This window comes from Gossypium hirsutum, chromosome A09, assembly GCF_007990345.1.
Source record: "Gossypium hirsutum isolate 1008001.06 chromosome A09, Gossypium_hirsutum_v2.1, whole genome shotgun sequence".
Taxonomy (NCBI): domain Eukaryota; kingdom Viridiplantae; phylum Streptophyta; class Magnoliopsida; order Malvales; family Malvaceae; genus Gossypium; species Gossypium hirsutum.
In genome coordinates this window covers 6,740-78,828 of record NC_053432.1, presented here as the reverse complement: position 1 = coordinate 78,828, position 72,089 = coordinate 6,740, and the positions used below count along the sequence as shown (strand labels likewise).

The following is a 72,089-nucleotide window of genomic DNA, read 5'->3' as shown; positions in this document are numbered from 1 at the left end:
GAGTTGACCTTTCCGGTCCTTTTGTCAAAAATAAAAAAAGCCTCTTCCCATTATGCTATGAGCCAGTAACCTTCTATAGGTTTTCAGTTATTGGCTAGCACGCTTATTGATTAAGCTTTTATGCTTTTTGGGCTTTGAACGCATGCATATTAGATTTGGTACGTTTAACCAAAATATAATAGTCTATGGAATTGGGTCACATAACCTTATACCATAATTAATCTATTAGTTCGAGCATTGATTATACACCAGTTGATATTTTCAGTCACTTTGCAGTACGTCCAGGGTGTTGCCGGCAGCAATCCTGAAAACAAGAGGAAAAGGTACGAGATAGGGGAGGGCGGGTTAGCTGATGTTTTCTCAATCACCAGAAAGGTTGTAAGAACTACGCTTTTAGAAGGCAGTGCCCAATCCGTAAGATAAAAGTAGAAAATATTAACAAATTCTGATATTTTAGTTAGATGGAATGGAGTAATAAAGCATGCATGTCATCTAATTTAATGTTTCCTTTGGTGATCTAAAAGTTAAAATATCCATCCTTGCATTTGCAGTTAAATGAATCCGACATTATAAGCATCACATTAATGCTTATAAAGTAAGAACCAACATACAAAATACAGAGTATGAATGGCAGAGCTTAATTTTAGGATTGGATGGAAGTTTTAAATCAAGAAACATAACATTAGGATAGAATATTGGCTAGCTACTTGAAGAATTATATATGATCAAAACCAACCTCCTCTGTTTCATTCTAGAGGTTAGATCGGCTGCTTCTCACGGTGTTCTTCAAACATTCTAGATTCTGGAACTCATGCTTCCAAACAAACATCTCAATGGATAATATAAACGAAGTTAGCAATTTTCATAAAGCTACAACATGCCACATACCCCAAAATATAATGTACAGCACATAGATGACAGAAAATGAAACCCTCAAATTGAGATAAGGAAATACACACACACATTAAAATCAACAATATGCACAACTGCATAGCTGCTTGCTGGACCACGTCTTCCCACCCACATCCCAGTTCCCATGTCACATGATATGAAGCAAGGATTTTAGGGTTCTGATAACCTCATTACCACGTGGCTCAGGTTCATACATGTATATCCTCCACTCACCATCCTGACTTCAAATTCAATTACTAAGTTAATATCATAATTTTAAAAAAATAACCAACCCCTTGAATTAGTCTTCTGCTAATTATAAAATTAGTATCATACTTTTTTAAGAAAAAACACACAAACATGAAATACATATGTATATATAGGTGAAAGTGTCCCACCTCACCGAGGTAGCATAGCATTAAGCTGAAATAGAACCCTGTCTTGCCTTCAGCACGAGTTCCTCAGTGGTGACACCAATAATCTCATTTGCACGTTTCAGTCCAACACAATAAAATCGTCCAATAGAATCCTGAATTCAAAAACATTTGCAAACCAATTTATCCACAAGAAATGTATTAACTAACTTGAACCCAAAAGATGAATATATTTAACAAATATGAATATAATCAAGTTTATGGAGGTGGAATATAAGGACCCGAGAAACAATTTTCAACTTCTCTAGCTTTTCAACTGCATCATCTACATCAAAGTTACAGCTCTCCCCAAATTCCTCTTTAATTAGTTCCTCGCACCTTAGATCCAAATCCTATATTGAATTATTAAAAGGTTATGCTCTAATAAAATGGACCCACATAAAAATTTGTCACATTGAAGAATATCTATAAAGCAAGGAATGATGAAAAAATAATGATGCATACCTCCATGGTGGCTTTACCTTGCTCCATTAGTATAAAGAATGAGATGATTACCTCGATTACCTCTTTCACCTGCAGTCAAGATTGTTGTTCAGAATAAAGGAATATTGTGGAACAGAAGGAAAATAAACAAATAGTAAAGCTCATTTTAAGATAAGACTCTGTTTGGTTTCATGTCCTATATGCACTACACATCAAAGCTTTGCAACTGTGTAACCAAGCAATTAAGGCTTGGAATAGTGAAGGCTATACAGCTTCTCTTGCTTTCAATATGAATCAAAATAAAAAAATAGATGCTACAGTTTCTTGCTTTTGGCAGGAAAATGTACTAAAATTTCGGATACAAGACAGATAAAGAGAGAAAGGAAAAAAAAAACGGAATGCAACCTACTTCCTGTTGAATCACATCATCACACAAGTGAAGTAAAGTTCCCCTTCCACTATCGAGTTGTTTGTCATACATGGACTGTGTTATTAAATTCTGATATGTAGCCATGTTTGCTTCAAACCTAAAATGTAATATGAAAATAATAACACAAATCAATCAAACAATGTGAAACATGTAAAGCAACAGAGACACCAAGTAATTAAGTATAAGTGCCTAGACAGCCAACCAGAGGCACATGGGAGAACATAGTATAAATAAGAGGACATCCCTTTACCAGCTTATATTTCTGAATGGATCCATCAACATTGAGTCCCACGACATATAACAAAGAGCATAAGACATATTACATTTAATCAAAGATGGAGGAAAGCATACGTGAAATATGTCTTAGCGCAGTAACCAATCACAGTTGACAAAATGGCAAAGATGACCCAAAGATCAGCTGTAGGCATTTGAAGAGAACTAAACACAGTAACCTGTGAATAAAGGCACAATAATAGTGCATTCAATCAATATGAATACCAGGCAGAAATGAAACAATGGTGGAAAGACAAGAACAGGTAACAGAGAAACATCATTGCTCAACTGACCGGCCCCACAACAGCAGAGGCAAGGAACTTGACCCAGTCCATGGGAGTTAATCCTGGATTTTTCTTTTCAGGCTGTTATGAAAGAAAAAAAATAATATCATACACATTGATCACCTGTCATATAAAAGCTTCGAGCAAGGAGATAAGAGACACTCACAAGCACTATTTCCAGATCTGCCATTGGAATATTTTTGAAATGTTTTACGTATATTCCTCGATCCGTATTTGGTTTGGGGCTTGCTCTCCTGGAAGTTCACCTCACATCTTAGATTTCTTTGAATTGCTCTTCATGATTTTTATTTAACTAATTTAGAAAGACACTAAATCCAAGAGTAGTTTAGCCTTTTTCCTAAAGAAAATATGATTCTCTATCCATGGAAATTTCTGTCTTGATGCCCTTTCTCCTTTCTTTTCCTTTACTAATAAGATAATTCTCTCAAGACCAAGAGAATAAGAAGATGAGGTGCTTTCAGAATACTGTTCCAACAATCAATATGTTCAACCTTGAAATAAAGTAGACCAATAAACTGGCTTTCTAATATATCCATATCAATTATTGAAGAAAGACATTATTGACAATTTCTAATTTATCTCAACTGGAAACTTGTATGGTAAGATGCAACATGCAGTACCTGTAGACAACAATAATCCTATCAAAAGTAGGCTCTTGGATTGTAGTCTTGCTCACCAATTTCTTGATGCTGCTTAATACAGAACAAGCAAGTAATTGACTAATGACACCACCAGAGTTTAGGAAAGACATGCTGCTAATGATAAAATCATATAACTATTTAAGAGGAAAGATATGCAAATATTAGTACTGAAATTAAAACATAAAGCTAAAAAAAGTAGCTGCATGAAAATTGTAAATTATCAAGACTAGTTGTTCAAATTTAATGATGATGGCATGGAAAGCATCCTACAAGTGGCTTAGAAAGCACTTAGATGGTATATATGTTCATGAATAAGTACTGCCCTCGAAAATAACAGCATCAGGTGGTACTTCACAACCTTAGGTCCATATTTTCAAGACGGATCCGTTCAACATACAAATCTTCACTGTCTGCTTCAGGGTTAATTTCATCATCCTTCTTTGGCTCTTTCTTATGTCGTTCTCTTAATCTTCTGTTCAAAAGTTTTTCCAATCTGCAAGGATCATATCTCTGGAAAGCATTAAAAGGAAGAAAAACAAAATGTATGAAGCAATCAACTCTACAAGAAAAAGAAGAAAGATATTAGTGGTGGATCTTGGGACTAAGTTTTGGAGGGCCTAATTAAATTTTTTAAATATTTTGTGAGAATAATGAGAATTTTCAAAAATTTTAGGAGTACTTAATTAAAAATTTCAAGGAAGTAACGAAAATGTCCAAAATTTTTCGTTCTTTTTTTTTTGGGGGGGGGGGGTTGGGTGTCTTGGCCATTACCATCCACCCCTGGCATCTCATGGCGAACTCTATATTCTTTGCAGTAAATTAACAATTTAGGACCCTTAATAAGTGAAGACCTCAGAATGGTCAAACATTACCTCAACCTACCAGTCATACTAGTTCCAAGATATTTTGAGTTATAGAAAATTTTGTTAAATTACATTCCATAGGCTTAACCATAGTCAGTTTTCCAATTACCTCTAAGCAACTGTATCTAAAGGTGCTTTAGCCAAAAATATACCAAAACAACTCATAAAAGGTAATAATTTTCCTAAAGATGCTCACCGTGTCAGCCTTAAAAGAAATGCCCAAAGACGTGCAATGATCATATCCACCTTCTCCATGAAAAAATAATCCGCTGTACGATCAATTCCTATCCCACGTCTGAAGATAATGTACTAAAAGACAAAATGATTTATGCTTAGCTTAGGAGAGAGAGATATCAACTAATACATCTGAATCGAATATGTATAAGCAAGCATATCCAAAACTTCATTGATGATATGGTATTGAAATGACTCTGCACTTGTAATGTATTTTATGGATATATTATATCTTTAGAGCAATAATATGGCATGTGCATAATCATTGAGAAAATCATCTTATATAGGTCTCAAGCATAATATTATGCCATTAACCAAAACAAGTCTCTGGACTCCGATCCGTCTGATGTACAAACACATAGCAAAAACCACACGGAAAATACAGAAAAAATACAAACTAGTGAAAACTAACTGCTCAATAAAGAGAATAAGTTCAAAAATCAAAATCCTTCTGGTTTTGTCATATGACAAACTAAAGCGAAACTTCGTCTTACTAGTGATTGTCCGAAACAACACAAACAATGATGCACCTTCTATGCTAAATTGTAATCACAACCTTATCAGCAAAATCAGGAAGGTTTGGTTGGGGGTGCTCTGAAAAATATCTCTTCAGAAGTGTCTTGTCAATCTGCATTCAATGAAAACAAACTGTGTAAGATAAAAAAAAGAATAATATTATTAACACAGAATAAAACCAACTGGTATATTCATATAAAGATTCAATAACTGGAGATGATAATATACAAAACAGACGAAGTTGCAGATGACCTTAGATTCATCAACTATTATGGGAAGGTTAAGAAGATATTGCCCTGCAAGTGCGACATCAATCTCCTCATCTGTAGCAATCTTAAAATTACTCTTCTCCATCACCTGTACACCAAAGGGAAATTCAACTACCAGCGTGATGCTAAATTAGCAGCCAAAATTAGTAGCATATATGGTGTTGTTGGAATCAATTTTAGTTATGTTAATGGAAACATCAGAGACACACTTATCATAAATGAAATTCAAGTCATCATATCAATAACACTTGCTTGCACATAATACATGGTTGTTATTATACATAGAGAACATTGTTTCTTTTTTACCCGTTAGAAGCAGAGCAGAATACCTGAAATAAATATGTCAAGAAATTCTGTTCAAGTACATCTACTTCTTCAGAAGATAAATTTTGCTGCTGCAATTTCTGAGCCCCATGTACAGGGTCGAAGAGGGAGTATAATTGCTGTGGACATAAATCCAACTAAAATTAGGGGGAAAGGGAAGGAATAGGAACAAAATGCTTCAAGGATTATGTTTGTAATACCATTAAATCCTCAAATTGGAGAAGATACCAAGCTCGTATCGTGTACTCAACTCTCTTGCAGAACTTTAGAAATTCGGCCCGATCAGAACCATGTTCTGTAACGTGTGAATGAAATTAGTTAAAAGGATAGAAAGAGAAACACAAAAAGAGGAAGTGGAGAAATGGATACCAATTAGGTTGGCCAAAGTCATGATTAGCTTGGGCTTGAGGATGGGGATGACGGATTCACGCTCTAATCGAATAACGTCCTTGTTTTTGGTGTCCATGGCAGAGAAGTGGGTGTGGATTCAAAGGCGATGAAGAAGGAAGAAAGAAACGCAGGTTTCATTGCTTTATGGGATTCATGGCGTGGGATGAAAGGCAAGGTAAATCGTAACTCCCAAGACTCTACAGCCATCTATTTTAACTTCAATTGCAATTTACAAAGCATTTAATCCAATTTTACATGGTAACTGAGTTTACAGCATTAATATCTCCCGGCCTCTGCATTTTGGTTTTGTCAGCAACGCCTTGTCCGGGGCGGACGGAATAATAATTAATAATTACTTAAGCCAACCATCAAAATGCAATCGGAGGCTGCTATATCAACACTATCGCCATGTTTGGAGGAGTGCTGCCTTAATTTTTTTTATATTTAATATAAAATTTATTTGGTTAATCCGCAAATTTGCTTAACCATTATATTCTAACTTTTGTTTCATTAAATTTTACCATTTTTTCATTGTTATATACTTCCTCTCCTTGAAACAAGAATATCTCTACTTCCCAAAACAGCTTTTCCAAAATTTGCAGCAGCACATATGAAGTGGGTTACTTTCTGATTGCACGGGTTTCTATTTTCAAGACCAGCTTAGGGAAAAACTGGTCAGGTGAGAGTATAGGCTAAGCAACATTAATGAAAAATAGTTTGCAAATTAATCAATAATAATATCTCGATTTCGGGTCTAGAAGTTTTGACCTCGCAAGTGAGGGTCGCCACTATTTTGACGAATTAGGATTTGTCAAAGGGATATCATCAAGGAGTTCGACAATGTTTTGGCGAACTGGTGTACGTCAAAATATGTGGTAAAGGGGTTTACCAGATTCATTGGAAGTTGTGTTCGCCAGTTAAGTTGCGAACTAGAGGTTCGCCAATCAAAGTCGAGTCAGACTCAAATTAGGAAATAAAGATACTATGTATCTATGATACTTTTCGTGCATGTAACTTTCTTCTAAACCGACTAGTCTTCCTAAGTCAAGTAGGGTATCCTAGGATCACTAAGACACTTAGTGCCTATAAATACAGTCATTCTTCCATGAAATTTCTCCCATTGATATTCTCTCATTAATCCTCTATCTTGTTAGGGTTGATTGTCCAGAAAGCTAGGTTCGCTTGCATGTGTTAATTTCGTAAGTTTTGTTTGTTTAAGTAATTTGTGTGTTTATGTATGTTGCGAACCAGTCGGATCATCTACCAGCAAGGATAAAGGTAAAGCAAAACTCGTTTAAATTTTTAGCTTTATCAGTGAGTGGTTAAGTCCTGCCATAAGTGTGCTAACTATCATGTTTTTCAGTATGAATGCTTAGGGTTCGTAACTTGTGTGTGAACTGCTATGTTTTCTAAGAACTTTGATTTTAAACTAAAGTTTTAAGAGTAAGCTTTTCATAAAACTCTGTTTTTAAAATTTTGTGTCACACCCCATATTTTTATTTATTATTTCGTCAATTTATTAAACAAGCTAGTTAGTAGTAAAGTGGTTAAGTGCATAATTAAATTCTTAGTAATCTTAGGTTCAATTTCCATTATCCACATTTTTTATTTAAATTTTTAGCATGTAATAAGGGATGGTCAACTGCTTGCCGTCCACCCTATAGTTACCTTGTGGGGAAGATTCTTTCCCCTTTTATTGAGTCAACTTTCTCCCAATACCTCCCCTTTTCACTCCATGATTTACTTTTTGTGTCTATATTTCCCCTATTGTTATTTTCTGTCCCTTTACCTTACCATGGCTGACCAATGTACTTAGACACCCAAAAACACTCATTTTTATTTTTATTCACTTTCTCTCATCTTTTTTCTCTCTTCTCTTCCTCTTTCCACTATCACTTTTTCTACATTTTGTCACTATACCACCACCATTAGCCACCTTTTCTTCACCAAATTACCACTACAACACCACTAGATATTCCCCACTCTTCCATGTCTCCCCCTCTCTTCCATGTCGCACCTTCACTGCCTAAATCACCATTTTCATTGATTGTCATCTTCTATTAATTTCTTTTGTTAAAATCGAACTTCTAATCATCTTTTCTTATTTTTCATAGATCATATACAATTCTAATATCTATTTATTTTATTTTTGAATGACGATTTCATTAGATAATCTTCTGTTGTAAAAGAAATACTGTGGGATCAATGATTCATCTATTCTTTGGGATTTTTCGTAAGCGATCCTTAAACTTCGATGATAATCTTTCCTTTCCAACTTATTAAGGTTGAATCTAATAATTCTTTTACACACGTGTGAAGCATTCTTCTTCGTACCGCTCGAATTCATATTCTTGCTTTAGGAAAAGTACTTTCACTTGGAAGATAGATAAATAAGTCTCCTCATTTGATTTTTCTAAAGAGACTTTAATGGATTTTTTAGCATTTTAACATAGTATTAATTTTATTAACTAAGCTTTCAATGATTGATCTCCTCCCTTAGAGTTGGAAACGGTGTAGATATCATTGGAATTTGTGAAATCAGGTGTGGGGATTTACCTACTCAAAATGTGTGAAGTTGTTAATTAATTAAATAAATGTGATGACATTAAATATTGTTTAAGAAATTATGAAATGCGAAAATGTGCGAATACACTATGTATTCAAATGGATTGATAAATCCGTTTAGAATGAGGATTCCACGTAAGTGATTTTGAACTTTCAAATATGTGATAATATGAATGTGTTTGTGTGATGTTCTGTTAAATGTGATGTTATATGATTCCCTGGCACTCATGTATTGTGGCATATGGCGTTATTGGATATGCATGAAAGATAAGCATGTTATTGTTTCAGTTGATATTTTAGTTCGCATGTTAAGTATGTCACTATATTGTTTCTGGTTTGCATGTTAAGCATGCCACTATACTTATTCTGATTCGCATGTAAAACATGCCACTGTGTTAAATCATAATGAAAAATAATAATGTGGACATGCATGGGGTTGGCATATGATTGTACGGAGGAAGATTCTGGAAGTTTAGTAATCTACATATTTTGGTGGTTTAACCACATTATCTGGTGGCTTGGCCACAATATTCTGTATCTGGCAGCTTGATTGCATTATCTGGTGGCTTGTCCACATTATTGGTGTGTTTTTGGATGTGTCATACCCCAAAATTGGGCCTAGAAGTTTTAAGGGTAAATTAGGAATTTTGACTCGAAGTGGGTTCGAAAATTTTGAAGTGTGGTAACTTGAAATTATTTTCAACTATAGCTTTTTAAAAATCAAGTCAAATTTTGAAAATAAGGTTGAAGAGGTCTTTAATTTTAAAATAAAGATTTTTTTGTAAAAGGGTTCAAAATATGAGTAGTTATAAAGCAATTATACCAAAGTTTTTAAAATACCCTATTTTCTCCTCCATCTGCATAAAACACATGACAGTTTTCTCCCATTCACTTGTGTTGCTGTCACTTGAATTCCCAAAGACCTATTCATCAAAATTTGATTTCCAAACTCCATTCCTTGGATTTCTATTATCACCCAACAAATAAAATTCTGTAGAACATCAAGAAAAACACCAAAAACACCATTGATTTTGTCATCTCTCAAGCTTGTGAGTTTTCTGCATTTTCAACCAAATGTTTGTTTTTCTCCCATCGAAGGTAACGAATCATTTTCCTATTATTTTTTTGATGTTATCTAGTCTTTTAAATAGAGTTTTTACCCATTAAATTGAATGTTTTGAATAAAAAACCAAAATTTGGGTCGTTAATGGTGGATTTTAGGATTTTGGATAAAAACATGGTTTCAAAGTGTTTTTCAATTTGTTTTTGGCATGATTAGAAGGTTTATAAACTTTTCTTAAATTTTCATTAAGAGATTTTAAGGTTTTATTGAGTTTTCATGAAAAATGCCTATTTTACGTTGAAATTTTGGAACCATGAATCTGTATAGTTTTGGGTAGTTTGAAGGTTGAGAATCATTTGTAGATGAGTAAGTAGATGAATGGAATTGATTTTAGGCAAAAATAATAAGTAGAGACCGAGATATTTGAGTTTGAAGTTTGCTATGTTGAAAATTTCGGTTTCAAGAGAATCTAGCTTAGGCTTGTGTTTTTTGGTTGATTGAGGTGAGTCTTTGGTTGAATGTTGATTTTTTTGTTGTGTGATTCACTTTTTCGAAGCTTCGGATTTGTTAGGATCTTCTACAAGTAAAGTAAAAGGCAAGGAAAAACTATTTAGTGCTTTCAGCGACTCGACGAAAGTATGAATGGTGAGTGTTTGGAATCGCTGTTAATAGACACGATTCTGATTGCCCCTAGACGTACTAACGTCCAGAGTGTGACTGCTACAATAAAATATATAAATAAGAGATGGTATCCGCAAGTATACAGGTCGAGTTGTAATATAACTTTTACAACAGAGAGTGAGTACTCTGAGGATCATACCCAAGGGAGGCGAGTGCTAAACCAATTTCAACCTAAACACTAAAAGATATAATTAGTACTTTAAATTAGTTATAGTACAAAAATATAAAATAAAGGATTTTTAGGGTTTTTGTGATAATAAAAATAAAATAACATAAAAATATAAAAATTCAAGAGACTAAAGAGTGGAGTAAAACAAATCTTAATTATGGGTGATTAGCTCATTCGGTAATCACCATCAACTGTCTCTTCAGGTTCCTCGTCAACCAACTAGTCGTTACCCTAGCAGGATCTTTTAATCTTCCACTAACATAATGAGTTAGCAACGACTACTTATCTTCCAACCTCACAATTCAAATTGGTTTGAGGTGAAGGTGTTCACGGATGGGTCATACCAATTTTGGGTTAATTCCCACCTTAAAACCTCTTGAGATTGTCAGGCCTAGGGTTTGTTTCACGCTCTTCCTTTCCCAAAAGCTGATCCACTGAGTAACCCTACAAAACAGTTAATAGATCATACCTCCACTCGCTAATCCCCCATAAAGGGATTAGATCCTCATGGCTTCCATAGACAATATAAGATCAATATAAAGAGCAAACATGTTAAATAAATTGTTAGTATAGAGTTTATGAAAGAGCCTAATTGTATTAAGAATTGATTGTGAATCCACAAAGTTTGACGATCTCCCCAAATCAGATCTCTTGAAAACAAAAAAATAACTGAAAATAAATTCTAAAAACCTAAGAAAGGAAGAAAACAAAACTAAAATTAAAAGACTAGTTATAAATTGAATGAATGGTTCCCCTAACTGTTAGAGTATGCCCAAAGATCAATCATGAGATGGTTGTAATAACATATTTGATTTATCATGTTTATTAATATAATGTGTTACCATTATTATTTCAGTTTTTTTCTGTGTGTATAAATAAACTGTTTTATAATAATGTCCTGAGAATGATATGATTATTCTTAAAAGGTCATTAGTCAATTATTAATGTTGGAAAGGACGACAATAATGCATTAAGACTAACATGTAGTTGATTGATGATAAAGAGTTGTCATTGATATGGAATGTCAAAATCAATGCATGAATATGTGTGTTAGAGAACAACATATTGGACTGACCCGTTATGAGTATGTTTCTTGGATTATTATGTAATTGTCACAACATTACTCATAGTGATTAATATGTATATGATCCTCAGACTTGAGATCATCATACAACTCAGACTTGAGTTGTATATTTTGATACAGTCAAACATACACCGTAACTGGTTGTTTTATAAAGGCTGATGTTGGATATACCACGATCTATGTAGAGGGATATGATTGATCGAGATAGGATAAGCCCCTCCTACATAATGGGAGTAATATCTTAGGCCACTTGATTGAGTGAGACTAGAAATGCATGGCCATGCTCAAATAAGTTGATATGAGATGTCATACTTATTTGTATATCATAGTCTACTTAATATATCAAGGAAGATGGAATGGACTATGCAAGTGTGACTATTTCATGACTTGTGTCCAATCCAGAGATAAATAACTTAAGGATTATTGCATAAAAGGTTAATCATAAAAGGTTATGTCGAATCATGATTTCTTGTGACTTAGGTAGCAATGATGCATTGCAAGATGCCACTCATTGTTTGTAACATTGGAATCGTTCTAGTATTACTGCTAACGTTACAGGAACCTATAGGGTCACACCCTATAGTTGAAGTGAACGGAATAAAACATAGTTGGTGTTGTTCTTGGTTGTCGCTTGAATTAAATTAATTATAGAATTAATTTAATTGGGTAATCAAATATTGAACACATTATGTACAAGGTTGTTGTACGCATAATGAGAACATGAATTTGGTTAGTATATAAATTCAAATAAATATACGGTTTATCAAAATTATATTATAATTAATGTAATTATAATTTTTGGTTTAAAATATTATTATGTTTATTTAATTTATAGAAACCCTTAAAAAAAAGATATATAAGAATCTCATTTTTCTTTGAATTGGGTCTAGCAGCCGTCAAAGAAAATTATTTTCAAAACTGTTTTGGGGATTCCTTCTGTTCATAACCAATTGGGTGGATTACGTAGAGGCCGGGGTCAGATAGATTGTGGCTAGGTTCGATAGCAGATTAGACTACTCGTTGTTAAGGCGTTACTGTCTACTCAAAATAAATATTTGGTAATTTCGTAACCTTTATCACCTCGGTTCGTTCCATATCCCCAGCGTTGATGGCTAAAAGGAAACAAAAGGACTTCTGTTTCTGGTGCGGGGCTAAATATCAATTGGGCCATAAGTGTGTGAAGTCTCAGTTGTATCAATTTTTGTTGGAGCCGCTCTCTAATAGTGAAGCCAATGAATTTCAGGAGTGTTCTGATAAGTTAGAGGAGAATGGTAATGAAGAAGAGGGCCTCAAGTCTCTTATTATTTCATTTCGTGCCCTAACTGGACTACAAGGGCATAACGCGATAAGGGTGGCTGCTCGAGTTGGATCATGTGTGGCTATCATTTTAGTCAACTCTGGGAGCACCCATAATTTTATTGATACGAGATTGGTTAATAAAATGTCGTTAGCTATGATTCACTAGGAGAAATTAAAAGTATTAGTAGCAAATGGTAGTTCCCTGTTCACGAGAGGATTGTGCAAAGGAGTTGTATGGGAGGTGCAGGATCACAAGTTTGAAACTGACTTCATGGTTCTATCATTGAAGGGTTGTGATATGGTTTTGGGGGTATAGTGGTTGCTGGCATTGGGGGACATCATATGGAACTTTAGCTCTTTAAGGATGCAGTTCTAGCTAAAAAGGGAATCCTGTATTATTCAGGGCATTGTTCCTAGCGCTCTAGCAACCCAAGATAATGATTCAAAATGCTTTGTAATGATGGGACAGTCGCTGGGACCGTATACAGTAATATTGAGTTCGCTAGAGCAAGTACTGCTCTCCTCCATGGGGGTTGAGGATCTTGAGAATCAACTCCAAACATTGCTGAGGGAATTTAATGATGTCTTCCAGGTTCCTAAGGGATTACCTTCGCGAAGGGTACACGACTACAAAATTCCTTTAAAGGATGAGAGAGCCGTGATTAAAATTTGACCTTATCATTATCTAGCATTTCAGAAGACTGAAATGGAGAGGCTCATTCAGGAGATGCTTCAAGCTGGAATAATTCGTGACAGTACAAGCTCTTTTACGTCCCCTATTGTCATGGTTAAGAAGAAGGACGGGAGTTGGAGGTTGTGCGTAGATTATAGACAATGCAACCAACATGCGATTAAGGATAAATTCCCTATTTCGGTCATCGAGGAGTTATTAGACGAGCTAGGGGAAGCTCGAGTTTTCTTTAAGTTGGATTTGCAAGCTGGATATCACCAAATTCACATGTGGGAACCTGACGTGCACAAAACTTTCTTTTGAACACATGAGGGGCACTATGAATTCCTCGTTATGCCATTTGGCCAAACTAATGCCCCATTAAGTCACCAAGCTCTCATGAACTCTATCTTTAAGCCATGGTTGCAGAGATTTGTGTTAGTCTTCTTTGATGACATTCTTGTGTATTCAACTTCATGGCTTGAGCATTTGCAACACTTGAGGTCAGTCCTTCTTATCCTTAGAGAACATCAGTTATATGCTAAGAAAACAAAATATTAGTTTGGTTCACCTCAAATACAATATTTGGGACATGTCCTACATGCGGGTACTGTTGCTATGGACTCTGCTAAGATCAAATGCATTTCTTCATGGCCCATTCCTCAATCGATTAGGGAGTTGCGCAGCTTCCTAGGTCTCACGAGCTACTACAGAAGATTTATAAAAGGATATGGGGTGGTTGCTAAACCTCTAACAGATTTACTAAAAAAGAATGGGTGGTGTTGGTCAGAACAGGCCACCGAGGCTTTTCAAGCACTTAAAAAAGCTTTAAGTTCTACACCGGTGCTGATGCTTCCTAACTTCCAGTTAGAATTCACTGTTGACACAGATGTAAGCGGGTTTGGCATTGGTGCAGTTCTACAACAACAAGGTAGACCGTTAACTTTTTTCAGCAAGGCTTTGGGGGTATGACATTAGGCCTTATCAATATATGAAAAGGAGATCTTAGCGGTTTTGCTAGCGATTCAGAAGTGGCACACTTACTTGGTTGGCCGGCATTTTAAAATCCGAACAGACCATCAAAGTCTACGGTTTCTGTCAGACCAAGTAGTTGTTACCCCATTTCAACAGCGTTAGGTGGCCAAAATGTTAGGGTATGATTTTGAGATTGTATATGAAGGGGAATAAACAACAAGGTAGCTGATTCCCTCTCGCGTCAACCATAGTTAGAGCACTGTCAGCATTTTCAGCAAGTTCAGTTATCTCGAGCCTTTTAGAACAAGTACAACAATCATACGTTTTGGATGGTAAATTGTAGAGGATTATTTAGAATATCCAAAAAAAAACAAAACTAAAACCAGAAGTACTCTTGGGATGGTCGATTTCTGTTTAGAAAAGGGAAAATTGTGGTTGGCCAGGTTCCACAATTAAGACAAGAGCTGTTTTCTCATTTTCATGCAAGCGCAGTAGAAAGTCACTCGGAGGTGCACGTTACCAGGAAACGACTCTCAAGTTTACTATTTTGGAAGGTATGTTAAAAAGTGGATTCGAGAAAGCACCATTTGTCAGAAATGTAAAGGCGAAACAGTAGCTTCTCTTGGGTTGTTACATCCATTGCCAATTCCTGATCGAGCTTGGTCAGTGATAAGTATGGACTTCATAGAAGGATTACCAACTTCCAACAAAAAGAATTCCATCTTGGTGGTAGTATATCACCTCACCAAATATGGTTATTTCTTAGCTCTGTCCCATCCTTATATGGCTAAGGAGGTAGCCCATGTATACATGACACATGTGTATAAGCTCCACGGAATGCCTGAGTCCATCATCTTGGACAGGGACAAAATTTTTGTCAGTAACTTTTGGCAAGAACTTTTTCGGCAATCGGGTACTAAGCTTCTTTTATCGACAGCCTACCACCCTCGGATGGCCAGACTGAGGTCTTAAATTGGTGCCTTGAAAGTTATTTAAGATGTATGACGGGAGAAACTCCTGCACATTAGTTCTAGTGGTTGCCCCTTACTAAACGGTGGTATAATTCCTCGTTCCATTCTGCGATTCAGCTCACACCCTACGTGGCTTTGTATGGCCAACCTCCACCGATGCATATGTCGTATTTAGCTGGAGCCTCCTCTGTAGTAGTTGTTGATCATAGCCTACAAGCTCGTGAAGCTGCCAGGAAGTTGCTTCAATTCTATCTTAAGAAGGCTTAGACTCGTATGAAACATGTTGCTGACAAATATCACTTAGAACGAAGCTTCCAAATTGGGGACATGGTCTACCTGAAGTTGTAGCATTATAGACAACAGTCTCTTTGACGGGTCATCAATCAGAAAATATCTCCAAAGTTCTATGGACCTTTTCCTGTTATTGGAAAAGTAGCAGCAATGGCCTACACCCTTCAGCTTCCACAAAGTTCTCGAATCCATTACCTTCCATATTTCCCAACTAAAGAAACACGTTGGGTCAGCCTCAACTCAAGCTTAGCTACCCCTGGTGGATGATCATGGTACATTGCCAAAAGAACCAATTCGTATTTTAGACAGAAGAATGGTTAAGAAGAGGGAACCAAGCACTGACAGAAGTGTTGATCGAATGGACAAACACCTTTCCAGAGGACGCAACATGGGAACCACTCTCTACAATTCAATCCAAATTTCCTCATTTTCATCCTTGAGGTCAATGATGTGTTTGTGAGAGGGAGTATTGTTACGGGCTAGAATGATAGTAGGGAAAGAATTAGTTAAAATCAGTTAAGTTTAATTAAAACGGAGAGTTTTGGGTATTAGTTTAACAGTGCATTTTAATTGTAACTGAAATATGCCACGTCATTGGTTTGTTATTTTCCTTAAAATATGCATGTGCTACATCGGAGGAGGTTATCGAATTACAGAAAGAAGTTTCAGTAATTCTCATATCTTTTTCTTCTCTTCTCTTCCCCAAATTTCTGCTTGATTTTCTATCATTTAACACAATACACTACCGAATTCTTGATAACTCCACCACACAAGCAGGGACCCTTACGCAACCTTTCACCATCTAATTATTCTAACAGAATAAATACGGACACCCCAAATTAGAAAACAAGAAAGAGTGCTTCAAAATCTTTGAGAGAATTTCATACGCTATAATGCTGGAATAAATGTTGTCCGTGGGACGATTTATAATGTATGTGATATGTGAAGGTTTGTAACATCCTATTACTCGGGTTCGGTGACTGAGTCGGAAATGTGGAGATGGGTAGGAAATGATTTCTAAAATTTACACTGTTTCTAAAAAGCGTTGCACCATCATCATCGATATGCATACTATTAAATGTGATTCTGTGATTGTATATTTATGTATGTGTGATTTATTATATTGTCGAGCTTCTGTCTTAATTTCTATTGATATGCAAATTGACCCACACTAGGCTTACAAGCTCACCCCTTTAAGTTTCTATTTTTTTCAGATAATAATCGAGGTTAGGACATGGGCTCAACTTATGGGGGTGCTCTCAAATATTTATTTGAATAAACCATGATACTTTATTTTCAGTATTTTTGAGATTGCTTGTTTATTTACTGTGGACTGTGGCATGGAACACTATTTTGGATTTTTTGACGCTTTGCATGATTGGCTTTCAAAACTATCATTTAAAATTGTTTATCTATTTGATAAGAAGAAACTGGATTTGCTACTTAATGACAAACTCAACTTAATGCTTTATTTTAGAATCAAAAATACGTTTTTACGGAACTTAAATCTGCTTATTCACTTTTGTGATATTTTACGAAGAGTATAAGGTTTTAGTTGTTTTTCTACTGCGATATATTTGAAAACGATGTTTTCCTTCTAAAGATCAAAACTAGGGTTTTTCTAAATCAATCAAATCTGATTCAAAAGAAATTTACACAAGATATTACTTCAGGCTTTCACAAGAAATTTTAAATAACGATTTTAGATGACGACAATTGTTGAAATAAAATGATTAAGTTTTTTTGTGCCATCAACATGGCCAACATGGCCAACATGGCCAATGTGATCTTCGAGATTTGGCCATAACGTCTAGGCTGGGTTTTGGGGGTTACATTCTGATACTCTATTTTCAAGATATGTTTTTGATCTATCGTAATTCGGTGTAGTAAATTAAACTAGTTTTTGCACTTAAGGAGCTTGAATAAAAGCAATTTTATTATGTTTTAGTTAAGTTTTTGTATTTTAGTTTGAATTCAATAAAAAGTATATTTTGAGTCTTTTATTGACCTTAGGGGCCAATAAGGCCTAAAGGCGAGCTAAAGTACTTAGTAAGTGTGTAGGACACTATTCAAAGGTGTAGGAACTCAAAGTTAGTCACTGTGTTGCAACACGGGGAGTTTGATGTCGCAACATAAGGAGCAGAATACAAGAATTTCAAGTCTGCCTGTACGTGATTAATTTTGAGTCAAGGATGTTTTGGTCTGTACAATGGAAATTAAGCATTAGAACGTCAGCTAAGCTAGAGTTAAGGATGACGACTCTCCTAATTCTATAAATAGGCTCATTTAACACTAGTTTAGGATAACTTTTCATATTCTAAATTTTTTCTCTGTTATTTTAGTTTTCAATGTTCCTTTCTTTTAGGCCTTAGGTTTATTTTTAGTTTTTTTCTATTTTGTGTTCTTCGGGGAACATGATTTGTAAACGCGATCAAATGCTAGTGTTTTTCTGCACTTTATCTATCAAATAAAAATATGATTCTCTAAACTTTATTCTTGATTTACTCTTTATGCATATATTTATTATCAAGTTTATGATGTTTATGGATTTCATGAGGAACTGATCCTCTTATGGGGGATTAGTGAGTGGAGGTGTGATTAATTAATTGTTATGTAGGGTTTTCTTAGTGGATCAGCTGTTTGGGAGAGGAAGAACTTAAACCCCAGGCTTGACGACCTTAAGAAGTCATTTCAGTGTGAATTAACCCAAAATTGGTATGACCTATCCGTAAACACCTTAGCCCCGAACCGATTTGAACTGTGAGGTCAAGAGATAAGTAGTTATTGTCGACTCGTTAGTTTAGTGAAAGATCGAGAGATCCTGCTAGGGTAACAATTAGTTGATTGAATAGAAACCCAAAATATGAATTATTTATGACCATCAAAGTGAGCTAATCACCCACATCTAGACTTGATTAGGCTTTTAAGTTAGTTTTCTAAAGTTTCTTTTATTTATGCTATTTTTATTATCTTTATTATCAAAACCCCAAAAATATTCTCTTTATGTTTTATCGTAATATAATTTATTTAGATTACTAATTAATTCTATTTGCGTTTAGGTTAACTTTAATATAGTACTTGCCTCCCTTGGGTATGATCTTCGGAGTACTCACCTACTTTGTTGTAACTATATTACAACCTGACCAATATACTTGCGAACATCGCATCATTTTCACATATTTAGTTGTAGTATTCATACTCTAAACATTGGTATGTTAGGAGGCGGTTAGTTTTCAAGTCATGTTCTAAAGCTATGTTTTAAAGATATGTTTTATGCGTGCTCCTTTGCGAGCCTATGTTTAAAAGCATGTTTTAAAAGTGCAGTTTTATAAGCTATGTTTTTGCAAGCTTTTTATGTGAGCTCTATGTGATAAGTTTTTGTACGAGCTCCTTTATGAGCTTATATGTTGGATATATTGGAATACCAAAGGATTGTGAGGACTCACCTATAAGTTCTGTGATTTGGGCTTGGAAGCCTTGAGACATGTGGAGAGATAAGGGAATGTCGAGCTATGCTTCATTCAATGGGACATGTTGACATAAAAGAGAGTGTTTAGCTTATGCTACACTTATAGGACATGTTAAGGACTCTTTGAATCATTATGAGGCGTTATAAGGAGATCCACATATCCAACAAGATAAGATAAGTATGTTAAGACAAGTGTGAGAACATATTTTATGTTCCTCAGCCATTCTAATAAGACAAGTATGTGAACATGTTTCATGCTATATAAGATTCATATTCAAACAAGAACAAACCAAGTTTTTAAGTATGATTTTCAACAAGTACAATCGAAACTATTTTTACAAACTTATGTTTTTGGGCAAATAGGTTTTGCGAACTAGGTCTCGTACCTTCATTGCGAACCCAACACGCGATAATATTTTTAAGAATAAGTTTTCTTTCTATTTTAAACTCTGTATTGTAATCATACTCTGATGATTCTTGATTATTCACTAAGTTCGCAATGAAATCAACCACTCTTCTCTTTGCAGGTAAGTAGGTCGCAGATAGTAGTGGCGAGGTAGATAACTTGGCGAGACTCATCCTTGAACAGATATCAACGAACTTGGGAAATAGGCGATGAGGTTTTATTTATACGGGTTTAGATTTATCATAGTTTGATTCTATTATTGAAACAAATTCCTTGTTAAGTATATTGCAAACCTTGTAGCAAAACCTTTGTTACTATATTTTTCTCAACATGAATAAAGTTTGATGTTTCTTTGTTTCTCCTTGCATGCGTACCATGATGTATTCTTTCAATTTTGTCGAAGTATGTGTCATAACATTGCCTACATAAAAGTACAGGGGCCTAGTAAGCAAAGCTAGACACGGAGGACCTAAATTAACGTAGAGTCGCCACTAACCAATTAGGGCTAGGTTGGTTAGCCACGTATCATCTAAAAGTCTAGAATTAATACTACAAAAAACCCCTAAAAGTCTAGACTCGATCTTATAACCAAATTTTGGGTTTAGGAGTATGGTTACGTGTGAGTATGGTTATAACACCCCCACAATACCTATCCGAGGATAGTCCTACGAAATTTTGGGAGCTAGGTTTTTTATTTAAGTATATTAATGTCTTAATGTCTTAATCTGGTTAATGATCCTTTACTTCATGCTATTCCTGTATGTAAAAAATGAGAGAAACCACTGAGTGGGTACGCAAAAATTAATTTCGATGCTTCTGTTAATAACAACAAAACATGCTATGGGGTTATTGTTAGAGATGAGGATGGCTTTGTCATTGGCGGTGGAGGGGGTTTCAAAGAAGAGATTTTGACGGCAGAATGGGCAGAATTGTATGCCTTTGAGGAAAGCTTAAAAATAGTGTGGAGTCTTAATATTACTACAGCTGTTTTTGAGACTGACAGTGCCAGTCTCAATGAAATTCAAAAAATTATGGACAAGTTTCATTCGGCTATTATTTGTTGGGCCAACCATAGTTGCAATAGGGCGGCAGATTTTATTTGTAAAAAACTTATAGCTAACTCTTGTAATTGGTCCTTTGATATGGATTATCCTTTGGATATCCATGATCTAGTTATTTGTGATTCAATTTAAGTGAGGTTGACCTTTTAGGTCTTTTTATCAGAAAAAGGTAATAAAATAGGAAAATTAATTAAATTAGATAAAGTTTGTAACACCCCTTACTCGTATTCCGGCTCGGAACAGAGTATGAGGTATTACTAAGTTTTTTTAAAAAAATTTCGACAGCATTTCTGCTTAATTTTGCTTAAACCTCCTGCAAATTTAAATCACAATCCAATATATATATATCAACCAAACTCATTTATAATAATACTCACAATTTAACTATTAATGAACACCACATTTTAAATCAAACCATAACATATATTTACATGATGATTCCATATTTCATAGGTCGTTTATACATGCCATAATTTTCCGGAACGATAGTAGCAAAATACCCCAAGTGTGAAGGATAGTGTGGATGATTGTCTGACTTCGTTCCAAATTTCCGAGTTGTCGGAAGTCACTATAATCAAGGGAAAAATAAAATCGAGTAAGCATATAGCTTAGTAAGTAAACACATGATAAATAAGTAATTACTCACATAACTACACCAAAATATAAACTTATTCATGAATAACTTCATTGTTTAGGCAATTTCCAGCAAACTGTTTTTCTGCGTCATAGTCGCTAATTTATTTTTATCCGGAGCTACAGGGCTCCAAATTGAGTTTCGTAAATTTTCCCTGAAACTAGACTCATATACCATTTCACCATAAAAATTTCAGAATTTTTTTACCCAGCCAATTAGTACAGTTTATTCATTAAAACTTCCCCTGTTTCACTGCCCAACGGTTCTGACCCTTCCTCAAAAAATTCACTTAACTCTCTGTAAAAAATTTTAAAAATGGTTTCGCTTGTTTCTATTAAAAATAGAGTCAATAAGGAATCCAGGAATATAAATTTCACACCATAATTATTTTTGTACAATTTTTGGTGATTTTCCAAAGTTAGAACAGGGGATCCCGAAATCAATCCAGCCCTGTTTCAGTAAAATTCAGATATCTCCAAAATACAACTCTTTTGCTTATTCTATTTATTTCATATGAAAATAGACACATTCAGCTTCAATTTCATATATTATTCAGCTTCCCATTCATTTTCCACCATTTATGGTGATTTTTCAAAGTTACCCATCTGCTGTTGTTCAACACAGTTTATAACTAAATCGTTCCTTTTTTCGTTTTTGATATTTTCTCCCATCTCATACATGGATCGATTTAGTATCCAACTCAATATTTGCCCCATAAAAATTTCCACCATATGGAAATATTCACCTTCCACACTTTTTCGTTGAGCACTCGGAATGTTAACCGTTATTGGTGGATCTCGCACTTAGCACCACCACTTAATCGGGGAATCAGCACTTAGCAACCCCTTGGGGAATCAGCACATAGCAACCCCCTTTTTATTTCAGAGATACGGTGGATATCACACTTAGCACCACCAATGAACTGGGGAATCAGCACTTAGCAACCCCTCGGGGGAATCAGCACATAGCAACCCCCTTTCACATTTCAAAGATACGGTGGATATCGCACATAGCACCACCAATGAATCGGGGAATCAGCACACAGCAACCCCTTTATGTACAACATACTTCGGCTTATTCCGAGTGTTCAACCCATAAATCATATATTGCAACCCTTTACCACCTTTCCCGATTTAACAACATTTTTAGGATATGGCCAAACATTTATTTTAATTCCAAATAAATCTCAACATATATCAATTAATGTCAAAATAATACATCAAGTCACGTGTTTACTTACCTCGGTGCAAAATATCGTAATATTGCACTTCACTCCACTATCTTTTCTTTTCCTCGTTTGAGATAATCTTCACGTCTTTCTTGATCTATAATAGCAAATTTAACTCATTTAATGTTCACATTCATTAAAATAATCCACCACCCAACTTTTTGAAAAATTACAATTTTGCCCCCAAACTTTTGCATAATTACACTTTTGTCCCCAAGCTCGGAAATTAAACTTCATCACTTATTCTTAGGTTTTATGACATGCTGAACATTTTTCCCTTCTATGGCAACATCAAATTCTCACTCTAACATACACTTATGAACAATAATTATTTTTACCGATTATGCCTATTTACCCGTTTTCGCTTAAAATCGCTTAGCAAAAGTTGTTTAACATAATTTATAGCTTCATATTCCACCATAAAACAGCAAAATAAACACATTTCACCTATGGGTATTTTTCCAAATATGAGCCCTAACACGAATTATTGCTAGAATAAGCTAAACCGAGTTACGAGGATTCCAAAAATGCGAAGAACATTAAAAACGGGGCTAGGATGCACTTACTATGAGCTTGAGAAAGCAAAGAAACCTTAGCTATGGGTTCCTTCAAATTTCGGCAGCAACTAATGAGGAAGATGATGATTTTTGTCATCTTTTTCCCATTTTATTTTTTTATTACCAAATGACTAATATGCCCCCACTTTAAAAAAATCTATTTCTCTCATTTCTTATGTCTATTTTTGTCCATCAACTAACTAATGGTCTAATTACCACATAAAGACCTCCAATTTAAAATTTCATATCAATTAGATACTTCTACATATAGAACTCAACTTTTGCACTATTTACAATTTAGTCCTTTTGACTAAATTGAGTGCCCAAACGTCGAAATTTTCGAACGAAATTTTTACGAAAATTTTCCGTGAAATTGTAGACCATAAAAATATAATAATAACCATATTTTCCCTCGTCAGATTTGTGGTCCCGAAATCACTATTCCGACTAGGCCCAAAATCGGGCTGTTACAAAGTTAATGAAAAATTAAAACTTTTTTAAAAAGGGAAATAAAAAAACTTAAATAAATGAAAGAAATAATATCTTGACATGATGATGATAATAATAACAATAATACAACTCATTCATAATACATAAAAGAATCAAAGTAACATAAAAAATAAAATTAAAATGTATGTAAGAGGAATGTGTAAAACAAACATGAAAATAAATAAAGATGAAATAAGAATAAATAAAAATTATACAAGTGTGAATAAATATAAAAATATTAAAATAAAGTGCATAATTGACATCAAATATATAAGGTATAAATGCAAATGAAAGGGAAGATATAATTGTAAATAACTTATTAATGATGGAAACAAAATGACATAGCTTGATTTTGAGACTAAAACATAAAAAAATGTGAAAGACAGATGATTGATGTAGCAATTAATTTGCTTTTAATTTTGAAATTTTGGATTAAATTGAAGGTTTGAATAAAAAAAAAGGTCATGGGTGTAAATAGGCCAGAGAGTGAGGGCGGCGCTGCAAAAAACGAGGTTTTTTTATAAATTTAAAAAGTAAGTGGGAAGGGAAAAAATTACCCATTTGGGCTCCTATAAATAGGAAAAAACTATGCATTATTTCATTTTTAACCTCATTTAAAAAAAAGGAACTCTTCCTCCTTTTTTTCCTTCTTCTATGTTGGCCATAGCTCCACCACCGGAGAGCCCAATGGCTCTCCGGCTTCCGGTGGTGGAGCCGCCACACACGGTGGATGGAATCCTTCTTTTTTTTTTTTGCAAAATAAAAACTTTCTTTTCAAAAATCACTACTTTTCTTAAATATCAAAGCTTTTATTTCGAAATAGTTGAAAAAAATCAAAATTTTATTTTAAAATATTAAACTTTTTCCTTTAAAAAATAGATTTTTATTTCTAAAAATCTAAACTTTCTTTTTTAAAAAAAATAAAAAATTTTCCCAAGATCAAGCCATTTTAAAAAAAAAACTTTATTTTACAAAAGAAAAACGGGATTTTGAGGCTCCTAGGGGCGGAGGATCGATGTTTCGGTGATGTCCCCTCCATCGTTGTCCGAACCCGATCCTTCAAGATATGTATATGGCAAAAAAGAAGAAAGAAAAAAAAAGAAATAACATGCTTATAGTTGTTGTTTTTTACCTCTTTTTTTTTAAACACAGAATATGAAAAGCCCCCCCCTTTTTTCTTTCATTTCATGTAATATACAATTTTTTTAAGGGCACCCGAGTCAAAAAAAAACCAGCCATTGTTTCACTCGTGCAAAAAAAACTCACAAAAACAAACCCTACATAAAAGATTCATGCAAAAACAGGTAAGAGAACCAAAATAATCAAGGAAACAATAGGAAAAGGTAACATCACCGCTTTGACTATATAGCTTCCAAGAAACCAGCCCTCCTTAATGCTAGAAAAAAAACCACAGAGCCAAAAGCTTTCACATCAATCATAGACTTCTCTGTCACGCCACCGCCACACCTTAATTCAAAAAAGAAACAAACACAATTGCCACCAAAATCATCACAGAAGTGAAATTAAAACAATAAAACGAAAAACTCACAAACCCAACAACCCCCCGGTCCAATTGATCATAAAAGAACAAAGACAAACATCACACAAACAAGAAACCTAAGCTTCGCAATCTTGGAGAATTTTCTACCAGTTGACATTTTTTTTACAAAAAGACCCAAAAAGGCCAAGAACTTCAATTAATAGAATCACCAAGTACAAGGTCATGGATTTCCTTAGGTAAATCCATACCGAAAACCAAATTACAATTATTAGTAATAGCGTTTTTGCAAATGAAAGCCACAATCTTATTACAGCTACAATTGGCCCAATTAACAGTAGTAGCGGTAAACATTTCCATTGTTTTAAAAGCCTCTTTAATGCGATAACCCATTATTGTAATATCCTCTTCACGTTAATTGACCCTGTTCACGAGAATGGCACAGTCAATTTTGAAAATGGCTTTGGTAATGTTAAGGGAGCACACAATCTTAAGACCTTCCTCAAAGGCATAAAGCTTCGCCCATTCAGCGATCATATCCTCATATTTGAAACCACCACCCCCACTAAGAATGAAACCATCAGAATCATGGACAATTACACCAAACCCAGTTTTATTGTTAAAAACAGTAGCATCAAAATTTATTTTCACTGTTCCGTATGTGGCTTTTCCCATTTTTTAAGAGAAAAGGTTAAAGGTAGCACCGGCTTGTTGACTAGATTATGGATCCGAAAATCCTGACAAAGAGTTTTGGCCCTATCCCAAATGACTCGAGTTTCTTCCTCCTTACCACAAAAACATAATTGTTTCAGTTGTTCCAGCTATTCCATAAAGTCGTTATAAAGTCTGCTACAACTTTCTTATCCAAAAAACACATGACATCTTTGATCCAATCAATGTAGTAGGGATAATCTTTGTTGAGAAGCCTACCATCAAGTCCACCGAGGGTAAGAATGGTTCGAGCAGTTGGACAATCTTTAAGGGCATGGATAAGGGTTTCTGCACTCGCACCACACTTAGAGCAGTCCTTCCTAAAGTCTTGTTGAATAGAAAATATCTTGGCATTCATGGGAAGAAGCTCATATCCCACACGCCAAGCGAAAACCTAAATTTTTGGAAAGGTTTTGAGCTTTCAGATTGTCTTCCAAAAGAATTTGTGAGGACCATAGCCCACCTGCTTAAGAAGAAGCCACGAATAAGCGACTCAGAGGTGTAGAAGCCATGAGGGTTATGGAACCAAACCATTTTATCGTTTGGGCCATTGGAAAAAATAGGTAAATTAAAATTTTGGTTCTCCCACAAAATAGCCATATAAATCACGCACCCTATCTTTGTTTCAGCTCGTATGATTATTGACCCATAAATCATACACTTCTCTTTCATGATTAGTCGAAATAGTGAAGCACAATGAATCACCGTTTAAACCTTCAAAGCCCCACTTGTCTTTGAAAATATCAAAACTATTCCATCACCAACTTGCAAACCGAAGCCATTTTCGAGGGCTTTAGCAGTTGTAGCGATGCTAGTCCATGTGTAACATGATTTGTCAACTTTTTTAGGGTGAAAAAGGTCGCCACTAGGGAAGTATTTCGAGCTAAGCACATGATAACACATCTTGTCTTTAATTGTGAGGAGTCTCTAAACTTGTTTGCCAAGGAGAGCCACGTTAAAAAGGCGTAGGTCTCTAAAGTCAAGCCCTCTCATGCCCTTGGGGAGGCAAACTTTGTCCATGCAAGCATTGCCCAGCCTCTTCCTCTTTCTTTGCATGCCTACCACATCCAACATATTTTGGATTACATATCCTCTAAAATACCCCTAGGAGTAAGGAAAAAAGAAAGTGCATAAGTCAGGAGTGATTGTAGAATAGACTTTATAAATATTTCTTTACCACCGTATGAGAGAAGCCTTTTAAACCAGCTATTGGTCCTGCAAGAAAAACGGTCAAGAATACTATGAAATGCCATAAACTTCTTCTTCCCAACAAAAAAGGGTAAACCAAGATAATTATCCAAATTATCAACCACTTTCACATGAAGCAAGTCGCCGTAAAGTTGACGTTGGTCTATGAGAGTATTTAGGCTAAAGAACACCATTGATTTGTCAAGGTTTATTTTTTTACCCGAGACTTGCACAAACTTCCTAAGAATTTTCATAAAGGTTTTGACCTCACTTTTTTTGTTCCTGACAAAGAGAAGAGCATCATCAGCAAAAAATAAATGGTTAATATGAGGGCCATTTTGACTAGCCCGAATGCCCCGAATATGACTGGCATTTTCTGTATGTAAAAGCATTCTTGAAAAAGCCTCCATGCAAAATAAAAAGAGATAAGGGGAGAGGGGGTCCCCTTATCGAAGACCCTGCTCAGGAACAATAACCTCCGAGAGAACCATATTACATTTTACCACATATCTCATTGGCCGTACAAAACGCATGATTTTATCAACCCAAGCATCCTCAAAGCCTAAATTTTTCATAAATTTCTTGAGAAAATTCCACTCAACGTGCTCATAAGCCTTGCTCATGTTGAGCTTTATGACAAAGCCTTTATTTTAGTCATTTTTTGAGCTCTATAGATAGTGCATCAACTCATGAGCAATAAGAATGTTGTCATGAATCATGCGGCTCGAGACGAAGGCACTTTGGTTCTAACTAATACAAAGTGGAGAGGTAGCCTTAAAGAGATTTGCTAAGACCTTGTTAAATTTTGTAAATTACCCTGCACAAGCTAATAAGACAAAACTTAGTCATGCCAATAGGATCTTTAATCTTAGGGATAATGACGATCATCATATCGTAAAGACAAGAAATATCCTTGTTGCCATCTAAAATATCATGACAAAGATTAAAAACTGTTGAAAAGTCAAAAATGGGAGGTGCAAGTGGCACCGAAAGAAAAAAAGTGATAGGCAAGTTGTTTAAAGTTGAATGGGATAATTGCAATTTTGGTCCCTAATTTTTTAGGCCATTTGCAAGTTAGTCCCTGAACCTCAACTATAAATAGGCTTAACCATTTCTCATTTCAACCATCCCAACCAATCTTTCTCTCTTAGTTTTCTCTCTTCTCCCATTTGAGAATTCTTAATGAATTCTATTTGTTTGTAATATTTTGGAGATAGTAAAGTTATCATCTGGTGTTAGTGCCCGAGGACGTAGGTATAATTTACCGAACCTCGTTAAAACTCTTGTGTTCTTTCTTGTCCTATTTTTCTTTCAATATTTGAGGGTATAATAGTAGTATTTAATTGTACTATTAAATTACTATAGAAGGGATATTCTGTCTAAGGAAAGACTTGGTATTTAAGAGATCCATGTGATCCACCTCTCTTTCCTAGGCATTGAACTTTGTGTGATTTTTTAGTACAATAATTTACACGCTTCCGACCCTATTGGAACAATAAGTGGTATTAGAGCCGAAGGTTAATCGTAGTATGCTCTGTGGTTGCAGTTTAAACTGATCTTCCACATCAGAAAAGATTTCCTTAGGTATATATTGAAAGATTATGGAGAAAACGGTCGGTGTAGGAGCTTCAACATCGTCCATGTGGACAAGACCGACAATTGCAAATGCAAGACTGGCCGTGGAGATCTTTGATGGCACAGGCCATTTTGGTATGTGGCAAAGTGAGGTTCTAGATGCCCTTTTTCAGCAGGGTCTAGACATTGCCATTGATGAAGAGAAACCAGATGATGTACAGAAGAAAGATTGGAAGGCGATCAATCGGTTGGCATGTGGCACAATTCGATCATGCCTTTCTCGAGAGGCAGAGGTATGCTTTTTCAAAGGAGACTTCTGTAAATAAGTTGTGGGTGGCACTTGAAGAAAATTTTTTGAAGAAAAACAGTCAAAATAAGCTCCACTTGAAGAAAAGACTGTTTCGCTTCACATACGTCCCGAGTACCACAATGAATGATCACATCACCAAATTTAATCAGTTAGTCACTGATTTGCTGAATATGGATGAGACATTCAAAGATGAAGATTTGGCTTTGATGCTGTTGGGGTCACTTCCTGAGGAGTTTGAGTTCCTAGAAACTACTCTACTTCATGGCAGGAGTGATATATCTCTGAGCGAAGTCTGTGCGGCCTTATACAGTTATGAACAGAGAAAGAAGGACAAACAGAAAAACTCAATCAGAGATACAGAAGCTTTAGTAGTCCGAGGTCGTTCATACACTCGGAAGAAAACTCAAAAGGGGAGATCAAAGTCAAAGTCTAGACTCGGGAAAGATGAATGTGCTTTTTGTCATGAGAAAGGCCATTGGAAGAAAAATTGTCCAAAGCTGAAGAATAAGGGAAAAGCTGCTGTAGATGCTTGTGTTGCTAAGCATGATACTAGTGACTCTGAACTATCACTGGTTGCATCATCATCGTCGTTCCATTCAGATGAGTGGATATTGGATTCGGGTTGTACCTATCATATGTCCCCTAACCGGGAATGGTTCTCTGATTTAGTAGAACTAAATGGAGGAGTTGTTTATATGGGCAATGACAATGCCTGTAAAACTGTTGGGATAGGTTCAATCCAATTAAAGAATCAAGATGGATCAACCAGAGTTCCGACTGATGTTCGGTACGTGCCCAGTTTGAAGAAAAATCTCATCTCATTGGGAGCCTTGGAATCCAATGGTTCAGTTGTTACTATGAGAGATGGGATTTTGAAAGTGACATCTGGCGCACTTGTGATATTGAAGGGCATCAGGAAAAATAACTTGTATTACTACCAAGGTAGTACAGTTATTGGAGCAGTCGCTACAGCTTCCGGTAACAAAGAATTGGACTCAATGCAGTTGTGGCATATGAAGTTGGGACATGCCAGCGAAAAATCCTTGCAAATTCTGGCAAAGCAAGGATTGTTGAAAGGTGCAAAGGCTTACAAATTAAAATTTTGTGAGCATTGTGTTCTGGGAAAGCAAAAGAGAGTGAAATTCGGTACTGCTATCCATAATACAAAAGGTATTTTGGAATATGTTCACTCAGATGTGTGGGGGCCTTCCAAGACACCTTCATTGGGAGGAAAACACTACTTTGTTACTTTTGTTGATGACTTTTCCAGAAGAGTTTGGGTGTATACCATGAGAACTAAGGATGAAGTGCTTAGAGTTTTTCTTAAATGGAAAACTATGATCGAAAACCAGACTGGCAAGAAAATCAAGCGACTTAGGACGGACAATGGAGGGGAATATAAAAGTGATCCGTTCTTCGATGTGTGCCAAGAGTATGGTATTGTTCGACACTTCACAGTTAGGGATACACCACAGCAGAATGGATTGGCAGAGCGTATGAATCGAACATTGCTTGAGAAAGTTCGATGTATGTTGTCCAATGCTGGGTTGGGCAAGCAATTTTGGGCTGAGGCTGTGACATACGCTGGCCATCTTATTAATCGTTTGCCATCATCTGCATTAGAAAGAAAAACTCCTATGGAGGTATGGTCTGGAAAACCGGCTACAGATTATGATTCCTTACATGTGTTTGGAACCACTGCATATTACCATGTGAAGGAGTCAAAGTTAGATCCGAGGGCAAAGAAAGCTCTCTTTATGGGAATCACTTCTGGAGTGAAGGGATTTCGTCTTTGGTGCTTAAGCACAAAGAAAATGATCTGTAGCAGAGATGTTACCTTTGATGAATCTGCCACATTGAAAAAGGTAGCAGATAAAGATATTCAGACGAGCAATACTCCACAGCAGGTGGAGTGTACTCCAAAACAGGTGGAGTTTGCGCAGATGGGGATTTGCCCAGTTAATAAGTCTAATTCTCCAGCCACAATGGAGGAATTAGAGGTTGAAGAGGTTCTAACCCAAGAACCACTAAGTACACCAGAACTAGTTGCAGTTGCAAGGCCACGGAGAGAAATTCGTAAACCTGCTTGATTTACTGATATGGTGGCCTACGCCCTTCCTGTTGTTGATGATATTCCTATCACTTATCAAGAAGCAATGCAAAGCTTAGAAAGTGATAAATGGAAAAGCGCCATGGATAAAGAAATGCAGTCTCTCTGGAAGAACAATACTTGGGAGTTGGCGCAATTACCGAAAGGTAAAAGGGCAATCGGATGCAAGTGGGTATTCGCAAAGAAAGATGGATCTCCTAGCAAGAAGGATATTCGCTACAAGGCAAGATTGGTAGCTAAAGGCTACGCTCAGAAGGAGGGAATTGACTACAATGATGTATTTTCCCCTGTTGTGAAGCATTCCTCCATTAGAATTTTGTTGGCCTTGGTAGCACAGTTGAATTTGGAGCTAGCTCAACTTGATGTTAAGACGGCTTTCTTGCATGGTGAGTTAGAAGAGAAGATCTATATGACTCAGCCCGAAGGATACACAGATGCTGGTGGTAGAAATTGGGTTTGTAAGCTGAACAAATTGCTATATGGATTGAAGCAATCCCCGAGGCAGTGGTACAAGCGATTTGATAGCTTTATGAGAAGGCAAAAGTACACAAGAAGCAAATATGACAATTGTGTATATTTGCAGAAGCTGCATGACGGATCTTTCATTTATCTACTCTTGTATGTTGATGATATGTTAATCGCTTCGAAGAGCCAAAATGAGATAGATAAGCTGAAGGCTCAGTTGAATCAAGAGTTCGAGATGAAAGATCTAGGTGAGGCCAAGAAGATTCTCGGCATGGAGATAAGTAGAGATAGACCGAGAGGCAAGCTCTGTTTAAATCAGAAGCAATATCTGAAAAAGGTATTACAATGTTTTGGTGTAAATGAAAACACAAAACATGTAAGTACCCCACTTGCTTCTCATTTGAAACTTAGTGCTCAATTATCTCCGAAGATTGAAGATGAAAGAGAATATATGGCGAAAGTCCCATATGCTAATGTAGTTGGGAGTTTGATGTATGCGATGGTGTGTACGAGGCCTGACATTTCACAAGCTGTTGGAGTTGTGAGCAGGTATATGCATGATCCTGGAAAAGGACATTGGCAAGCTGTGAAATGGATTCTACAGTATCTTCGAAAAACTGTAGATGTTGGTTTAATTTTTGAACAGGATGAAGCACTTGGTCAGTTTGTAGTTGGATATGTTGATTCCGACTTTGCTGGTGATTTAGATAAACGTCGTTTAACTACAGGGTATCTGTTTACTCTTACGAAAGCCCCAGTGAGTTGGAAGTCTACCTTACAGTCTACAGTAGCTGTGTTTACTACAGAGGCATAGTATATGGCAGTTACAGAAGCTGTTAAGGAGGCTATTTGGCTTAATGGATTATTGAAAGACTTGGGAGTTGTTCAAAGTCACATTAGTCTATATTGTGACAGTCAGAGTGCTATTCATTTAGCGAAAAATCAAGTCTATCATTCAAGAACCAAGCATATCGACGTAAGATATCACTTTGTGTGGGAAGTCTTTGAAAAAGGAAAAATTCTACTTCAGAAGATTCCGACAGCAGATAATCCCGCAGATATGATGACCAAGGTGGTAACAACAATCAAGTTTAATCATTGTTTGAACTTGATTAACATCCTGAGAATTTGAGCACCTTTAGGTGTATGGCGCTCGAGAGCGCATTTGGAGGCACTACAAAAGATAGCTTTATCGAATTTGGGGAGTTGAAGGAAGTGTGTGAAGATGTAATTATCCTAATCAAATCTTCAAGGTGGAGATTGTTGAAAAGTCAAAAATGGGAGGTGCAAGTGGCACCGAAAGAAAAAAAGTGATAGGCAAGTTGTTTAAAGTTGAATGGGATAATTGCAATTTTGGTCCCTAATTTTTTAGGCCATTTGCAAGTTAGTCCCTGAACCTCAACTATAAATAGGCCTAACCATTTCTCATTTCAACCATCCCAACCAATCTTTCTCTCTTAGTTTTCTCTCTTCTCCCATTTGAGAATTCTTAAGGAATTCTATTTGTTTGTAATATTTTGGAGATAGTAAAGTTATCATCTGGTGTTAGTGCCCGAGGACGTAGGTATAATTTACCGAACCTCGTTAAAACTCTTGTGTTCTTTCTTGTCCTATTTTTCTTTCAATATTTGAGGGTATAAAGTAGTATTTAATTGTGCTATTAAATTACTATAGAAGGGATATTCTGTCTAAGGAAAGACTTGGTATTTAAGAGATCCATGTGATCCACCTCTCTTTCCTGGGAATTGAACTTTGTGTGATTTTTTAGTACAATAATTTACACGCTTCCGACCCTATTGGAACAACAAAAACCTCTTTACCCACCACCTCCCAATTCTCTTTAAAGAAAATACCCAAAAGGTCGTCAATCCCAAGGGCTTTATAGGGATCCATTTGATTAAAGGCTCCAAGGATCTCACCATTCATAAAATTCCTAGTCGGCATGTTGTTAATATTCGAAGTGATGCTCTTTTGAATGTAACTCAAGTTGAGCTCATCATAAGAGGAAGCTTCCAACTTAAAAAGATTATGAAAATACTCTCACGCAACCTTACATATATCATTTGTATCATTCATCCAAATACCATTTAAGTTCTTTAACCTTTCTATTTTATTCTTCTTCAATCTACTGGTGGCACAAACGTGAAAAAAATGTGTTTCTATCCCCCTTTTTGAGCCATTTAATACGCGATCTTTATGCCTAGTAGCTCTCCTATTCGGCATAAAGGTGCCCTAGCTTAAGGCGAGCAGTTTTCAACATGTCAGCATTAAACTCCTCGTAAGGGCCATTAATGAGCTTGTCAATCCTTGCAACTAGCTTACCAATATGGTTTTTCATCGTTCTGTACCGACCATGTTGCCACGGGCCAAGCTCATATCGCACCTTCGCAAGCTTCTCAATAATGTTTGTATCGTTACTGCTCCAGACTTTCTTAATAATATCTTTGGCTTCATTCGCTTTCGCCCAGCACACATCAAATTTAAAGAAAGTCTCGGGTCTTTAAAATCCTCTCTAGGCTTTCGAACTATAATATCTATGAAAATAGCATCGTGATCAGAGTTTGCTTGTATCACCACATTTGTCGCAAGAAAAGGGAAATTATCAATAGCATTAGCAGAAATTAGGAATCTATCCAACCTCTCCTTAACCATGTGAACCATCCCTTGTTGGTTTTGATGTCAACAAGAGTCAGCTCCTCTATAACATCTCTAAACTTGTCCATGGTTACCTTGGATTTCGTATGGCCCTCTTCTTTTTGAACTTCATTGATGATGGCATTAAAATCACCACCCACGATCCAATCCTTCCTGACTGAGCTTTCCACCATTCTAAGGATGTCTTAAGACCTACTTCTTAAATTCAGATCAACATGACCATAGAAACTCGTGAACCTAATGTTGTTATGACTCTCCATTCGAACAGGCGAGTCCATATGGTGACTAGAATAGTTTTGTATAGACACATCGATACCATCTTTCCACATTATCACCAACCCTCTACAACGACCTTCCGAACTTATGGCCAAACAACCAGACATCCTACAAAGATTATGAACACGTGTGAAGTTATTAGAATGTATTTTTGTTTCACATAAAAAAAACAATATCGGGGTTATTAGCAATGAGGAGTTGCTTAAGTTCCCAAACTATTGCAACTCATTTTCATACCCATTCCCAGTTTTGTTACTCTTATTCTCTTCACTCAAAATTATCTTCTTTTCCAGGATTTCGATCCCATTTCTCCAGTTTCCTCTATTTTGGGTTAACCCCTCTAGTTGAGCTCTAAGCCAACTCCCATATTGAAAGTTGAGGTTATTCATTTAGAGAAGTTCTTCTTTTCTAGGGCATTTCTATGTAGTATATTAGGACTTGAACCTAAGACCTAAGACCTCTATGATAAATTAAATAGAAGAGTGTGAACATTAGGACTTGAACCTAAGACCTCTAGGATAACTTAAGAATACTTAACCACTTGACCACTTTACTTCCTTATTCTTATTCTTGCACACATTTTAATAAAAATATATGGGATGTGACATAAACAGAGGCACAAATGTGCAAATAGAGGTACCGAAGTGCAAATGGAGGCACTTAAGTGCAAATCAAGGCACGAATGTGCAAATAGAGACACATATATGCGAACAGGGGCACTTCCAAAACATCCATACACAACTATAAATCAATTAAGTTCTTTTCAAAAACATATATATAACTCATATATGTCTATCTGATTACAATTAAATCCTTTCACTTTACATTTAATAGGAAATAGTTAATAACCTCAATCCAACAATAACAATTTATCCACAATTTAATTAATTAATTAATAACAAAATAAAACACAAATATATACATATAAATTTATACCATGAACTTACTTGGTACATTCAACTAATGAATAAATTTGAAAGGACTAGTCTACGAATTTTCCTTTTCCCCAGTTATCCTCTATACGGTTCAATTCTTGATTTATATAATAATTAAATTTAATTTATCAACTTCAAATACATTATCAAACTCATTTTTATGCATATGACCAATAAATTTTCATTTTACAAAATTTACCTAAACTTTTACACTTTATTCAATTTAGTCCCTAAAACTAAAATTATTTAAAATTTCACATTTAATCTCAAATATCCAAAAATGATTCTAACAGCACCTCAAATCAGCCTTTACACATTTGAAAATTTTACAAATTACATGCTAAATTTTATATATTTTCATATTAGTCCCTAAGTTCAAAACTATCAAAAATTCTTTTGCACAGTAGTCCTATTTAACAATCAAGTTTACAAATTCATCATTTAACACCAAGAACATCAATTAACCATCAATAGCAAGTTTCAAAATCTTTAACAGTTTTATGAATTAGTCCCTGAGTTAACTAGATTACACAACAACAATCTCAAAAGCATAAAAATTATTAAAAACGGATTAAAAATACTTATCATGCAATAGCAGTTAGCTTTGGCCGAAGCTTAGGTTGACAACCATGGTGGTTTCGGTGGAACAAAGGAAAAAAATGAGGAAGATGTTTTTTTTTCCCATGTTTTAACTATTATTTAATATTTTAATTACTAAAATTTTATTTTATTTTAACTAAATTAATGGCTTAAACCGTCCACCAACATTCAAAAAGAGTATAATTACCTTTTTTTATCCTCAAAACCTCAATTATTATGCATTTTTAGTCATTGGTGATGAAGTTTTACATATTTTACAATTTAGTCCTTTTTCTTTAATTAATTAGTCAAATATTAAAATTTTTGAACCAAACTTCAATATACCTATATAATAACTCTATAAATATTTTAAAAAATATTTACGAGTTTTGTTTACAGAAACAAGGTCCCGATACCTCATTTTCTACAACCACTTGACTTTAGGGATAAAACATTTGTACTTAAAAATTCGTTCAATTAGCAAAATTTACTAGATCAAAATTAAATATAATATTATATTTGACTTATAATTATTAAATAATAATTATGGACTCGCTAATCGAATTTGTAATCTTGAAACTATTGTTTACTAGTTCGATTTACGAAAACGAAATTTTGAAATCACATTTTCTGTCACCATTAATTTTCAGATGATTACAAACCCAACTTTGTAAAAATTCATAAAAAAAATTATTAATTAAAAATTATAATAGGTTCACAATCTCTTTAGATGACAGATAACAAGATATCTCCAAAATAAGAGTATATCTCACCAAATAATAATATTCTCTAACAAGTACTAAAACCATTAACCATTTACTCAAATTCCAAATGAAAAACATTTGGTAACCAAATACTCAAAAAACTATTGAAAACTCAACTTTCTAAAAATTCATAAAAAAAATTGTTAATTAAAAATTATAATCAATTCACAATCCGTTTATATGATAAAAAACAAAATATCTCCAAAATAAAAATATATCTCACTAGATAACAATATTCTCTAATAACTACTAAAACCTTCAACTATTTACTCAAATTATTAATCAAAAACACACTTTTGTCACTAAATATAAATAAATAAATTTCTTTTATAAAAGTTGATTGGAAGCTAACCAAAAATTTTCAGGGGAAAATATCTGTGTCCACACATACAAAATGACTTGATAAATATCCTCACTTAGTCCAAAACCATAAAAACTCTCTTAAACCTCCTCTTGTTTATCCCCTGTTCTGTGCCTCTTGTTTATTCGTCTTCCCCAGCCCAAAAATGCCCACTTTTTCTTCTTTTCTCTGAGCATTCATTTCTCCTCTTCTTCCTCAACTATGGGCTCCCTCCATCCGGTGCCACAAGTCTGCACTCCTCTCCTGCTGAAATTCAGCCCTTCTTCTCCTTCTATCTGGACCCTTTTCACGGTCAACCGCTCTTTCCTCTACAAACAGAGATATCCATTATTAGCTACCATGGCTGTCTACACTCAAGGGCGTCTCCCCGTCTCAAGTCCCAACACCCACAAATTGGCTCCGAAAAGAGAAAAGATGGAGCTTGAGACTGATGCCATCTCCATTCTACAGGAAAAGATACGCCGTGACCACGGCAAGAGAGAGGCCACAAGGCCTAGAATGGACTCTCAGGAGGCTGACATGTACATTCAGCTTGTGAAAGAGCAGCAACAGAGGGGATTGCAGAAGCTGAAAGTGGATAGGGAGTGTAAGGAAGGAGGTGTCTTCAGCTACAAGGTTGATCCTTACACGCTGCGTTCTGGGGACTATGTTGTTCACAAGAAAGTGGGTGTTGGCAGGTTTGTTGGGATTAAGTTTGATGTTTCTAGGACTTCTACTGAACCCATCGAGTTCGTCTTTATCGAGTATGCTGATGGAATGGCTAAGCTCCCTGTTAAGCAGGCTACTCGCATGCTCTATCGATATAATCTATAGGTTTTTCTGCCTCCTTTTTGCTCTTGTTGGATTAATTTTGCTTTGATACCTGCTCCTGTTAGGATCTTATGGTTGAAATGTGAAAACAGCTTTCAATTGCGTCTTTTAAGGCATGTTTTGGTCGTATTTTCAGCCCAAATGAAACAAAAAAGCCTAGGACCTTGAGTAAGTTGAGTGACACTAGTGCATGGGAGAGGAGAAAGACCAAAGGAAAGGTTGCAATTCAAAAGATGGTTGTAGATTTAATGGAGCTCTATTTACATAGACTCAAACAAAAAAGACCTCCATACCCAAGGAGTCCTGCTATGGCTGAATTCGCATCTCAGTTTCCTTATGAACCCACGCCAGATCAAAAGCAGGTACCACTTTCAAAACTTTTACCTTTTTCTCTTACTGAGCTATACCTTTCATAGGTTTTATTGCACTTCAAGGACTTGAATAATCATCTCAGTTATTGTTTAGATCCCTTTGGTATATTCCTGAAAGCAGCAATCTTTCATTTCCCACGAACTCCTACTTTTTCAGCAGTCACTGGAAGATTCAGAGATTGATGAGTAAAATGTTTTTCGTCTGCTAACATGAGCGATTCCCTTGTTACAGGCTTTTATTGATGTAGAGAAAGACTTAACCGACCGAGAAACTCCAATGGATAGATTGATATGCGGAGATGTTGGGTTCGGTAAAACCGAAGTAGCATTACGAGCCATATTTTGTGTGGTGTCAGCAGGGAAGCAAGCTATGGTTTTGGCACCCACAATTGTTCTTGCCAAGCAACATTTTGATGTCATTTCAGAGAGGTTTTCCAAGTATCCGAGCATCAAGGTTGGACTTCTTAGTCGGTTTCAGGTACAAGAAGTTCATTCACTGGATTGACCTCATTCTCTGACTAAAGATTGGTATCACAAGCTTTAATAACTTACTTAAACTTGAGGAGAAGTGCTGGACTGGGGGTGGGAAGAGTTTGGTTGACATACTTTCTAATCAAGATATTAAAAGTTCCATATTGCCCTATAAACAGATAATGGCAACAGAGTTGTGTCATAAATTTTGTTGATGGGGTTTACGGGAGGGTTAAAGATATTTGCAGTTTCATTCTCACTTAAATATGTATATGCTGGATCAGAATTTTTCATGAAGGCTACTGTTTGAATTGATATGGCCTATTTGAACATGCAGGGTAAAGCAGAGAAAGAGGAGCATTTGAACATGATAAAAAAGGGTGATCTAGACATTATTGTCGGAACTCACTCACTTCTGGGAAACCGTGTTGTGTATAATAATCTAGGCCTGCTTGTAGTTGATGAGGAACAGGTTTGCCTCCAATCCTTGTCACTATCTTCAAGTCCTTGACTGCATAAACAATGATATTATCTAAGGATTTCCAGGTTTTTGCTTTTGTAGCACTTCAATTCTGGTAAGATTTAGCTTTTTTTTTTATGTAATGGATTAGAGTTGATGATTATGATTTAACCTCCTCTACAATCTTTCAGTCAAGGGAAAGTAATGAAAGCTTATAGCCATGCTGGAATTAGCACCATCATCAATTCATGGTTGTAGATATTAAATGGTGTAGGGAACACTGTGTGTTAGAATTTGTACTAACTGAATTCCTTGCAATGATCTCTTGTACTTTTAGCTAATACAAGTTGTGCCCATTTGGCAGAGAGATGCTTGATTTTCTTGTTTGTATGTTTATGCAGAGGTTCGGTGTCAAGCAAAAGGAGAAGATTGCATCTTTTAAGACTTCAGTTGATGTCCTTACTCTCTCTGCAACACCTATACCCAGAACGCTTTATTTAGCTTTGACTGGTTTCCGTGATGCCAGGTAATATTTGTCAAAAAATCTAAATTGAAGCTTCTTTGGTGCTGGACTTAATCCTAGATTCAGATATCCAGTTAAGTTTGGTTATTGTGATGCCTTGGTGGAAAAAGGGTTGAGTATCAACCATGTCATTGACGTGTGTAAGCTCAGACAAGTTTTATCTGAAAAGTTGTAATACCTTTTACATGCATTGTAGATGCTATGAGTGCCAAGGCTTACCTTGCACATTTTTGTATAAACATGAATCAATGTATTTGGAGGAATGCATTAGGAAACGGGAACTTTGTCATTACTGTAGAACAATATAAACTGATAGATCAATTTTCAGTTTACTTTTTAGGAGTCATATGATCTGTACCATGCTTTTAGATAAGTGATGGCTATTCTTTAAGTAGGTTTCATGAAGTTGCCTCAAGCATTGTAAATATTGACTTGCTTATTAGAATCATATTCCATACTTCAAGAACCTATTCAGAGGCCATTTAGTTTGTATTCATTCCGAGCCTTGAATAAATTACCTGCAAGCAGTGAAAGCATCACTTTAATAGAATAGGCATTTCCTTGAACTTTAATTTCAGATTACTTGTCCTATAAAATCGGTGTGTACTTACTGTCCTTCCTTCATCCTTTCAGTTTAATTTCTACACCACCTCCAGAAAGGGTTCCTATCAAAACCCATCTTTCAGCATTTGGTAAAGAAAAGGTCATTGCAGCAATCCGGTATGAGCTGGATCGTGGTGGTCAAGTTTTCTATGTCTTACCTCGAATTAAAGGTAATGCCTTAATCCAAAGTTTCCTACTTGTTGTACTTTTAAATGTTCTTATCATGCCATTATCTATATGGTTTAGTAATATTTTGTGCTAGTTCTTTTCTGAGGCAAATATATATTGTAGGCCTGCTGCTCTTGAAAAATGGTAATATTGATAATCTTGTCTATATATGTTTATGTATTTGTGGAAAAATAACTATCATCTAATGAGTTGAATCACAGAGCTGATAAATTAGATCAATTAAGATGTCCTTTTTACAGGCGGGAAAAAATGGGGTGGGGGAGGTAAAATGAAAATAAAAGAAAAGCTACCAATGATTAACATTCATATGCTGAGGGTGCGTTGTTTAGATGATTTCCTAGTATATATACATTTCTGTTGTTGTTTTATGTTTCTCTCATTCAGTTTGTTAGTATTGATTCCATTCTTATGTGACAGGATTGGAAGAAGTGATGGATTTTCTTAAACAATCATTTCCAGATGTTGATATAGCTATTGCTCATGGGAAGGTATTTCTTGTTTTTAATATTTGAATTGTGTTTAATTTTTAACGAGCTACCGTCCACTAGACAATAATTGAGTTTTGGCTTTTGAGTGTTATCACTTTTTTTTTTTGAGAACTGAATTGTGTATATGTGACTACATGTTAAATTGTGGATATCATGCTTTCATTTTCAGAATCTTAAAAGTAAACTATTTTACAGAAGTTGAACTTTTCTTTATTTATCAGTTGATTTGAAATTATTTTGGTTCTCATATGTTACTCTTACAGCAATATTCCAAGCAACTTGAAGAAACCATGGAGAAATTTGCGCAGGGTGAAATTAAGATTCTTATATGCACAAATATAGTTGAAAGTGGGCTTGACATTCAAAATGCAAACACTATCATAATCCAGGATGTTCAACAATTTGGCCTGGCACAACTGTATCAGGTCCAGCACTTTCATATTCTTCTATCTCATTTGTTCTTATGAATTGTCAAAAGATGCGGTAAACGTTGAAGAGCACTATCAAATTTTTTATCTGGAAAATAATTTGAGGGGCATATAAACTAATATCTTGGTATACTTTGAGACTTCTCCTTTTCAGTTTTACCTGGAATAATGATGTGTAAATTAAAGGGCTTTTAATGATGCACATGTGGCTCTGTATGTATGTTCATGTGATCTTTTATCTTCTACCAGGGAAAAAGTTTCTTGTCCAGAAGGATTTATGCACAACATTTAACAGGCTACAATGTTGTTCATTCTCATGACAGAGAAAATAGAATACTTTACTGTAGTTTTATATCTCCTGTTTACTTTGTTAATGTTGTTATAATTCTTTCAATTCCCATAGTTGCGTGGAAGGGTTGGGCGGGCGGATAGAGAAGCTTATGCATACTTATTTTACCCTGATAAGTCCTTACTATCTGATCAAGCATTGGTATGTTTTCTATGTTTGCCTTCACTTTTGTTGTCAAATATGCTGAAATGAAATCGTAGAAGTGACCTGGCATTACCATGGTTGTGCCTCAGGAGAGGCTTGCAGCTCTTGAAGAATGCCGTGAGCTTGGCCAAGGTTTCCAACTCGCAGAGAGAGACATGGGTATCAGAGGCTTTGGTACCATCTTTGGTGAGCAACAGACAGGGGATGTTGGAAATGTTGGCATTGATCTTTTCTTTGAGATGCTTTTTGAGAGTTTGTCCAAGGTATGTTCTGGAGCCTCTTCTTTTGTTGGTTGATTAGTGGAATTAACTATTTGGAAATCTAGCTGTCTACCTGGATGCTGTGTTTTCCAGTCTCCTGTCTGCTATATTCGTCCAGTTAGTTAAGTTATAAGATTTGATTCAGCTTCACGGCCCTTCTCTATCAATAAACAGGAAATTACCTAGCTGATAGTTGATATCTACTATATTTGTTAAGCTTCCAGATTTCTACCTGCTGGTATCAAAGTTTTTGCTTGCAATTTCTGACTTTCGCTCACCCCCTTTCCAGGTTGAAGAACACCGTGTAGTATCAGTTCCTTATCAGTCAGTGGAGGTATTTTACTTTGGAATTTGTATCTTCAGAAAATATAATATGATGCTCTTAACATTAATTGCAATCTGAAAAGTATATGAGATTATACACTATGGCTTATTAGGTTCTGTTCTTATTGTGATCATACAAAAACTTTGAATGGGGAAGCCTAAAACTTCATTAGGATTTCATCAAAGCATATAAACTGGAAATAATGTTATTTTATGATGTCAAATATTGCAAACCAACATCCTTTATTTTACATTGACAACCATTTCTAAATGACATTTTTCTAACCCATTCACCTGAAATGCTGTACTAAGAGAATTAGCATTCAAACCAGCTAAGAGTTCAAATGCTAATTCTCTTAGTTTGCCAAATCAACTATGGCTTAGAAACCTGGGTTTGGTTCTGCCTCCTGACTGCAGTTCCTAGACAGGGAAAGTCTATTGGTACATGAAAATCAATCTATTTTGGAAGCATTAGGTAAATAAAGGGGAAACATTCTATTAGCTTTTTAAAAAGCGAAAACGTGGGGTTTGGTTTTGTAACTTCAGTCAGAACTTTTATTGCACCTTATGAAATAATCTCTTGTCTTGATTGCTGGATATTATTCCTCCCTTGTAGTTATTTTCTTGAATAAAAGTTCTCTAAAGTTTAGATTTTAGTTGATGGCAAGTGAATCCAACCTGGATACACTTGAATTGCACCAATTATGTCAGTGGTTTATGAATTCTAACATGGCTTTGAGATTTTCTATTTGCTAGATTGATATCAATATAAACCCTCATCTCCCCTCTGAGTACATAAATTATCTGGAGAACCCCATGGAAATCATTAATGACGCTGAGAAAGCAGCTGAGAAAGACATCTGGAGTTTGATGCAGTTTACAGAGAATCTTCGCCGTCAATATGGAAAAGAGCCATATTCCATGGAAATTCTTTTGAAGAAGCTTTATGTAAGGCGAATGGCAGCAGATCTTGGGATCAACAGAATCTATGCTTCAGGAAAGATGGTTGGCATGGAAACCAGGATGAGTAAGAGGGTTTTCAAGCTGATGACAGATTCCATGATATCTGATGTGCACCGGAATTCTTTGATATTTGAGGGAGGTCAAATAAGGGTAATTATTTTTTATTTACTATGTTTTTTTTGGCTGTGAATAGCAGCACAAAGGTTGAGTAGTTTGCCTTTCTCATGCATCCTATACAAAGTTTGAGTAGTTTCCGTTTCTCATGCATGCTATATTTGTCAAGAGAGTGATAATAGTCAGCATGCTAGCTCATTTAAGTTCATTAAGATGGGAAATAAATTTGTTTGAACCTTAACTTAATAGCATCATGGATTACAGACTAGCACGACCATGCTGGAATTTGTATTTGAATTCTTGAATTTAAATATATCATGATACTTTATTTTTTTATTATTAATTTCTTGATGTGTATATTGCAGGCAGAACTACTTCTGGAGCTGCCACGAGAGCAGTTGCTAAATTGGATCTTCCAGTGCTTGGCGGAACTTCATGCTTCGCTTCCTGCTCTCATTAAATATTAGTAGAGCATGGTCTATTTCACTTGCTGCTGGTTGCTCTATGAAAATTTTTTTTGGAAAGGAAGCCCATAATCTCTCGTGCTCCAATGCATTTTGGTCCATTGTATAAATCACATTAGATGACTGGGGAGAAGAAAAGAAAAGGAAAGAACAGAAACCAACAGCCATTTATGAATACGTAGGAATATAGCATGGGAGGTGGTAGGATCTGATTATGATTGCATTTGTGCGCTGTGTTGAGGCAAGAAAAACAAGTTCTTTACAATTTGTCACGGCAATTATTGTAGCCTTTGATTGGCTCTCCTTATGCTGGTTAGTGGTTATATAAGGTTGCAACAGTAAGCAAGCCAACTTATTCTGCTCATGCTTTAGTGCATTAATGGTCGTCTTTCTGATTTGATGTTGCTGCCTGCAATTGAGTTATGCAGGTCTCTTTCCATAAGCTTAGCATCACAAGGATGTATGCTTGCTGAAGGTAGAAAAGAGGATTGGGAGGTTCGTCATTCATGCCGCTCGTAACAATTACTTTCTGTGCTAAAAATGCTGGACCATTTAATGCATGGTCAGTTAGGCCTTTTAGCCTACCTTTCTCCTTTCCGTTACTGCACACATTCATTCTGCTGGTCTATCATCAATTTTGTTGCCATTTTGCATTCATGGAAAAAAAGATAGTTATATATGTAATATCTATCTCAAACATACGTGGGTTCTTTTATATTTTTCTGCCGGGGTTTTGTTATGAATTTGCAGCCGTCTGAAGCAGAAGCTGGTTTTGATATTCGAATACCACCAACAGTTAATGCAGAATTCTTGGAGAAACGGATAGCTGAGGAATGGGCACCTGCTTCTCGAAACATGTCATTTGAGGTAGAGCAAGTGAAACACTTCTCTCTTAGAAAAAATGGCATCCTGTAAGAATAAAAGGGTGGTGTACTATGTTTTTGGGATCTGTTAGTACAAAATTTCATGGCATCCTGCAATATATTTCTTGAAATCAATATGATTATGTCCTGTGGTTTGTTCAATATTTTGTTCTGCTCATACTGTCAGTTATATGACCTTACACGCATCCCCTCTCCCGCTTTTTGAAGATAGTGACACTCGTCAACTTGTATCGATTTGATATCATCTGAGTCACTGTCTAAATACAAGATCAGTGCATTCCAGGGGAAACAAAGGCGATAAATATTAGGAAAAGAAAAAAGCTGCCCACTTGTATGAGTTTCTCATGGTGTGTTGCTGTTTGTGTGATACCGAATTGCTTCCTGAACTAATTATTTCTGTCTGCAGTTTAAGCAAAAGGGTTCTACGCAAGATTACCGGGGAAGGCCACTCATAACTGCTACTGACAGGTCGAATCCATGGTGGGCTTTGTTGGTAGAAGCTATCAAGAAAGCTAATGGAAAGATTGGGAAGCCAGAGATTTTTCCCGCTGCTACAGATTCTCTTTATTTTCGGCAACAGGGCCTGCGAGCTATTGGTTTTTCACCTATGGCTAACACTCCTGTTTTGCTTCATGACCATAATGAGGTACATCTTGTATTATTATCGTTATATGTTAATGTGCATGCTTGCATATTTATGCACACTCACACAAAGTACTGTTAACCCCAATTAGGCGCCTCTTGCATTAGTATTGTCATATTTATGCTTGCATCTTGTATTACAAGTGCAGATAGCCGAAACCTATAGTACTCTTTAACCACAAAGGACTCGTCATTGAGGATTCAAGAAGTTACAATTTTTTGTCATATGCACATTTGGATCCCATCTCTTGCAACTTGCAAGTGGTATATATGATGGAAAATGGATTATGAGCATTTATACACTTTTTCCTCTGATATAGAGTAGAGTATAGAATCAATACACATTATGACCATGTTGCTTGGACTCTTCATTTGTTTTTTGAAATTCCCATGTCTAACACATGGATATGGGGATATAACTTCCAAGGATCCTCCAAATACATGACAAAACATAAAAAGGACTAACCTTGCTCATGTTGGATACATAACCATATCCGACACTCAAACCCGAGTCCAAGTAACTTAGCATTTTAATGAAGGTTGACAGAGATGATCTACCGTGTGAATACAAGTATGTGATACAAGAAGAACTAGAACTCCCTTCAGTTAACATTCACTGCCAAAATGTGATCTGAGTATCTAATTGTTGTCTTTTCTACCTTACTGCAGTTTCTAAACCAAGCTGAGTACTTGAAAGGAATCGACGTATACGAGTCCATTATTAAAGCATATACATCATATATCCCACCTGGAAGAGATAGCCTTTCGAGAGACGAGTTGTAAAAGGGTTAGCACGGTTGGGTACCTTCTTTGTTGTAGCGTTTTCATTTTTCATAGTTCCTTGTCAAAGTTCTACTTGGTGGTTGAATAATGGAGTTTGAGATGAAATGACTCCTTTAAACATTATAGTGCTTTAAACTGATGATTTCTTCAGGGATGGATGGGTCCTAATTATTCAATCTAGGCTTTTATATGTATATTATTTTTGCATGACCTCTATATGCACCTGAACGATGTATATGTACCTGAACGATAATATTTTATATGATATTGATAATATTAAGAAGTCCTAATTGCAATGACCTCTATATGCCTTAAGAGTATGATTTTTCATTTGAGAAAATGGTTATGCTGTGTTTATTTTACTTCATTTCTATCTTTTAATGAGAAAGAAGGGGCCCTTGTTTTCAATGTTGAGTGTTGAAATATAAGTCCAATTAGCATGGTTTTAAGTCCTAAGGTAGTCACATTGAGTTATTCTTAATGTTTAGCATGATCTTCATGTTTTGGCATCTGTTGGGGTATGCTTGATTGATTTCCCTTGATATATGATATTGATTGACTTTACATTGGGTTTTATTATGAATTAGGGATACACTAGTTTACATGTAGAGAATGCTGTCTTTGCTTTGTGTGACTGTTTTATCTGTCACGTTTTTACTGTTAGTGCATCTAGTTTCCAAGCATATAATAACTTAAAGCATTATTTAGTATTTAGTTATTTGTAAGCTGTCTTTAATTATCTGTTAGTGAAGTAAGTACTCACTTTTTGCTTCATTGACCAAGCTTTAACTGACCTATATCAAGTTGCGTTATGTTTCTTGAGGATTACTTCTTAGCTTTCTTTCCCGGTAGAACTTGCTAAATGATTGGCAATAGGGATTTCCTTTAACCGTCCAACCATTTTTTGATCGGCCAGTTGTTGTAATTACAACTTTCTTTTGGATTTTACAAGTTCCCTACTATCTTGATGAAGCTACAGGATGGGGTTTGGAAGTATCTGAGCTTAAGAAACAACTGCAGGAAGCCAAGTCTAATGGCATCACTATTAGGGCCTTGGTTGTAATAAATCCAGGCAACCCAACAGGACAGGTATCAATGAAATGCTTTCAGAAAAGTATATTATAAATGAAAAAGGTTCATGCAATTTCATTTTTCTATTTTTCATTTACGGAATGTGAATGAGCTTATACAAAGTTTGGAATTTTGACACAGAATATAAACTCTTTTACTGTCTCCAGGGTATTATGGAGAGTGTGGAAAAAGGGGAGGTTACATGGAGGTTACTGGGTTTGGTGCTGATGTGAGGGAGCATATATACAAATTAGCATCTGTGAATGTGTGTTCTAACATCACTGGTCAAATTCTTGCTAGTCTTGTAATGAGTCCACCTAAGGTTATATCTTTTGCCATTTAAAGCCAGTTATCTGTTTGTATTCAAATGACATTGGATGTATGACATAGGACTAAATAGATTTTGAGCTTTGACAAGCTGCTTATAAGCATTGTTTCTTATAGAAGAAACACATTATTGGAGAAAGCTTTTGAATCTCCCAACTATTGGATTTGGGTTTCTTTTTGACAATTTGTTTATTGTGCTTTTGTTTAGATGATGAGAAAGGAAAGTCAAGAATTATATTTACTCGTTAAGTTAAATGAAGATATTTGTAATTTAAAAAAATAAAAATTCAATATAAATTTAAAATAAGAGTTTAACTAAAAAATAAGAGTTAGTGGCAAAAATTAATAAAATTTAAATTTTAGTGGTAAAATTCAATAACATAAAAATTAAGTTACAAATTTACTCATATTTTTTTAAAAAATAACGGCAAATATAAATAAAAATAAAGTACAGTGACAAATTTCAATATTTATCTATAGTATAATGATAATTTCGCACTTTAATACTTTTTAAGAAAACAATATTTGAATTTTTTAGAATGGTACGGTAAAAAAAAATTTAAAACATAATTATTGTGCCAGCTATTTTAAAATTTTTACCAAACACAATTTTTAAAATTTTTAGATAATTTGGTAAGAAATTAACTGTATTCCAATTATTAAATAATATGGTAATTTAAAATAATTTTAGTACAAGATCATATATATCTAATATAATTAATCGTCATTAATTTGAATTTATATTAAATAAGTAATTGAAAATATATATTTTATTAAATTATATTTAATAATAATTATGTTAAATTATATTTCATAGTATTATATATTATGATTTTAGAAAATTCATATAAGAATATTTAATATTAAGAATTTTATTAAATTATATATTTTAATTAAAATATATTTAATAGTAATTATGTTAATTTATATTTTACAGTATCATATATTATGATTTCAGTAAATTAATATAAGAATATTAATTATTAAGAATTTTATTAAATTATATATTTTAATTAAAATATATTTAATAAAAATTATGTTTAAATATGATTAAATTATTTATTATTGATAATAATAATCTTATTATAATTTAAATAACAATAACAATAATCATTTACCAAAACAAATTTATGCTAAGGGTATTCTAGTCATTTTAATTTTTTCCATTATGCTATTACACCTCTATTACATTCAACAAAACACAAGATTACTATTACGCCTCTATTCCATTACATTCAACCAAACAGTTGATTTGCTATTACACCTCTAATCCAATACACCTTTAATCCAATACACCTCTAATCCAATACAGCGAACCAAACGCACCCTAAGTGTTTGATAAGCATTGCCTCATTGGTGGTTTAGGATATGGGGAGTGTCATCGACATTTATGTTCCTCTCTTTCTATATATATGAATTTTAAAGTAAGAAGCAGAAAGTGTTGAGTCTGTAAATACTTTCGGTGATTGGATTTTGCACCGCATTCTTTTGAAGATCAAACATTTTACAGATGTAACTTTTCATAAAAAAGAAAAAAGAAAAAAATTTGGAAATTATGAATTAAACAAAAACGGGTTATTATAGGCGGCAAATGCAAATTAGATTATTGTTTTGTGCACCTGAGTCTCAATTTTTTTTTCTAGTTTTCTAATAAATTTTGCAACCATCATTATAGTATAGTTGTTTACTGAATATGGTTAATGGTTTTGCATTCTGCAAACAAAAGCACAACGAATACTAAGATTTGCTTTCACAGTTCAATTTCTTCATGTATGTGGAATTTAGTTCAGTGAGTAATTATACTATTTAATTCAAAGTATAACAAGTGAATTACACACTTAAGCATAGAGATTTCACTTTTGTACCTGAAGACGAGAACATTCACTTCCAAATTTTTCTTTTGAGAACTTAGGCAATAAATGCTCAATGTTTACAATTCAGTTTGCACTCTTTAACAAAACAATTCCTCAATAAACATATTTAAGTGCTCTTAATATTCTCTCATACATAACCTAGATAAGTCTATTAGCATATCTCAATTTTAACTTGTTAACATAGAATTTAAGTGAATACATAACTTCTTGAAATTAGTTATTACAACATAAACATTCAAAGCACAATGTGTTAAAAGATATGATCTCTAGATATTACCAGTACAATATCGATCAAATCTTCTCAAAGGGTTGTGTTGATTTATTCGAATCCAATTCAATCTTCAACAAACATAAATTGGTTTTCATAGATGGACTATAGTATTCAAAATATCTTCATATTCACTAGCCTAAAGATTTTGCTTCATTAAATTACTAACTCAAATATGGTAAGTAACTTCATCACTTCAGTGGCAATTCGTAGTTGGCATTTTTGAGTGTCACTTAGCTTATTTAGCACACCTTGCCTCAACAATAGCCAAAGTAATAACAAATTAGACATGAAATGTTATATTTGTTGGATCTGATGTTCTGAGTGTAGTATATTTGTTTGAAATCTTGTAATTTTTTTGAACAGATTAGTTAATAAAAGAAATTCACGGATTACATTATTATACTTTGTATAATTGTCCTCATATGATTTTTGCATGCAAAGCAAAAGAGAAGCAAATATTAGTTCACTGGTTGTCTGATGTTTAAATTAATACTAAGCGATATTATGTGGTTGGATCCTAATACGAAAATACAAATTATACCTGTCCATGGGCCGGGCCGAAAAAATTTTGGCCCAACTCTTAGGCCCGGGCCTGGCCCGAGAAAAAATAATAAGCCCGAGCCCGACCCGATTTTTAATAAACACAAAAAAATATTTTAAAATAAAAAAAATATATTTTTAAAGTATTTTAAAATTAAAAAATAAAAATAAAATATATATTTATTATATTCGGGCCGGGTTGGGCCGGGCTCGGGCCAAAAAAGTTGAGCCCGAGCCCGACCCATTTTTTAAACGGGCTTCGTTTTTTTTGCCCAAGCCCATATTTCGGGCCTATATTTTTACCCGAATCCTCCCATATTTCGGGCGGACCGTCGGGCCGGGCCGCCATGGACAGGTCTATAGTAGACAAACTTAAATGTGTTCTTAGTCTAATCGGAAATAAGCAAACCGATTAAAAGACTAATATGCTATCAATCAAATCTAATTCGGGAGATGCCTTATCTTGCACATCAGAGCGAATGACTTTCAGAAGATAGGGACATAGATGTGACTAACTAGACTGACAGTGCATTAGACTGGACCAAAAGAGAATGGATCTTGAATCCATTTATAAATTTATTCACTTGTGATGTTCATAGTGTGGCATACCTAAATCACTCGGACTATGTATGTGTGACTCGTATACTTTGATGTAAGTAGAAGCCTGAGTTCAAATAGACAAGGAATCCAAAGCTGGTGCGTTGGGTATACTACTTCTGTAGTATGTAGTGTTATTAACAATAGTGAAATTCATAACCTAAGACTTGGGTAAATGATATCCTCTTATTGGCATTACATGATTGATGAAAAGTAAACATGGTCATGGGTCATTCTCCCTATAAATAGATGGCACCGGTAGAGTTCAAATCACACCAACAGAAAGAACGAAAAAAAACAAAAGTTTCTTCGGAGTTTTCGATATTGCTATTTTGGCAGAAAGTAGTGGAAATTTATTTTAAGAATAAATTTTATTTTTTGGAAATTGCAATTCTACCAATTTCTATTTAAGAGAGATTTACTTTCATATTGAAAGTAAAGAAAATATTTTAGGTTCTGTATTTGATTCAATTTGTTCAAGTCTACACTTGAAGCAGTTTGTGGTACGAGAATAGTGGAGAAGATTCTTTGGTTAAAAGTCGGGAACGACAAGGATCCATTTATCTGAAAACACAAGTATGAATTTGGTTTAGGGTTTATTATTATAAATATCTTTTCAAAATTTTTATTTTTTACGACACAAGAAAATCATTTTTGAATCAGATTTTTTCCAATAATTGGCATCAGAGCGCCATATTTGTTGAAGTATGCTTTAAAACAAATCATGAGATTATTGGAATCACATACTCGTTTTACCTTGTTTATTAATATAAGGCATTGCCATTATTATTTCAGTTTCTTTTTCTGTATATATAAATAAACTAAATTGTAATAAAGTCATAAGAAAATATGATTATACTTAAAAAGGTCATTAGTTAAGTATTATTGTGGGTTGAATAACAATAATGCATTGAGACCAATGTGTAGTTAGTTGGTGTCAAAGAATTGTTATTGTCATAGAGATGTCAAAATTAATACATGAGTATGTGCTAGAGAACAACATATTGGACTAACTCGCTATGATTATGTTTATTGGATTATTATGTAATAGTCACAATATTACTCATAGTGATAACTATGTATATGATCCTTAGACTTAAGATCATCATTGTCCTAACACTGTGAGTCGTATATTTTGGATGCAATCAAAACGTCTATCGTAACAAGTTGTACTATAAAGACTGATGTTGGATATACCACAATCCATGTAATGAGATATTGTTGATCAAGATAGGATTTATCCCTGCAACATAATGGAAGCAATATCTTAGGCCTTTTTTAACACTCCTTACTCGTATTTAACTCCAGAATAGGGTATGAGACATTACTAGAACACTTACACATGTAAACGTATTAAGCCGAGTTATAAAATTTCATTCAAATTTAAACTCTTTAAATTTTTAACATGCTTTTATAATTCTTTACAACATATTCTCAAAATATTATATTCATAACAAATAGGGCCTACGAGACCCGATACTTACTCATGTAATTCAATGCTTCATTTCCATTTTATTCAATTCACAATCTTTCATGTTCACAATTCAAATCAATTTCTCAATCCAATATATATATCAATACCACAATAATTCTTTTAATTCAAATCATATCACTAGAAACTTCCATTTAATTCATGTACACTTCAATATCGTCAAGTTTAATACTAATACGTATTCACCATTTAACTCAACGTTTATCGATTATACCATTCATTAACACATTTATAAAATTCTTAGTATTACAATGAAAACATCACTTAAGCTTAAATAACAACATCAAATCAACTCATCATCCCCTTTTTCGTCATTTTATTCTTCAAGTATGAACTTAGTATTTCATTTCCTTTCCACACCCATTTCCTATGAATATCACACAAAACAATAACATATCGTTCAAACATAGTCACAAGCTAGTACATTTAAACATAGTTCTTTTTGGAATTAACCACATGATAAACCATTCCAAGTAAGTTTACATAATTTAAACATTATCACCCTTTCCATGATCACAAGCATATTCCCATCTAGGCACTTACCATTTCAATGCATAACTTATAAATTTAACGTGGCATAATTCAACCACCACTTGGCCAAAGCTTAAGCGTGTACACTACACATGTTAGCCAAATAAACATATAGCGTAAGCATTATAAGTATGGCCGAGTTCAACATTTATTCATGTATCAAACTTACCAACATGAGTTAATCCATAAACCATTCATGGCCTTACTTTATACCAACTCATATACCAAATATACCATATTCACATACTATGAAACTTTATTTTCCCATATGAGCTTAAACCATGATCGATAATACGCAAATGTAAGCATCATTTCTATTTTAACGTTTATCGATTATAATCGAGCATATAACCAATTATACACAAATTATTCATATATATAATTAATTTTCCTCCTCCTCCTCTCCATTCCACATCCTTTATGAATAAAACATGCTTAAATAACATTATACATAATTTCACTATTCACTTATATTTAAATTCAAAGCTGTCTATTTGAGTCAGAGTCACTAAATCATTTTTATCCAAAGCTAAAGAGCTCCAAATTAAGATCCGTTAATTTTCCTCGAAACTAGACTCACATTTTTTCTTACCATAAAATTTTCAGAATTTTTTACTTGGCCAATTAGTACAGTTTATTCTTTAAAGTCACCCCTGTTTCACTGCTCAACATCCCTGACCTCTCTTCACTAAAAATGAATTATCTCATTGTACAGAATTCGAATGATATTTCTATTTGTTTCCTTTGAAAATAGACTCATTAAGGATTTTAAGCATATAAATTATAACTCGTAATTATTTTTTTACAATTTTTAATTATTTTTCAAAGTCAGAATAGGGGATTCCGAAATCAATCCGACCCTGCCTCACTAAAATTCAAATATCTCAAAATGTATAACTCTTTTTCATATTATATCTTATTCACTCTCTAATTCAATTTCCACCATTTTTGGTTATTTTTCAAAGTCACACTATTGTTACTGTCCAAAACAATTTTGTTGCACATTTTACTTTTTCATAATTTCATTACTTCTTTTCATCTTACACAAGGGTCGATTAAATATCGAACCCAATATTCATCACGTAACCTTATTCGATTCACATATATTTTCACTTATCCAATTTCCCCGATGACCACTTCGAAATATTAACCGTTACACAGTGGAATCAACACTTAGCAACCACATTATAATAAATGATACGGGGAATCAGCACATAGCAACCCCTTTCACAATCAAGGATACGGTGAAATCAGCACTTAGCAACCACCTTATAATCAATGATATGGGGAATCAGCACATAGCAACCCCTTTCACAGTCAAGGATACGGTGGAATCAGCACATAGCAATCACCTTTATATTCAATGATAATGGGAATCAGCACATAGCAACCCCTTTAACAGTTAAGGATACGGTGGAATCAGCACAGAGCAACCACCTTTATATTCAATGATACGGGGAATTAGCACATAGCAACCCCTTTCATTCAAAGAATCCCTATCAAATCCGAGTGTTCAATCGGGAACCTTACTTCACAACATTTTACCAACTTTTCTAATTTATTCACATTTTGTAATCTACATCAAATATTTATTCTATATTCAATCATATCTCAACAATATATTAAATAAAATTAAAACAATAGATTATTCACATACAAACTTACCATCATGCTTTCAAGGTCAATTCCTCATCTTTCTTAGTTTATAATAACACATTTAACTTATTTAACACTCACGTTATTCAATCTAGTCCTAAAATCACACTTTGATGAAAATTACATTTTTACCCCTAAAGTTTGACAAAATTACGATTTTACCCCAAAGCTTGTAAATTAAACTTCATCCCTTATTCTTATGTATTATGACATGCAGAACATTTTTCCCTTATATGACAACATCTAATTCCCACTCTAACACTTACTTATGAACAATAGGTATTTTTACCGATTATGTTGTTTTACTCGTTTTCACTTAAAATTGATTAGCAAAAGTTGTTTAACATAATTTCAAGCTTCATATTCTACCATAAAACATCAAAATAAACACATTTCACCTATGGGTATTTTTCCAAATATAAACCCTAGATTAAATTATTGCTAGAATAAGCTAAATCAAGTTACCAAGACTCTAAAAACGTACAGAACATTAAAAACGGGGCTTGGAATCACTTACTATGGAGATTGGAAGCTTGAAAACCCTAACAATGGCTTCCCCACTTGTGAAATTCGGCCAAGGCTTGAAGATGATGATTTTTGGCCTATTTTGTCTTTTTAATACATTTTAATTACCAAAATACCCCTAACTTAAAAATTTCCTATTTCACTTATCACATGTCCATTTTTGTCCACAATGTAACCAATGGTCTAATTACCATTTAAGGACCTCCAATTTAAAATTTCATAACAATTGGACACTTCTAACATGTAGAACTCAACTTTTGCACTTTTTACAATTTAGTCCTTTTGGATAAATTGAGTGCCCAAACGTCGAAATTTTTAAACGAAATTTTCACGAAATCATTGTGTGAAATTGTAGACCATAAAAATATAATAAAAAAAATAAAATTTTCCTCGCCAGATTTGTGGTTCCAAAACCACTGTTCCGACTAGGCCCAAAATCGGGTTGTTACATTTTGGTGGAGTGAGACTAGAAATGTATGGTCATACTCAAATAAGTTGATATGAGATATCACACTTGTAACACCCCTAATCTGTATCCGTCACCGGATTAAGGTTACGGAGCATTACTGAATAAATGGAACACTTAAATATACCTTTCACACATAGTCATAATCATAACATGAATTAAATAGTCACATACATATAGTCCCTAAATCGAACCCTCAAGGCCCTAGAAATACATTAGAAATAATTTGGGACTAAATTGGAGACATTTGGAAAGTTTAGGAAAAATTTAGAAAATTTGAACTACAGGGGTTACACGATTGTGTGGCCAGGCCGTGTGACTCACACGGCTGAGACACATGCCCATGTCTTAGGCCGTGTAACATTCAAAATAGGGACACACGGTCGTGTCCCCACTCGTGTCCTCATATGTATAACTCTCGAAATAGCCTCACACGCCCGTGTAACAGCCTAACTTGCATGCGATAGAACCTACAGGGGACACACGGCCGTGTCGCCAGGCCGTGTGTCACACACGGTTGAGTCATACGCCCGTGTCTTAGGCCATGTGTATATTAATTTGCTAAAAAATCAAGCCATTACCAACTCTAAATCATACATACACCTAACAATATTTTTATGCACACAATCAAAACATCAAACCTTACCAAAACTTGCATATAATGACCAATTCAATAGTCTTAAACCAATCAACCAATGTGCCATTCAAGGCACCTCAATTGTAAACATTCAAACTTACCTAAACATGAATACTTTACCACATTTCAGCCATACACATCTAGTTCAATACCATATCAAAACATACCATATCTTGACCATATTGAAAACAATTCCTCACTTATCATTTTAATCATTCAAACATGCATCAAAACTTAATCATATGAACACATACTAATAAGGCATCAAAAGTACCAAACTAAGTAACTTATACAAACCAAAACATCAAACAAACATTCAACTAAACATCAATATAAGTCCACCTATACATGCTATTATAACCCACAGCCAAAATGCTCAAACTACCAAATTAACTGCTGGATAGTGTGATAGGTCTTCAACGAGCTTCCAACCAAATCAAATCTTCCGATGATCTACAGGAAAAGAAAACAACTAACGTAAGCAATAATGCTTAGTAAGTTCGTAAAAAAAGGCAATTTAACTTCTGACTTATTAGAATAAACAACTAAGCATAATTTTTACTATACTTTAAGCTAACTTTCTTTTTCTATTCATTACCCCTCTCATGGATAATTGGTGTAGCCTTGCATATACATGTATATTTATTTTTCCTTATAAGCATTTTATATAATCACTTTACTTAAATGTTTCTTATTACCATAACACTTTCACATTTAACATATAATCATTCTGTAATTCATCACTCATTTTAAACTTTCCTATAAACATATCATCCCAGAATCACTTACTTTCACTAAACAAGGTGAAAGCTGAATGAATAAATTAATAATACTTGTTATACATTTATGAATCACTTATAGGTTTAATATTGAAAATGGTTCATCTATGCTTCTTGTACTATAATAATTCAATCCAAACTCATACATATATGTATATAAACATATATCTTTAACCGAATAATCATCAATATAACGATACTCATATATGATTAAGTAATTCATTGAACATTTAACATTTAACATTTACTAATATCTTGACTATACATTAGCCTTTAACATTAAAATAATTTTGTAAATTCCATTCACATTTAGCCTGATGAACTTGTAACATGACTTAGATACTCGAGTAACTACATCACACATGAGGCACCATAGATGCATAACAGGGGCACCAAAGTGTAAATAAGTGTACTAATGTGCAAACAGGAGCACCGTAGTGCGAATAAGGACACCGAAGTGTATACAGGGGCAAAGAAGTGCAAACATGAGCACCGAAGTGCCAATCCTGTACAAGCGCGCATTCTAACCCTATTGACATGCCAATCGTATCCTAATTGTTTACTATGTCCAAATGGGCATTTTAACAACATTATGTCTTTCATGAATCAGAGACACTTCCGTATTTCTCAATACACATGCTGTAATAATTCATAATCATTCTGAAATCACATATATCATATTTTATAAATATTCAATAGTTTTCTAATAAATCCTTTCTCACGTTATATTTAGTTATCATATTTCGAATTCCAACTCATATTTTAAACATCATATATAAATATATACATTCATAAGTCAGCAGTAACATTATATATATAGGTATGTACAATTCTATACCTACGAACTTACCAAGCTAAATTGCAGCAATGATTAAGTACAAGGACTATTTGGTAATTTTCTCTTCTTCTCGATTTTCCACTCGTTATTGATATAAATTAATAATTTCATTCCATTCATTAACTCAGATAGTAAAACCAATTTATTTTATGCAATTTAGTTATTTTTGACATTTTTATAAAATTACCCTCAATTTTTCATTTTTATTCAATCTAGTCCCTATATCCTAATCATGCAAATAAACCAATTTTATTAAAAACCCATACCACCCGGATATTAATAGCTTTTATTACAGCCCACATTTGCAACAAATTCACATCAAGTCCTTGAATTATTATTACTTTAACAATTTAATCCCTAAACATTTAAATCATTAAAAATTACTTTACAAATTAATCATAAATAACAACTAATACCTTAAATTAATCATTTAACATCTAAAATCACAAAGATTCATCAATAGCAACATTTAAAATCTTTAATAGTTTCAAAAACGAAGGTATGGGTTTCCTAGACCTATTTGTAACGATCTAAAAAACATAAAAATTACAAAAAACGAATAGTTTAGAGGCTTACAAGGAACCATTGTTAACCGAAACTTGAAGCTGCTCAAATGGAGTTTCTTCATTCTCTTTTTGGTGAATAACAAGGTAAGATGATACTTTTCTATTTTTTTTTTGTTTTATTATTTTAATACTTTAAACATTAATTAATAAAATAATTCAAATAATAACTTAATAATCAACCACATTGCCGCCCACTATCACCAATTATGGTTAATTTGCCATATTAAACCATCCATTTATATTCATTAAGCCATTTAATCATTCAAATCTAATAGTGAGCAAGTTTTACATTCTTTACGATTTAGTCTTTTTTAATTAATTAATTATCTAAATATTAAAATTTCTTAACAAAACTTTAATACGACCTTAATAACACTCCATAAATATTTAATAAAATACTTATGGGTTTACAAAAATGAGATCCCAATACCTCATTTTCTAAAATCACTTGACTTTAAGGTCATACCACTTGAACCTAATTGTTCTCTCAAATAGCATAAATTACCAATTCAACATTTATTTTAATACTATATTTGACTCGTAAATATTAAATATAATATTTACAAACTCGCTCGTCGGATTTGTGGTCTCTATTAATAAGAGAATAATCCTGATTTTCCTTTTAAATATGTAATATCAAAGAGGATAAAAGGATGATAATCCCTTAGTGTGTTAATGTCACCAGCTTAATAGTTTAAAAGGTTTAGTAACCGTTTTTAATTCTCTCTGAAAAGTTCAAGAGAAAGTGGTTGTTCGTTTTTTACGGGGTGAACCATGTAAATGTCAGGATGTTTTCGTTGTGGCTTGGAATCGACATTGAATCAAAATATACCGTTTTTAGTAAAGAAGGTATATTTTCAACCCTATTTCAACTTGACTCGTTCCTCGTACATGGATCCTTGGCTGTGGATCGCCAGAATAATTTTTTCGCTGCATCACGGGGCATACTGACGATCCCAATAGTGGTATCAGAGGCACTTGTACAATACATATTCGAGATTAAATTTATTGGTTGATGCGATTGTATGAGATACATGTTGTATACTATGTTTGATATGCACAATATTTGGAAATGTATGGTTATAACCCAATAACCCATTTAATTTATTATTTACAAATGTTGTAATTTTATAAATATGGCCTGCGTGTCATGCCATTCTATACTTCTCTTGTACTTCTCTTCTCATCTTACTCCCTCGTATGTAAAACGAGGTTCTATAATTATAAATTGTATGAGTTGATATGAATTAGAGGAAAAGAAGGTTGGGCTACCTAAAGTGGAAAAGAAGCTTGAGAAGTGGCATAAACCCTTAGGATTCCCTACGGTTCTCCCATTGGCTTGGAAGGAACCACCTAAGTTTTATGGGCTATAACAATTGCATTTATTTATTGCTTTATATTTTATTGTATATGATACAATTGATGATATGTTAAGCATTCATGTTATAGTGTCATGGGTTGCGCATGGGAGCCCGCAACCATGACACATTCATGTGATCCATCAAGTGGAAAGGAGGTCATTTGGCCCGATCGGACTGACCCATTGCTTGAAGAGATTGAAGGCCCATCTACAAGCTCGTCACATATGGAAACATAATCTTCGAGGATATGCAATCGTAGATTTGATATGTAATCTTAGAAGGTATGATTTTGTAATATTAGAGATTTGATTTGTAGATACCATTCGATCTTAGCCATTCATGTGATCTGTACCGTTGGATTTGGGGGAGGCTCTACTATAAATAGAGGCCTCTCCCCTCATTGTAAATCACTTGAGTTTGGAAGAATAATAAGCGTTCTTGAGAGTATTCACTCAAACTTCTTTCTCTCTTGTGTTCTTAATATTCTGTGGCTCGTTCCTATTTCGTTCTTTGTTCATCCTTGTTTGATCTTCGAGTTGCTTTCGTTTGTGTTGTTTTCAAAGGAGGAATTTGGTTGAATCCTTAACTTGTGGGAGTTAGGCTGACTTAGGCGTTTTGGGAAGTAAGAAACTACCTAAGGTCGCACAGATTGCGAGGCAAAAATCCTAAGTCCGTGACAGTTGGTATCCAAGCCAGTTTTTTTTGAAAGCACTCTTGAAGGATGTCGAGAGAAGTTGGTGAGAATGAGCCAATGGAGACCCGTGGGAGGGCTAGAAAGGCTAGTCGATCGAGGGACATGTTGTCGAGCTTGGAAAATCGAGTGGTCAATCTCGAGGAGTCTGTTGGTGACATGAGAAAGACACTCGAAGTGGTTCTGACCCATATGGAGGAACTGAGGGAAGACAGCAAGGAATTCGTGCTGGACACTCTTATATCCACTTCAGACAAGTTGACGGTAAGGGATAAAGCTCTTGAGGCCTTGGTGACTACTATGAAAGAGGAGATTGCTGAGCTTAAGGGGGAGCTCACAATCTGTAAGGTCGCTCTAGGAAGTGGGATGTTGGCTTCAGGACCGAAGCAACGTCATGTGGATGTTCCAAAAATTGAGAAGTTCAAGGGGGCTAGGTCTGCAAGAGAAGTGCACAACTTCCTGTGGGAATTGGAGCAATATTTTCGAGCAATGGGCATTGAGGATAATGCCGCTAAGGTAAACACTGCTTCGATTTACTTTACTGATGTTGATCTCTTGTGGTGGTGACGTAGGTCCACAGATGAGAAATGTGGAGGAACGACTATTGGGACTTGGGAGGAGTTCCAAGGAGAGTTAAAGAAGCAGTTTTATCCGTAGCATGCTGAAAAGGAGGCTCGTGCTAAGTTGCGCCGGCTTACGTAACAAGGCACCGTTCGAGATTATGTGCGGGAGTTCAATGAGCCGATGCTTTAGATCTTAGACTTGAATGAGAAGGAAGCATTTTATTGGTTTGAGGATGGGCTAAAAATGTGGGCTAAGCAAGAGTTGCGTCGCCTAGGTATCACTGATTTGACCGTAGCCATGGTTGAGGCAGAAAAATTTTACAAAGTTGGTGAGAGGAAGTTCGACAATAGTGACGCTTCCAAGCCCAAGCCAAGACCCAAAGGCAATGGTGGGGGAGACAGAGAAAATTGAAAGGAATGGCGAAGCCCCAAGGGCTAATGATGGTAGACCATGGGATAAAAAAAGGCCAATGAGATTCTATCTTTGTCAAGGTCCACACAGGTTTAGTGCTTGTCCAAAGAGGGCCACTTTCAAAGCTATGGAAGCACGCGAAGAGGACGATCATGACACCAAAAGTCTTAGCTCAATATTGGGTGGTGTTGAAGACAAGACGAGTAATGGGCTGATGTTTGTGGATATCATCGTGCCAGGCAAGAGATTGAATGCTCTTGTTGATACTGGTGCATCCGATTTGTTCATATCCAAAGAGATGACAAAGGAACTCGGTCTCAAAGTGGAGGAAGATTTGGGTCGAATCAAAACGGTGAACTTAGAAAGTATTCCCATAACGGGTGTGGCTAAAGGGGTGGAACTCAAACTTGGTGAGTGGACAGGCAAGGCAACCATTAAGGTAATCCCAATTGATGATTATTATTTTGTAGTAGGATTGAGTTTGCTTGACCGACTTAATGCGGATATTCATCCTTCCGAGAATTACATGACGATCTCTGATTCAAACCATCGATATATGGTGCGAATGAAAAGAAAGGGAAGCATGAAAGGCAAAACATTGTCGGCAATCCAATTTGCCAAAGGAGTACATAGAAACGAAGCCTCCTATTTAGCCACCTTAAGGGACAATATGGATGAGAAATTCGAGGGCGAAATTCCAAAAGAAGTGAAGGAGCTGCTACAATCATTTCAAGATGTAATGCCCATGGAGTTGCCCAAGACGTTTCCATTGAAGAGGGAGGTGGATCACAAGATTGAGTTGTTGCCTAATACTGAGCCGCCAGCAAGGGCACCATATCGAATGTCTCCGCCTGAGTTGGAGGACTTGCGGAAGCAGTTAAGAGAACTTCTAGATGCCAGGTTCATTAAACCTTCCAAATCCCCATTTGGTGCGGCAGTGTTATTCCAAAGGAAGCATGATAGGTCCTTAAGATTGTGCATTGACTATAGGGCCTTAAACAAGATCACTATGAAGAACAGGTATCCCATTCCTCTTATTGCAGATTTGTTCGATCAACTTGGTAGCGTGAGATGGTTTACTAAGTTGGATTTGCGATCGAGGTACTACCAAGTGAGAGTAGCCGAAAGGGATGAGCCTAAAACAGCCTGTGTGACTCGATATGGGTCTTTTGAATTCTTGGTGATGCCATTCGGGTTGACAAATGCTCCGGCCACATTTTGCATCCTAATGAATAAGGTATTACAACCTTTCTTAGATCGCTTTGTGGTTGTTTATCTTGACGACATTGTGGTGTATAGTAAGACGCTTGAGGAGCACGTTGGACATCTGAGGGAGGTGTTCCAAGTCCTACGGGAAATGAGTTGTATGTCAAAGAAGAAAAATGCTCATTTTCCCAACGAGAGGTGCCTTTTCTAGGCCATATTGTGGGAGGTGGCACGATCCAAATGGATGCAAGTAAAGTCCGAGCAATTTCTGATTGGGAGCCACCAACCAAGGTAACAGAGTTGCGGTCCTTTCTTAGTTTAGCAAACTACTATTGACGTTTCATTAGAGGCTACTCTAAGATCACTGCACCCTTGACGGACTTATTAAAAAAGGGTAGAGTATGGGACTGAGACTCTCGGTGTGGGAAAGCTTTCGACCAAGTAAAGCAAGCAATGATGAGTGAACCTATACTTGCTTTACCGGACTTTTCAAAGGCGTATGAGGTACATACGGATGCTTCAGACTATCCAATTGGGGGAGTATTGATGCAAGAGGGGCATCTAATTGCTTTCGAGAGTCGAAAGTTTAATGAGATAGAACGGAGATACACGGTCCAAGAAAAAGAGACGACTGCTGTGGATCATTGTTTGTGCACATGGAAGCACTATTTGCTGGGTTTGAGGTTCGTGGTATTCACTACTAATGTTGCAAATAGTTATTTTCTAACCCAGAAAAAGTTGTCCCCAAACAGGCTCGTTGACAGGTTTTCCTAGCGGAGTTTGATTTTAGCATGGAGTACAAGCCGGGGAGTGCCAGCATTGTGGCTGATGCACTTAGCCGAAAGATGGAAATTGCAACGATAAGCCAACCCAATAGTCCCTCATTGGAGCGCATTCAAGAAGGGTTGTCCCACAATTCCACGGCCAAAAATTTGATTGAGCTTGCCAATGAGGGAAAAATGAGGCGATTTTGGCTCGAGGGAGAATTACTATACACTCAAGGACAACGTCTATATGTGCCCTAACATGGGAACCTGAAAAAGGAAGTATTTAAGGAATGTCATGATTCAAGATGGGCTAGTCATCCGGGCATGCACCGCACTTTGGCTCTGTTGGAGGATCGATTTTATTGGCCTCACATGAGTGACGATGTGGAGACTTATGTGAAAACTTGTTTGGTGTGCCAACAAGATAAAATCGAGTTGAAGGCTCCTGCTGGGTTGTTCCAGCCTTTACCTATTCCGGAGCGCCCATGGGAGAGTTTATCCATGGAGTTTATTGTAGGTTTGCCTAAATCTGATGGATTTGCAAGCATTTTTGTTGTGGTGGATAGGTTTTCGAAGTATGCAACTTTTATCCTCGCAACCAAGGAGTGTCCTGCTGAGGAGGCTGCTCGCTTGTTTCTTAGACATGTGGTGAAGTATTGGGGAGTGCCACAGTCTATCATCAGCGATCGAGATCGGCAGTTCACGGGACGATTCTGGACAGAGTTTTTCAAGTTAATGGGCTCGAACTTGAACTTTTCAACCAGCATGCATCCACAAACCGATGGGCAAACTGAATGAGTGAATGCGTTATTGGAGATGTATCTTTGGCACTATGTGAGTGCCACACAAAGGGACTAGCCAAAGTTGCTCGATGTGGCTCAGTTTTCTTACAACTTGCAAAAAAGTGGGGCGACAAACCAGAGTCCGTTCGAGATAGTGACAGGACAACAGCCACTTACACCCAATGCTGTTGCGACTCGTTATACGGGATCGAATCCAGCAACTTATCGATTTGCGAGAGATTGGCAAGAGCAAAATGATTTGGCTAGAGCTTATCTTCACAAGGCAAGTAAATGCAATAAGAAGTGGGCGGATTAGAAGCGAAGGGATGTGCAATATCACGTCGGTGACTCCGTCCTTGCTAAACTGCACCTGATTTTGAGACACAATGGGTTGCATAAAGGGCTTGTGCGACGTTATGAGGGGCCGTTCTGAGTTGTGAAGAAGGTAGGCAAGGTGGCCTACAAGCTTGAGTTGCCTAAACTCCATCCAGTGTTATATGTGAGTATGCTTAAGCCATTCCATGAAGATGGAGAAGACCCAAAATGAAACGAGTCCAAACGAGCACTGATGGGGGTAAATACCGCCTATGATAGAGAAGTTGAAAACATAGAGGGGGATCATGTGATCAGAAGGAAGTACTATCGACCGCGGCATGAATACCTAGTCTGATGGAAGGGATTTCCCGATAGTGAGACAAGTTGGGAACCCGCTGAAGCCTTGTGGCAATTCCAAGACAAGATAGATTGTTACCATGCAGAGGACGCGATGAGGACGTTGCTAGATTTGGTGGGGGAGAATGTCATGGGTTGCGCATGGGAGGCCGCAACCATGACACATTCATGTGATCCATCAAGTAGAAAGGAGGTCATTTGGCCCGATCGGACTGACCCATTGCTTGAAGAGATTGAAGGCCCATCTACAAGCTCGTCACATATGGAAACATAATCTTCGAGGATATGCAATCGTAGATTTGTTATGTAACCGTAGAAGATATGATTTTGTAATCTTAGAGATTTGATTTGTAGATACCATTCGATCTTAGCCATTCATGTACTTGATCTGTACCGTTGGATTTGGGGGAGGCTCTACTATAAATAGAGGCCTCTCCCCTCATTGTAAATCACTTGAGTTTGGAGGAATAATAATAGTTCTTGATAGTATTCACTCAAACTTCTTTCTCTCTTATGTTCTTAATATTCTGTGGCTCGTTCCTGTTTCGTTCTTCGTTCATCCTTGTTTGATCTTCGAGTTGCTTTCGCTTGTGTTTTTTTCAAAGGAGGAATTCGGCTGAATCCTTAACTTGTGGGAGTTAGGCTGACTTAGGTGTTTTGGGAAGTAAGAAACTACCTAAGGCCGCACGGATTGCGAGGCAAAAATCCTAAGTCCGTGACAATAGGATATTTATAAGATTAATTAAAGGATCAAATGGACAAATGTTGACCATTAATGGTGAGATTAATTTAATTAAAAAACCCCTTAATAAAATATTAAGTTAAGATTGCCTTCCAATATTTACCCTCGTTAAAGCATCGATTGATACAATTTGGGATCTGTTAAAGCGAAGTACATGTATCTATCTTGGTCAAACGCGAAGAATAAGCAAGTGATATTTGCTTGTTATGATATTGGTTAATAACTTAACTAGGTTACTCTAATATGATTAGATACCTCGAGGCAAGAGATCTGGATAAATCATGAGATGATTGGAACAAAATAGAGGAGTTACATGTGATATAATTAGCAAGTGTTGTTTACTTAAATAACCATGTTTTTGAGAGTAAAGCCAAAGCTGACTTAAAAAGAGGTGAAATATGAATCCTTACCCATTAGAAAAATTTAGAGAATGCCTTTCCAAAATTAAAATTTAAGGGTTATTAATTTTGAATAATATAGTGGGAGCATCATTTAATAAAGTCTTTTTAATGATTATAATAAACTTGGTAAATATACTTATGAACATATTTTATTATTATAGATTAATTATGGCAAACAACACAATTTCTTTATCATTGTGATTGGTACTTGAGAAGGACAAGTTGAATGACTTGAACTTCCTTGATTGGTTCCATAACTTGAGGATTATCCTCAAACAAGAATGGAATTTATATGTCATTGAAGAACTCGGTCCTTATGAGCTAGCAGCTAATACCTTTAGAGCTGACAAGGATGCTTATAAGAAGCATCTTAATGACATGTTGGACATAGGATGTCTAATGCTTGCCTCCATGACTCCTGAGCTTCAAAAGCAATATGAGGATATGGTTGCCGATGATATGATCCAACACCTCAAGGAATTAAATGAGGGGCAAGCATGTAAAGAGAGGTACGAGACCTCTAAAGCTTTGTTTTGATGCAAAATGGTGGAGGGAACTCCAATGGGAACTCATATTCTGAAGATGATAGGATATATTGAAAGCATTGAAAAACTAGGATTCCCTCTAGGTGTGGAGTTGGCCACTGATATCATCCTACAATCGTTGTCGGATAGTTTTAGCCAATGTCATTAATTTCAATGTGAATAAGATTAATAAGACTTTTCCTTAGTTGTTCAGCATGTTACGAACTGTCGAAAGTAATATGAAAAAGGCTAGTCCTAAGCCTATTCTGATAGTTTGCAAGGACAAGGGCAAAGGAAAGGCTAAGGCAAAACCCAAGGACAATGGCAAGGCCAAGCCCAACAAAGGAAAATCTGCATTGAAACCTAAAGGAGGAATTTCTAAGGAAGAAAAATGTTTCCATTGTGGTAAGATCGAACACTGGAAGAGTAACTACCTTGCCTATCTTGAAGAGGTTAAAAAGGCAAAAGAAAACAAAGCATTAGGTATTTATGTTATCAATATTAATTTATCAACATCTACTTCTTGGGTATTAGATACCAGATATGGTTCTCATATTTGTACCTATGTACAGGGACTACAAAAGAGTGGGAATCTGACTAAAGGAGATGTGGACCTGCGAGTTGGGAATGGAGCAAGAGTTACTACATTAGCTGTAGAAACACATATTTTATCACTGCCTAGTGGACTTGATTTAATTTTGGAGGATTGTTATTTTGTGTCCAGTTTGACTAGATACATTATTTCAATTTCTTGTTTAGACAAAATTGGTTTTGAGATAATTATTAAAAATAATTGTTGTTTATTTTATCTTAACAATGTTTTCTATGGTTTGGCATAATTAGTAAATGACCTCTACATTTTAGATCCAGATAAACCCATTTATAACATAAATAATAAAAGATAAAAAATGATGTATGTGGACCAATGAACACACAAGCCAGAGGAGGTTTCCAATACTTCATTACTTTCACTGATTACTTCAGTAGATATGGGTATATTTATCTTATACGCCATAAATCTGAATCCCTTGAAAAGTTGAAGGAATTTAAAAATGAAGTACAAAACCAACCAAGTAAAAGTATTAAGGCACTTCAATCAGATCGAGGAGGAGAATACTTAAGCTTAGAGTTTGATGAGTTTTTGAAGGAATGTTGGATTGTCTCACAACTTACACCTCTTGGTACTTCACAATGGGATGAAGTTTCTAAAAGGAGAAATCGAACACTGTTAGACATGGTTCAATCGATGATGAGTCATGTTGATCTTCCTACTTCCTTTTGGGGACATGCATGTTAGAGTATGCCCAAAGATCAATCATGAGATGGTTGTAATAACATATTTGATTTATCATGTTTATTAATATAAGGCGTTACCATTATTATTTCAGTTTCTTTTCCTGTGTGTATAAATAAATTGTTTTATAATAATGTCCTCAGAATGATATGATTATTCTTAAAAGGTCCTTAGTCAAGTATTAATGTTGGAAAGGACGACAATAATGCATTAAGACTAACATGTAGCTGATTGATGATAAAGAGTTGTCATTGACATGGAATGTCAAAATCAATGCATGAATATGTGTGTTAGAGAACAACATATTGGACTGACCCGTTATGAGTATGTTTCTTGGATTATTATGTAATTGTCATAACATTACTCATAGTGATTAATATGTATATGATCCTCAGACTTGATATCATCATAATCCCAACATCGTGAGTTGTATATTTTGATACAGTCAAACGTACACCGTAACTAGTTGTTCTATAAAGGCTGATGTTGGATTACCACGATCTATGTAGAGGGATATGATTGATCGAGATAGGATAAGCCCCTCCTACATAATCGGAGTAATATCTTAGGCCACTTGATTGAGTGAGACTAGAAATGCATGGCCATGCTCAAATAAGTTGATATGAGATGTCATTCTTATTTGTATATCATAGTCTACTTAAGATATCAAGGAACATGGAATGGACTATGCAAGTGTGACTATTCCATGACTTGTGTCCAATCCAGAGATAAATGACTTAAGGATTATTGCATAAAAGGTTAATCAAAAAAGGTTATGTCGAATCATGATGTCTTGTGACTTAGGTAGCAATGATCCATTGCTAGATGCCACTCATTGTTTGTAACATTGGAATCGTTCTAGTATTACTGCTAACGTTACAGGAACCTACAGGGTCACACCCTATAGTTGAAATGAACGGAATAAAACATAATTGGTGTTGTATTTGGTTGTCGCTTGAATTAAATTAATTATAGAATTAATTTAATTGGGTAATCAAATATCGTACACATTATGTACAAGGTTGTTGTACGCATAATGAGAACATGAATTTGGTTAGTATATAAATTCAAATAAATATATGGTTTTTTGAAATTATATTATAATTAATGTAATTATAATTTTCAGTTTAAAATATTATTATATTTATTTAATTTATAGAAACCCTTAAAAAAGATATATAAGAATCCCGTTTTTCTTTGAATTGGTCTAGCAGCCGTCAAAGAAAATTCTTTTCAAAAACTGTTTTGGGGATTCCTTCCGTTCATAACCAACTGCGTGGATTACGTACAGGCCGGGGTTAGATAGATTGCGGCTAGGTTCAACAGCAGATCAGACTACTCGTTGTTAAGGGGTCACTGTCTACTCAGAATAAACATTCGGTAATTTCGTAACCTTTATCACCTCGATTCGTTCCTCACACACGGATCCGTGGTTAGGGTCACCGAATGTTTAATTTTTTCGCTACGCCGCAGGGATATCGGTGATCCAACAATGCATTTGAAACAACTACTAATACGAGCTCGTTTCGGAAGAGGTGACGAGTCGTAATGATTCCCATCGAAATTAGGTAGTGTCGGATTAAGGAATTTCAAGTTTATGAGTTTCAAGGATTGACTATCGTGATCAAACAAAGGTGTTCTTTAAGTTTATGAATAATGGAATCAAATTGAAAGATGGCTAATAAGATGGAATATTCAATGAAACAAGATCAAACCCTTATTAACAAATAAGGACCTGGGCTTAAATGTTTCAAGGAAAATTGGAAGGAATTAGGAATAAAACCGAGACCCTCTATTTAGCGAAATAAGAACCTTCGGTATAATGTTGAATGCCATACTACGGGGTGATAAGTTCAGAAACAAAGTCAGATTGACGCCACTAGTTAAGATAAGTCAATTTGAGCTTTAAAGAATAAAGGGAGTGAATTAACTCACCAAAGAAATATAGTTTCATTCAGAAATTTGGCAAAAAGTCCTTTTACAAGAAAATAAACAAATATTTATAGCCTAATGACTAGTAGCCGAATGAACAGATTTAAGGCTTAATAACTAAGTAAAACATTGAACTAAATTCCAGCTTGAATTCATGAATGGGCTGCACCAAGGTTCGGTTGAATGTTGACCAAGGAATAGCTTCCAAATTAAGCAAATGAATTTTAGGAGATTATAATAGTAGCTACATTCGGCTAATGGCTTGAATAGGGCATTCAATAAGCAACTCTTGCTGAAAAATCACCAACATTAAAGAGGGAACTTGAGAAGCCATTTTAGGTGTGAATGGGCGGTTTTAGAAAGCCTCATGGTGTGAACATAGCTGAACCGAATAGGCATGGTGTGAACGGCTGGTGTGAAATGCATTATACTACTTTGGGAAGATAATCGACTAGACTTGAAAAATGATATGGCTGCTAACTCTTGGCCGAATGGTTGTCTTGGGGAACCAAAATGATCCAACCTTCATTAATTGTATCAGCTACACATGCATCTTCCCATGCATGAATCTACATGCATGCACCAAGTCAATGTATCTTCAAATTCGGCTGCACCTAAATAAAACAAATAAACTTAATTAAATTAAACCAATTTAGCTGGACTTAATTTAAAACATAATATGGACACACTAATTAACATTGTGACAAATTAAATAATAACTAAACATGACACATTAATTCGGCTAGACACAATTATAACATGTATTAGTTTAGGACAAACTTAATGAAATCAAGACACATTTAATTTAACTAAAACAAGACAAATTAAACACTTATATTAATTAAAGACAAACTAATGAGCTGTAGTAATACTTAAATAAATGCTTAATTTAAATGGTTCAAAATTCCAGTAGCAAATTAATTAGCTAAAATGAAATTCGGCTTCCCAAAGATTGAAAATATTGAGCTCGTCCTTGAACTCCTTGCTGTCATTTTTCCATGTTTATTCCACCATTGCTGAAATAGCCTCCTTAAATTGCTTGGCTCCAGCTCGTGTTATCGAGCCACTAGGCATCTTGAAGGACTATTGGTCGATCTCTACTTGTTTCATAGGCGAGCTCACATCATTCCCCTCCTCTTCAGAATGATTTGTCCTCAAATCGCAATCTTCATCAAACGGAGACAAATCAGAAACTTTAAAGCTCGCACTAACATTGTATTAACCTGGCAAGTCCAATTTATAAGAATTATCATTAATTCATTCAAGGACTTGGAATGGTCCATCTCCTCTCAGAAGGAGTTTAGATTGTCTTTTGTGCAGGAAATCTTTCCTTGCGCATATGCACCCAAACCCAATCTCCCGACTCGAACACCACAAGCTTTCGGCCTTTGTTAGCTTGTTGCTCGTATTTCTTGGTTTTGGCTTCAAGGTTGTCTCGAACTCATTGGTGCAATTTCTTGATGTATTCAGCCTTGCGTTTTCCATTTATATGCACAAGTTGGTTAGAATACAAAGGCATTAAATCAAGTGGTGTTAACGGATTGAAGCCATAAACAATTTCGAAAGGAGAAAGTTTAGTTGCCGAATGAATAGCTCGGTTGTACGCAAACTCCACATGCAGTAAACAGTCTTCCCATGCCTTCAAATTTTTCCAGTTGATTACTCGAAGCAATGTGGACAAGATTCGGTTGACCACTTCAGTTTGGCCATCCGTTTGCGGATGACAAGTGGTAGAAAATAGCAGCTTGGTTCCTAGTCGCCCCCATAGAGTCCTCCAGAAACGGCTAAGTAATTTCGCATCACGATCAGAAACGATCGTCCTAGGCATTCAATGCAATCTGACAACTTCTTTGACAAATAAATTAGCAATATTCACAGCATCATCAATTTTATGACAAGCTATAAAATATGCCATTTTTGAAAACCTATCCACAACTACAAATATTGAATCTTGGCCATTTTTACTCCTCGGTAAACCTAACACGAAATCCATGGAAATATCAGTCCAAGGGGTTTCAGGAATGGGTAATGGTTTATACAAACCGTGGGGCTTTATTCGAGACTTAGCCCGCTTGCATGCAGTGCATCGATTACAAAACTGTTCAACATCTCGTCGCATCTTGGGCCAAAAAAAGTGTTCGTTGAGTGTGGCTAAGGTTTTGGCAACACCGAAATGCCCTATCAACCCACCACCATGCGCTTCATCAATCAACACCTTCCGAATGGAACCTTGAGGTATGCAAAGTTTTCCTTCTCTGAATAAATACCCG

General features: G+C 35.3%; 2 protein-coding genes and 1 long non-coding RNA gene across 13 annotated transcripts; 2 read left to right on the top strand and 1 right to left on the bottom strand.

Moving 5' to 3' along the window:
* The first annotated feature begins 19 nt into the window (after positions 1-19).
* Positions 20-954, top strand: LOC121206565 (uncharacterized). Its single transcript, XR_005901629.1, has 2 exons — positions 20-158; positions 277-954. It is a non-coding gene; the product is annotated as an uncharacterized lncRNA (long non-coding RNA).
* On the bottom strand, positions 816-6,437 carry LOC107888464 (uncharacterized). Of its 6 annotated transcripts, none has more exons than XM_016812577.2 (16): positions 5,973-6,437; positions 5,804-5,898; positions 5,609-5,722; positions 5,263-5,367; positions 5,051-5,122; positions 4,457-4,569; positions 3,756-3,890; positions 3,377-3,448; positions 2,902-2,989; positions 2,745-2,816; positions 2,530-2,630; positions 2,158-2,275; positions 1,770-1,838; positions 1,547-1,657; positions 1,290-1,420; positions 816-1,133 (listed from the first exon to the last, which is right to left on the bottom strand). In XM_016812577.2, the coding sequence occupies exons 1-15, from the start codon at positions 6,067-6,069 to the stop codon at positions 1,310-1,312; spliced, it is 1,473 nt and encodes a 490-aa protein (XP_016668066.1). In that variant the 5' UTR covers positions 6,070-6,437; the 3' UTR covers positions 816-1,133; positions 1,290-1,309. The 6 variants fall into 6 exon arrangements, with proteins under 6 accessions (XP_016668066.1, XP_016668065.1, XP_040933493.1 ...); XM_016812576.2 differs by having other exon boundaries at positions 816-1,129; XM_041077559.1 differs by having other exon boundaries at positions 3,377-3,445.
* A 30,659-nt stretch (positions 6,438-37,096) lies between these two features.
* LOC107889829 (ATP-dependent DNA helicase At3g02060, chloroplastic) lies at positions 37,097-47,884 on the top strand. Of its 6 annotated transcripts, none has more exons than XM_041077553.1 (18): positions 37,097-37,841; positions 37,979-38,204; positions 38,446-38,691; positions 39,022-39,156; positions 39,546-39,670; positions 40,301-40,440; positions 40,877-40,947; positions 41,211-41,372; positions 41,779-41,865; positions 41,958-42,131; positions 42,418-42,462; positions 43,209-43,565; positions 43,895-44,305; positions 44,422-44,555; positions 44,744-44,860; positions 45,284-45,523; positions 47,282-47,391; positions 47,541-47,884. In XM_041077553.1, exons 1-13 carry the CDS (start codon positions 37,234-37,236, stop codon positions 43,994-43,996), a joined length of 2,478 nt encoding a protein of 825 aa, XP_040933487.1. In that variant the 5' UTR covers positions 37,097-37,233; the 3' UTR covers positions 43,997-44,305; positions 44,422-44,555; positions 44,744-44,860; positions 45,284-45,523; positions 47,282-47,391; positions 47,541-47,884. The 6 variants fall into 6 exon arrangements, with proteins under 6 accessions (XP_040933487.1, XP_040933490.1, XP_040933491.1 ...); XM_041077556.1 differs by having other exon boundaries at positions 43,895-44,322; XM_041077557.1 differs by having other exon boundaries at positions 43,895-44,331.
* The last annotated feature ends 24,205 nt before the right edge of the window (positions 47,885-72,089 follow it).

Excerpts from the sequence above, each read along its gene's own strand:
- LOC107888464 (XM_016812577.2), bottom strand. The coding sequence starts at position 6,069 with ATGGACACCAAAAACAAGGACGTTATTCGATTAGAGCGTGAATCCGTC. Across the intron at positions 5,123-5,262 it reads TAATAGTTGATGAATCTAAG|ATTGACAAGACACTTCTGAA; the intron begins GTCATCTGCAAC and ends CATTGAATGCAG. Across the intron at positions 2,631-2,744 it reads CCTCTGCTGTTGTGGGGCCG|GTTACTGTGTTTAGTTCTCT; the intron begins GTCAGTTGAGCA and ends CTTTATTCACAG.
- LOC107889829 (XM_041077553.1), top strand. The coding sequence starts at position 37,234 with ATGGGCTCCCTCCATCCGGTGCCACAAGTCTGCACTCCTCTCCTGCTG. Across the intron at positions 37,842-37,978 it reads ATGCTCTATCGATATAATCT|CCCAAATGAAACAAAAAAGC; the intron begins ATAGGTTTTTCT and ends TCGTATTTTCAG. Across the intron at positions 42,463-43,208 it reads TTCCTTATCAGTCAGTGGAG|ATTGATATCAATATAAACCC; the intron begins GTATTTTACTTT and ends TCTATTTGCTAG.